Raw genomic sequence first — 68,443 nt, 5'->3', positions numbered from 1 at the left:
CCGACCCCACGCCCCATCAGCCGCAAAAGAGGTTCACGGATCGAACCTATCCGAGTCCACGCCTGGCCCGCGCGATCCGCGGTTAGCCGGGGGTCGAACCGTACGCGTCGCTGCTGCTCACGTACGGCTCTCCCATCGCCATCCCGACGGCGCGCGGCAAGAAGCAGCTCAACTTCTTCCAGCGCGCCGGCGGCGGCCGCGCTCGACGCGTTCGTGGCCAACGTCCTCGAGCGGCCACACGGGCTACCCAGCACGGGCGACCCGGCCATGCAGATCGCCGCCAACTTCGCGCCCGTTGGGGAGAGGCCGCCCGTGCGCGAGCTCCCCCGTCACCGGCCGCATCCCGTCCTTCATCAACGCCTCAACAGCGTCTACGTGCGCAACGGCGTTAACCCCTGCTTCGACCCCGTCGCCGGGCACCACCTCTTCGACGGCGACGCATGGTGCACGCGCTGCGGATACGCAACGGCGTCGCCGAGTCCTACGCCTGCCGCTTCACGGAGATCGCGCGCCTCACCCAGCGGGTCGACCCTAGGGTCGATTGGGGTCGGAACCTATCGCTCCTGTTTTTTTTAGGGTCGAACCGGTTCGATCCGTTCGCTGAAACTAGGAGCGGGTCACGTTTTGAAGTGGGTCGAACCGCCCCGTTTGCAGCTATATGTCGTGTCGATGCAGCGCAGGTGACGCTGCAACTTGCGGGCCTTCTTCTTCAATTAGGCCTTGTTTAGTTCGCGAAATTTGGATTTTGGGACTACTGTAGCACCTTCGTTTTTATTTGACAAATAGTGTCCAAACATTGACTAATTAGGCTTAAAACGTTCGTCTCGCAATTTCCCACCAAACTGTGCAATTAGTTTTTCTTTTCGTCTACATTTAATGCTCCATGCACGAGCCGCAAACATTCGATGTGACAGGTACTGTAGCAACTTTTTGGATTTTGGGGGTGAACTAAACAAGGGCTTAGTGCTGAGTCGTGTCGTCGTACGAGACACGTGCGCAGTTTTATGAATCTGGAGAATCTTCGGAGGCCCCTGCCCCTGCAGCAGTGCTGTACTACAGTTCTAGTAATCCACGGCAACAGGAGACGTAGCAATGCACATGCGCTGGTGCCACGACTCTACGGATTGCTGTACTACAGTTCTAGTAATCCACGGCAACAGGATCAGCATGGGTACTGTACAAAGTGTACCGGGCTACCGGCACCGGCAGACGGGCAGAAAACGAGAGCCGAGCCGAGAGAGGCCCGAGAGACCGAGACGCAGCAGTGGTCCCTGTGTCGCGGTGTGTGCAAGGGCAATTGGGCATGGCCGACGGACGGGGACATGACATGACAGGAGCCTAGAGTCAACGAGATTCCTCCTCGTAAGGCCTCAGCGTTGAAGCTGCTGCCTGTAGTCCAGTACCAGAGGCTGACAGAGAGGCAGGCACTCAGGCAGGGCGCCACGGCTTTTCGTACACGACAGCGCCCATTCCTCCCATGAATTACGCAGGTCTCGTGACGGTGTACTCTGTACTGTACTACACTTAAAAAAGGAACTGCTAGCGCCCGCGGCCGGACGTCCGATCTGGGCGCCAGCCTCCGGACACTCCTCAAAGCTCGACCCTTCTCGTCCGCTTCCTAGTCTGTACTCTTCCAGCGCGCGCCTCTTCCCCAATTCACAACCGGACGCTACCAGCACGCCCCCGTGACGCGCGCAAGGAGCCGCTGGCGATGGTACGAGACCGGGGCAGCAGCATGGACCGCCGCCGCCGCCCTGAGATCACGCGCCCGCGCGAACTGCCGTTGTTACGTCTTCGAACGAAGAGCCCCACTAACATGGCCTGACGGTACTGTCCTGCAGATGTGCAGGTTACGGTCCTCGATATTTGCGGTTGACTTGTGCGCCTTACCTTATCTACTCCGCCTGATTTCTCGGGTCCTCACTGAGCGGGCGTCCCCGTTTGGTCGTCCTAGTCGGTCCCGACCGCGTCGGTAGGAGAAAAGCCACAGGCAGAGGTTTGGTGTGTTCCGGTCGGAGACGCGGGTCGGAGTCGGAAGTGAGCGTCGCCTCTCCCTGCAGCTCCAGGCCTTCCGGTCGGAGAGGCGGATCGAAGTCGGAAGCGAGCGTCGCCCCTCCTTGGCCAAGCCTTCCGGTCGGAGAGGCGGGTCGGAGTCGGAGGCCTTCCGGTCGTAGACTGGATCACTCTTTCGCCCTGTCGTTAGGTATCTGGGCCGATCCAGGAGTTGCACGTCGTCCGCAACGTTATCTGCTGTGCCGAGCTTTTTACTGGGAAGCAGGCCCATTAGGTACCCCGGGTTTATGAACCCGACAGTTAAAGTTAATTGTTAGCTAGCTAACAGCTAACCGAGGTTCCTTTAGATACATGGGATAATAGCCGAGGTCTCTTTAACCAATTAACGGACTAACAACCATTAAAATACAAAAAAATTGGGGGTCTGAATTAGTAATTAGTCTCTCCGTTAGCTCTCCCTATTTTGATGGTTAGATATAAATTTTACCTATCTAAGAAATAACCCTTACATGTTGCATTCAAACTTGTCTACTCCCAATAAGTGTTATTATAGCCTTCTATATCCGTCCTTAATTGTTTGTCGTCCCAAAGGAAGACAAACTATTCTTAGTTTCTACTCACATTTCTATTTCCAATATCCCCTCCCGTATCATCCATTGGCCAATCTATGGAAGGACGAGAAAGAACAAGGAGTAGGACAGTGTTTCTGATGCAAATGTACAAGAGAGAAAGTAGATACAAAAGCGATTATGATGATTTAGAAATAGTCTAAGATTCTTGATGTAAAATTATCTTCTATATTTTAGTATTGAGATTTTAAAAATTATTAGAGCAACCCAACAATATATGATCCCAACTTTTTTTAGCCACTTAGAGAATTCATTGATTTACTAATTGTTTTTTGAACTATTGAAGATGCTCTAAAACTGGAGTTTTTTTTTTTAGATGGCGGTAGTACAAGAAAAGAGGTTATTACAGCAAACAGGAAATGCAGTCCTTCCAAAGTCGAAATCTGCCAGGGCGGCTTTATATGTTGTCTTGGCAACTTTGACAAGATAGATCGATTCTTTTTCGTATTCTCGTCATGAGAATTCGTGCGTGTCATGTCGATCACTTGCGCTGTTTTTTTCTGAACACTTGGCCACCACGAGGCGGCGCCCGAGAACATCGTTCAACCGAAACTCCAAAAGGGGGCGCCGCTCGGCCCCTGGTCACCACTCGCCGCTATCTATGCCTGTCCCAAAATGAAGGGCAAAGCTAGGAAGGAGCCAAGGACTTGAGAGAGGATGATGGTAGGAGTATGTTACGCTTGGCAGCGTCGTGCGCACGAGGCGGGGACACGACACGGCCGCCACGGAATAGTAGTATATTGCACGTCGAAGTTGACAGTGCCGTGAGCTGCGGGTCTTGGCCGACATTCCCGGGCATCAATCATACACGTGACAGTCCCCTCGACCCCTCGTCTTGCTTGCAGACGCATGGAAGCTCAAGTTGGCGCGGCACGAGCTGAATTCGTCGACAGATCAGCCTACGCCCCGTTCGTTTGGACTGGTTTGGCTTATAAGCCATAGCTGAAAGTATTATTAGATGATTTGGTGTGAGAGAAAAATAATGTTCGTTGACTGATAAGTCATGGCTTATAAGCTAAATATGACCCAGCGAACAAGCTGACTGACTGCGGCCGCACTGAATTTTATACCGCTGCTGATTTGCTGCACCTAACGGCTAACGCCATATTTCAAAATTTCTAGACGAAAATCCCTTAATTAAGCGAAGCATATACTGCATGCACACACTCTCCTATAAAGGCAAGAGTATGGAGGTCACGGGAGGGCTCAGCCGTCTCAGGCTCACGCACAGCACAGGCACAGCTTTGAGCTTTGCCAAGCATCGGCGGACCCCCACCCGCACCCACACCGCGCGAGCGTGCGTGCGTGGCCTTGGAATGGCGAGCGTACGTGACACTGGATGATGTGACCAGCGATGGGACGAGTGCAAGTCAGATCGCTCGCTCCCCGCGCCGTCTGATCTGATCTCTGCACTGCTGCGATTGAGCGGTGAGGCGCACGCGCACGCGAACGCCACGGACCGGCGGCGTCGCCCCCATCATCAGGTCAGGTGTGTCGTTGTGGGCTTGGCACTTGTGGCGAGCAAGGGAATCGAGAAGGGGGCCAAGGGGAGTGACCGAGCCCGAGAGTCGAGGGAGAGGGCAGCCTGCCTGTGCCTGATGCCCCGTTCGCTTGCTGTGGCTGACAGTTGTCTGATTTGGTGTGAGAGAAAAATATTATTTATTGACTAGAAAAAAGTAAGAAAAAAAATACTGTTTCCGCTGTAGCCAGACTAGCAGGTCAGGTCGTTCGTCTTCTCCACGGGCCCGTGCGCCTGCCGCTGCCCCACCGCTGCGGTTTCACCACCACTCCAGCAGGGCTACTAGCCTACTTCACCCCTGTGTCACTTGGCTTCAGAACTGGAAGCAGAGAGAGCGAAAGTGTCTCGATTTGATCCGAAGGACATGTGCTCGAGTACAAGCAAGGGTGTCTACCAAGAAGCAGCGGACTCTGATCAGGGTCGTTACACCAGCTCGATCCATATTTCTACATTTTTTTATTTAAAGACTTGAGAAACCAGTGGCTTAATATCCTCTTGTAGGACCATTAATTAACATTACCGGCAAAATGGTGCCGCGACAACAAGCACCTTCTATTTAGCATTTACCGGCAAAAATGGTGCGTAATATGCTGTTACGCACCATCTAACTTCAGTCTCACCGTCTGGAAGTCCGGATCGCGGACAGCGACAACTGAGCACGTTAGGTGATGCAGCGAAGTTAGCAGCCGTGAGCCACAAGACGCCCTTCCCGCCAGGGAATGCAATAAAGCCACTCACCTTACTGTACAGCGAGGGCTTCCAGCAATTTGCAACAGCAGCCCAACTACCAAATATTTTGCTTCGAACCGACATGGCGACAAGATCCAGAGTTAGTTAACACGAGACAGTTCCATCCGTCAAAAAGAGCGGATTAGAGGGCCTCAAAGTACCAGGATAAACTAAACCGCACTGAGCACTAACTCCTGCTAGTGGTAGCAAATCAGCCCGTCAGTCATTATGGCAAAACGGTGCCAGATAAAATGCACAATGTTGCATTCCTGAGTATGTTTTCAATTGGTTAAATGAGCAATAAGGCAAGGTAATACGATGTACAGGTACATAAATAGAAGAGGCTACTGATGGCATCAAAAGAAGAAGAAGAAGAAGAGACTACTGACCAAGTAACCATAAATACAGCTGGTAAGCAAAATGGTATCTATAGAACCACTAAAATCGAAGAATCACATGAATAATCCCCACCAATTTAACTCCAATGGATATACAGGTTTACCCTACATGTATACTGTACAACCACCAGAACAATGTAAGTTTGAACCAAAATCTAGATCAAGGAAAACTCCGAAAATTCCAATCAGAGTTGGTTGTCAGATCAAAATGGCATGCACAACGTTGGAATCCTGAACCAGAAAATAAAAGTGTGCTTCAGAGTAAGTATGAGCTTAAATCATATGCGGAAGAAAGGATACAGCTGCATAGCAGTGTCAGTTGATCAACAAATTTATTGCTAGAAAGATAACAGTACATGATCACATCGGGAATCATATCGGTCTTCAGACTGAAGGGCATTGAAATTAAGGATTGCATGACTGAATTAGTATTGTGTCCCCATTTCCCTTGACACTTCCTGGAATTTTTACCACCGAGGGGGAAGTACTATTTATCAATTTACGATGCACAAGGCAGACACTAAGTTTCCTACCATCCTGTGAATCTTGTAATGCTATATTTAGTTCTGGGACATATCTTCCTAACAACTAAGTTAATAACACCTGTGTGATTGTGCTCTGTGTTGCAGTGCAATAGTGAATGAGCATGTCAACACAAGGAGAATAAAGTGTGGTAATATGAAAACATAGGAATCACCTCAAGACAATATGACCAGTCCAAGGTATATTGAAGCGCAGAGAAAGATAAACGAGATGAATCCCCTGAAAGAAAGAACAGCAAATGTTAGCATGGGTGTCGTTACCATCAGGATTATCTTAATACAACATCAAAGGTATAAAAAAAAATAACTATTGAAATTGGGAGCAGACCATATTACACCCCATGCAAAACCATTGCAAGGGCAAGGGCAGATTTCAGCAAACTTCTCAGCATCACTTGTATTAACTCTTCGAGATATCAAGTCATCATAAATATCTAAATAATTTTAGAACATTTCATTCAGAAGATAGTAACTTAAGGATTATTCTAACATGGAATAACAAGGAAAAGGCTGTTTTATTTCTTACCATAAACTGAGAATAAGCTGTTCATCACACCTGACGCACATAAATAAACATAAACATTAACTTTTCAACCATATAATTTGCATTCCATAAATTAAAATAAAGAGAACATGATTGTAGGAAGTATTCAGTCTCACCTATGAATAAGATCACATATTTCAGAATATGGAAAGATGTAAATTCTTGTATGACCCAAACAACAGCAATGAACACAATGAATCCTGGATAACAACATCGTAAGTGGCATGCTGCAGAGTAAGATCTTAAATGGAGACCAAGTCATGTTGATGCATACCAAGGCAGAGCCAGCGAAGAAACCACTGCACAATTCAAACAAGAGATAATAACGCTTAGCTAAACGATCATGATTACTGTATGCGCAAGTGGAAAAGACAAATGAAGTCATAAGTTGCAAAATAAATAAATAAAAAGTGAACTTACATTTTCTGCAACAAAAAGAACAATAAACAATGCAAGTATGAAACAACCCGCTGCAATTCTTGTTGCGAGGAGATTTGTGGATGCAAGTATGAAGACCATTCCCCAAAATGATGAACCCAGATCTGCAATTCAAAACAAAACATTAGCATCACGAAAAGGACCAAAGGCAAATTGCTTGAACAAGGGAACATAAAATTTAGAGGGATTAGAACAACAAATCTAGTCCATCGAGATGGTTTTTTATGGTTGTTAGATGTTAAAAGAATGTAAGGTTACTTAAAAAGAACTAAGCAAGGTTACGAAAACAGATGAGTCACATGAATAAATTCATCATAAATTTACTTCTTGGCAATTAGGTTCAAAATGTTTTAGAATCAACAATTTAGATCCCATGCATTAAAATATCAGAGAGAACGCAAAAATAGGAGGCTGACTCGCTAGTAATAGAAAATAAGATATTGTCTTTTTTATTCGCATTCTTCTGACAAATCATATAAGAAAGAAGAATATGGGAGGGACAACTGATTTACATCCAGCGGGCAAGATTATCCAATATATGCCACCCCGAGTTTGAGTAACGCCACCCTCATTCGCATGGACCTGCATGCCTTCTACCTGAAGAAGCCAATCAAATTGAAATCAATAATATGTACAATGAATATTTGAGGCGATATCTTATCTGGCATCAACACTGAGTAGATATATGTCTTGATATGGTAAGTTGGCAGACGCTGGCCAAAATATTATGTCTAAGCAATGCACCAAATGCCAAACTCCACATGAATCAAAAGGCAACATCCGGTCAAAATCAAAACAAAAGACAGACCAATTACTTTACGACAAAAAGTATAGACCCAACTAAGCATATCAGAAGATCTTTTGAAATGTCTGAAACAGTTCATCACACAGGGTTGTCCTCATGTACAGTCAGAATCAGGGGTATCCAATCCAACAGTTAATTTGTGTGGCATGGGGAGAAGTAACAAATATCCAACTCCACGCACATCAAAACACTACATTTTTCGAAAGGCAGATCGACTTTATTTTAAAACTGAAGTTTAAACTAAAGATGTAATCAAGGGTAGCTAATAATTAACTGTACTACCTACATCTGAGCAACTGAGTAACATGGGGAGAAAAGGAAAGAAACAAAGGCAAAGAAATTGGCGCCACCCATGCATTACGCAGTTAACATAACACAAGCAAGTGTTTGCTACTCCTTCATTATAAAACAATGGCGATTCACCTCCAATGGTTTCACACTTGATCATGTGGTTGTCGACGTAATTGCGGACTCCAAAAGCATGTGTTACTTCCCCTTTACACTGCACAGTGTAGAGCACGATGTTCTAAGCTCCCCTAACAAAGAGCGATTGCTGGTTTGCATTACCAGGTAGCTGGAGGAGCATACCAGAATGCCAAGGAGAGCACATTTTGCAGACAGTTGGCATTCATTTACCAGAATCGCTGACTTCAATGCTGAAGAACAGTACAATTTGCGGACAGGAGAAAAAGCAAGCCCAACAACGAATCCAGGACTCCAGTCCTTGATGAAATGAGATGAAATCCCTTTATGCAGAAGAACTGCAAAGATGCACGGTATATTCTGCTCCCGTGAATAGCAAAGCAAAGGGTATAAAAAGCGCGCCCGCACTATGGGATATGGAATCCATGATCCCCACTCATACGGCGCCTACTTTTCCCACCCACCAGCACAAAATGATGGGCGAAACCTATCCGCCCCCATTTGGAGCCTAATCGGACTTCGCTCTCCGGTACCCCCAATCTCAAATTCTCAATGCGTCACCATCGCAGCGCAGCGGATTTTTTTTTCCCTTCCCAAAGCGAGTGCTGGAACGAGTAAGCGTTTATAGCTTACATCGCCGCAGGTGAGCTTGCAGGCGAGCGCGTGGCTGGTCTCGTGGAGGAAGACGGTGATGAGCTTGAACGGCGTGAGCAGGAACGTCCTCCAGAGCTGCAAAAACAACCCGCACACAACACAGTGAGTCAGGAAGCCCCCCTATCGGAGCGGCGAGGAGAATCATACAACCAGAGAGAGACCCAGAGCAAATGAGGAGGCTTCGGGGACGGGGAGGTGGTACTCACGAGGAGGATGACGACGGTGGAGACGCCGACGGCGGCGATGAAGATCTTCTGGTCGCGGTCGCAGCAGCCCTGCAGCTCCCAGTTGACGGCCATCCTCTGGTCGCCGCCGCAGATCTACTCTTCGGCCCTCCGGCTCGAATTCGGGGGAGGGGGGTGTGCAGGAGGAGGAGGAGCACGGCACGGCAGCAGCGAATGGAAACTGCCCGGGGCTCTGGCTCTGGCTCGGTCGAACTGGAAACGTGCGGGGCTGCGGGCGCAGGAACCGAGAGAGAGATGGGCGGGCGGGTGCGGGGGGCGTGTGTGTCCGCGGCGCGTATGGGCCGAGAGATTTTGATTGCTCCAGGGAGGCCCCGCAGGCCGCGCAGCCAGCCAGCCGACGCCAGGTCGGCGCGCGCCGACATTTGGACGTTTGTGGTCCGAGCGGACACCCGGGGGTTACGTGGCCGCCACCGGCGGTGGCGCTCCCAATAATGGCAGGTAAACAAAGCAAGCGATGCTAAACCCGGCCTCCGGTTGGTGGGGGCAATCCGGCGAAGGAGACGACCAGTTCGGGCGGGGACTCGAGTCATCGCAGTGACTTCAGGTTCAGGTGTCCAGGAGGAGATGGACGGGGTAGGCGCGGTGGTTGGGGCTCCGCGTTGGTTAACCGGTTTGCTCCACCACTTCTATGCAACCGCGTCTCGCCAATGGAGCTTACCGACTTTTCTTTCCTCCCATTTCGTTTTCACCCATCTTTTTCGTCTCGAACTGGATGGAGCTCGTTTGCCATTTTCCCAAGAGTAACCAAGGAGCAAGCTCAGAGTTTCGCCGTACGCTGCCGAAGATGAGGATTTGCTGGCGTGGGCTTAACACGGCTCATGATTTCGTGTCACTGTCCTGGGTGTCGTACTGTCGCCGGATCATGGTGTCCCCGCGGATGGGTTCGGTTGTCGTGTCATGATTTCGGTGGATCACTGACCACGCGCAAGAGTCAAATATGCCCTCAACTCCCGGGACACGAAATCTCCTTCGCTTCTTCCGTTTCCCTCCACTAGAATTTACAGTGCTACTGCTATTACTAGTCGTATCGTTGTGGCTCTGGCTACACATGGAGCCGCGGCTGCGCGGTCAGCGAAAAGAACGCACGCTTTCTAGCCGCGTTTTGAATTTGACGTGATCTTTCGCTTCCCATCGTGAGTCTGTTCCAAGAGCGTGGACGGATGATTTTCCTACCGCCATGTTCTTACGTGTTTTTCTCAGCATTTCAGCGACACTTTTCCTCCTTTGCTTTCTCTATTGTATCTATTGAACAAAAGTAGCAAACCCAGCCACAAAAAGTCAGATGGACAGATAGGCCGGGTAGCTTTGGGCCGAATGCGAAAACATGAAAGCAACGACTCAACCCAACATATACCAAAGGCACGATAAAGGCTCCCTCATCTCACAGTCCGATCCAATAGAGATGCAGCAGACGTTTTTTTTTTAATTTCAGACGACAGGCGTTGACGTATTCCGTGTCTGAGAAAAAACTGACCGTACGGGAGCAAAATTAGTCCTTGTTTCTCGTTAACCGAATGTAGGGCACTATTTATCTTTAATCAGACTTCAATAAATGATAGAAAATTCAAATGATGTGGTACACAACAATGCTTGCACAGGCATATATAGGCGTAAAAACGAATATAAAGGTGGTCGACATACATAATATGATTTATTGAAACGCATGGAATGCACTTCTACACCATTCTAATGTTCACCACAATGTCTCCATGGACTGAGTGGGGCAATTAGCAAGCTGCATGCACCTTCAATTTTCCACTTTGAATGGCTCCAAGAACAGCTCCTTGATTTCCAGCCTTCTGTCATCATCTGGTGCACTAATACCATCTCCACCCCGGTAGATGCAGTGGGCGATGCGCGCCATATTCACACAGGCATTTGCGAAAGGAAGAGGGAATCGGCAGTTACTGAACGCATCCTGGTCGACCATTTTCCAAGTCTCCATGGTCAGATCTCTCATGGCCTTGCGAGCGTCATGCTCCGTGGCTCTGTTCTCTGACATGTAAATGGCTATAGAAGATGGCGCATCTCCTCTCTTCAGCTCTTCCTACATTTACATGCGGGAAATAAATCTCAACAAGGGATTGTTTGGATTTAACAATTTAGTGCAAGAATAACCGGTGTTCTTACAGAATGTGTCGCAGAGTCGTTGCAGAGGCGGAATATTTTGGACACCATCTGTACCACTTTTGGACAACTCTCAAGTTGTCGTATGGAGTTTGGGGTAACAACACCCTTCTTCTCGATCATGGGGAAAGCATGAATTAACATTAGTGGCCCAGAGACAGATATCCACCCGTTCTCCAAATACTCATGGAGATGGAGGGTTGGTTTGTAATTGCTGTAATGCCACTTTGCTTCCATTAGGAATGCCTTGCAGAGGTCATGCCACTGAGACAGTAAGTAGTTGTACGTGTTAGCTTCGTCATTCATAAACTGTTGTTGTATTTTGTCAGCCAAAGAATTAATGGTAGTATTTGTCTACTTGTGGTTTGTACTTACCGCTTTCTTAAGAAGAAACCTCGCGTCGCATCCTTCTTGCCTAAGCACTTGCTCAGCCACCTCATTTGATGTGCTGACGATAGTGAGGTAGATTGCTTTCATATATAATGCCACTTTGCCTAAGCACTTGCTCAGCCACCTCAGGGAGTTGTTCGCTTGCGGATGCCTCCCATCTGTGGAGAAATATTCATTACTTATTCATGTTGTAATGTACTCCATCCGTTCCAAATTATAAGTCGCTTTAACCTTTTTTTACATCTATTTTATTATGCATCTAGATATAATAATAATATGTCTATATACATAGTAAAATGGATGAGCTAAAAAAATCGAAGGGACTTATAATTTTTTTTTACTGAAAGCGACTTATAATTTGAAACGGGGGGAGTAATACATTATGACATTGGTTTTAGTACTATAATAATATATATGGCAGAAACAAATTAACAGTACTACTAGTTTTTATACTATTTCCAAACTTGCATGAAATTTCCATTGATAAATGTATTTATTGTAGTCAACTTTATCGGCTCCAGCCTTGAGGTAGGTGCATTTCAAAGCTTACCTTTCAATGGCATCAGTGAACATCACAAGCTCATCCAGGGTCCCGTAGATATCGTAGATATCGTCTAAGAGCACAATCAGAGCAAAAGTTTTAGCGACCACTTCTCGACATGCCTCGAGATTAGGCTCAGGAGCAACACCGGTAGCAAAATAGAAGCACTCCATCAGACGATCCCTCGCAAATGGCAGACTTTCACTCAGATTAGCGTTCCTCCACCAGCTACAAAATGGAAACAACGTCAGCACAACATATACACATATAATAAGATCGAGATTCTCCTAGAAATTGATTGAAATGGTATATAAATGCAGCCATGAGTCTAGGCTGTCTAGTTATCAGTATTTCTTAGATTACGGGGTTATCCTTGAAAGTTCTTGCTGCTGTAATTTCTGCACATTGTTGAAGTCAAGCTTGGCAAAATGAAGCAACTATGCTGTTGACCTCGTCATTTTTGTGGCACCGGAGGAGCGCAGCCTGCTGACCATTAAGGCAATCTTGAACACCTTCGGACGTGCCTCTGGTTTATTCGCGAACCTTGACAAGAGTTTGGCAACGCCGCTGCACTGCACGGAGACTGACATGGAGTTGGTGCTCACCATCCTTTCTTGCAAGGTGCAAGAGTTCCCCTGCCGCTATTTGGGGATACCGCTGTCGGTGTACAAGCTGAAGAGGGCCGACGAGCAGCCTTTGATAGACAAGATCGCTGCACGCATCCCGGGTTGGAAGGGTCGGCTGCTCAACGTGGCCGACCGATCCACACTGGTCAAGTGCACACTCTCTGCGATACCGGTCCATACTTCGATTGCCCTTGGCCTGTCCCCTTGGGCTATTGCGGCGATCGATAAACTGCGGCATGCCTTTATTTGGACCGGGTCGGACAAGGTTGCGGGAGGCAAATGCAAGGTTGCATGGATCAATGTGTGCCGGCCCAAGGAGCTGGGCGGCCTGGGCATTGCGGACCTGCGATGGGCTGGTCTGGCGCTGCGGGTCAGATGGATTTGGCAGGACAGGAAGCGCGGCATCGTGCCGCCCGCGTGCGAGCGCGTCGCGCTCTGGCTGTTCCAGGCTGCGACCACGTTTACAGTGGGCAATGGTGAGTCCACTCTATTCTGGACAGACCGGTGGCTCAATGGATCAAGCATCGTGCAGCTTGCCCCCGCCGTTTTTGCGGCAGTTCGCCCCAGGAAGAGGAGGGCGTCGGTGTCCGAGGCTCTAAACGGTAACGCTTGGGTACGTCATCTGTCTGGCGCAGTTTCCATGACGATGCTTCTTCAGTTTGGGAGGCTATGTGATTTGCTGGAGAATGTTCAGCTCTCATCTGATCCGGACGTCCTTTCTTGGCACCTAACTGAGAGCGGGAACTACTCGGCCGCATCTGCTTATGGGGCCATGTTCCTTGGTTCTTCGCCGGTCAGAGGCACTGCACAGTTGTGGAAGACGGCTGCGCCGCCCCGTGTCCGCTTCTTCTATTGGCTGGCTTTGCAGGATAGATGCTGGACCGGCGAGCGTCGTCACCGCCATGGCCTTCACCCAACGGACGCTTGCATCATCTGCGACCAGGAGCCAGAGACAATTGATCACATCTTGCTGGGTTGTGCGTACAGCCGCGAGGTCTGGGCGACCTGGATGGACTGGCTTCACTTGCCTAATGTGGATGTTCGCCCGCAGCCGTTCATGGAGTGGTGGCTGTCCAATAGGAAGCGCGTCGACAAGCACTTCAGGTGCGGGTCTGACTCTATCGTGTTCTTGATCGGTTGGATGCTCTGGAAACAAAGGAACGCGATGACCTTCGATGGCAGTACACGTACAGCGGGGGAGCTCGCCATGGACATTCGCCTCGTCGCGGAGGACTGGCGAATGGCTGGGTACAGGCAGCTCGGCATCCTTCTATCTGGACGTTGAGCGCCGTCCTGTGGAGTTCTTAAATTTGGTTCAATCATGTAGTCCCCTCTGTTATCCGGTGGGTGCGTGTGTGTTGGCCTTGGTAATCAGAGTATTACCGAGTTTGTTGTTTCGCTTAAAACTCTCTTTCTGCTTAATGAAATACGTGTCGAAAGGCGTCGTCTCCAAAAAAAAAAAAAAAAAAAAAAAAAGCAACAACAAATCCGCCCGACTCTCTCTTGTATAGTGGTTGATGAACCATCTCGCTTGCAACCGTGGGGCCGCCCAGTGCAGTGGAACGGCCAAAGCATTTATCCACAGAGCTCCTTAGATGTGGATGCATGGACGGCATGATGAGTCCTCTTAGAGCTTCTTTAGAAAACACCCGTGCTTCATCCAGGAGATATTCGCCTTCAAATGCAAGGTGTGAGGCCTCGTAGAGGGAAAGAAGACCCTCTGTATCTTTCTGAAGCATTTTCTTGAAGTTACCACTTCCATCCTTCAGGCTTAGCAATAGTACTTCTGTTGCGATTTTGTTTGTTAGTTAAATTTGCTTAGCAATCAGTTGGTACTCTAGCAATTATGCAGGGAAACACAGGGCACATGCATGTGTGTATTTCAGATAGGTAAAAACGATGCTTTGCGTCCTATTACTTCGATGGGATGAAGCTAGTGTTTTCTGAATTTAGTTACCTGGAGAAAAGGGATAATTGTTCTGCCTAAGCAATCTAAAGGATAAGGTCATGAGACGAACATCGTCCATGCGATCGACGTCTTGTCTCCCCGTTGACACGGAGTTGAGTATGGCACTTTTCATCGTCAAAGTGGTAGGCAACACCGACCCGTTGAACTATGTCAACAACTCTAAGGTAGCGTTTAGTTGAGAGTCAAAGTGGAGTGGGACGGTCCTATCTCTGATTTAGAGGATGGGATGGCTCCATTTTCGGTTTGGTAGACGATGGACGGTATCGACCCATTTTGTGTTTGGTTCAGAGACATAAAAAGTGGGATGAGCTACCGACAGGTGGAACCCATTTATAAGGTTTTTTTTTATCTTTTTCCTTCTCTTCTCCTTATCTCTTCCTCTCTCACTCTCTCCTTATCTCTTCCTCCCGACGCCTGCCGCACCAGGGCTGGATGCGCGCCGCCCTAGGCTTCCTCTGCGCAGCAGGGCCGGCTCCCCCGCCAGATCCCGGACGCGCGCCGGCGGGCCGCAGCTCGTCTGCTCGGTGTCGTGGCCGGAGCTCGCCCGCGCACTGGCGAGGTCGCAACTCGTCCACCCAGCGGCGAGGTCGGAGCTCGTCATTGCGGCAGCGGCGCGCGCAGCTCGCACGCGCGGCGGCGATGGCGCAGCTCTCCCATGCAGCCATGCCCGGTGCGTCTCCTCTCCTTCCTCTCCTACGCCCATTGCCTGCCTCCTCTTCTTCGTCGCGAGCTCGTCCCACCTGGGGCGACCCCGTCCGTGAAATTTTTGAGGACAGGGTCGCCCCGCATCTACACGGAATATTCCGACCTGGGACGTCTCTGTCCCCGTTCGACTCCCAACCAAAAAGCCCCGGTCCAAGAGCTATCCCATCCCATCCCTGCTGGTCCACGCATCCAAACACTACCTAAGCTTTGGCAGCAGTTCTACTTCCTGCTGGAGAAGTAGATGCCTTACGTGACACTTTAACTTGTCGAAGCTAGATGGGCCCCCTGCACCACAAGAATTAAAAAATTATTACAGCACATAGTAATAATAATATACACGAGTAGACAATGTCTTCATGTTTGACTGGGTAAAGTGCATTTTTCAAGCTCTAACTTGCACATCTGATTTTCAACTCTAGAGTAGGAAATCAGGTACCATACACTCTTCAGTTATCAAAACTGGATGAACCCCGAGCCGGTACAAAGTGCTTTCCAATACGTTTTTTGCTGATATGGAATTGTGGGTCTCACATGACAATTACCCTATCTTCTTTTCTCTCCCACTGATTTAGGCGGGCCCCACCTCTTTCTTCTCTTTCCCTCCCTTCTCTCTTGCAACCTATGTATCTCCATGTTGGGCTCACCGATGAAGTGCCCACCACGACAAGCAACCAAGGGATCGTTGCTGGAGAAGGCAGGCCCAGAGATGGAAGACGATGTCGGGGTGGCCGTGGGGAGTGCAACAGAAAGATATGTGGGCTCACGATGAAGCAGCCAGCGCCGCGGAAAAGTTGAAGAGGAAGGCACTACGGGGACAAGGTGGCAGGCAAGACGCCCTGTGTAATCCTTCCTCTTTGGTGTCCGCTTGGGCCCGAGTGGTGGCGTAGCTAGGTCCATATAGGCTGTGGCGGCGTGGCCGAGTCCGAAGGGAGGGATGGGTTAGTGGTGTGAGGCGAAGTTTTGGGGGCGAGCCGATCTTCGCGGTGTTTGAAACATGTCCAGTTGGGTTATTCATGGATACAAGTATTTTTCTAAATTTATTCTTGTATCTGACGATTTAACAATTATGTTGTTGTAGTAGACAACTGTGTGTCTGTTGATAGCGTGACACATGTGGTGAGAATTTCAAAATCTACCAGCTTAGTTTTCGGAAGTACTCATAATGAAGTAGATGTGTGTTTGTTCATGGGGTGAGCTGAGTGTGCATGTATGTATATATATACGAGCATCTACGTTTGTAATATATGGTTCGAATTTAAATGAAAAGGAGTCCACATATATTAGCAATAGTACCGTTCAATAAGTTTTGATAATAATAAAATATTGATAACCACTAAATTGTTAATACTAGTTAAGTACACGTCCCACAAAATATAGAATATAATGAAACATAATTACGCATTTAGTAAAATCAAAATTTTCATCAAACGTATCCTAATATAATAGGCAAACAAGTTTAAATAAATCAGAATATTTTATTCAAATTGTGTGTTTGCATAATTTTGTTGTCTAGAAGATGTCAACAAATATATAAGATCGTTTATCATAATCTTTCTTAAACGAGAAACACGAACGAAAAGTGATATTATGCATGAATTGTACATATATAAATGTAAGTCAAACCCGACCAGTCTACGATCACGCTTATTGTTGTTGGCAGCCGCTAATGACTCGGCGGCGGTCCCTCGGGCAACGATGAGGAGCATCTCACCGGCGTGTGCCCGGCCGCAGCACGACGTGCAGCCGGCGCGCACGGCCGCCGCTGAACCCATTTGGGCGTCGTTGCCCCTGGCACCGCGCACGCACTACTGATATACATGTACATTTATGCTTGTGGGTTGTTGCTGTTACAGTAGGTGCAGTGACGAATATGGATTGTTGTGGAATGGAGAGCGAGAGCCGAGAGTGTATTTATAGTCAGTCAGTCTAGCACGACAGCACCTTCATCCTTTTGTTTTTTATACTCGCGCGATATGATGCGAGTCCGAGCTAGACGACCTCTCTTGGTCTTTTTTTTTTTTTTTTTTTGCTATATACAGCAACTTGCGCTACGTATATGGAACACCCACACGGCCACACGTCACAGGATTCACAGCCCATCTGACCATCTCCAAGATAATGGAGCTTGTTTACTCCAAATTGGCGACCGAGACCCGAATTATTGCATCGCAAGTAAAGTGGCCCCATCTATCGTCATATATGTAGGGCGCGTTCGCTGGTCTGGTCCGGCTGACCAGCCGACTAGCCAGTTTCAGCCGCTACAATGTTTCTCTCTCACAGCAACCAGTCAGTTTCAGCCAATTTTTAGACCAACGAACGGGGCCGTAGTAGAGATTTAAACTGCATTGTCGCCATCTCGTGTCTGGATGTGGGTTCGGGATGTGTTTGGTTCGTGGAACCACTCCATACTTTACGGGATGATGCATCATAAGTTTATCTTATAAATTTTAGTGGAATCAACTCATTCCTCATATATATACTAATTGTTAGCTTTTGAGGAATAAAGTGGTGATAGATCAACTCATTCTATTTCACAAACCAAATAAAAAAAATAAGGAGTGAGAAGAAGATGACAATCTCATTCCTCAAACCAAATACACAAGTTTATTGGGTTCCTATGCATTAACCGATGCAATCCACTTGTTACTTAAGAGCTAGCCCCGTCAGCACGTGATGGCATCATATCGCTGCTGACCGCGGCATGTGATGTCAATACAGAGCCCACAACTTGCAAGACCCTTTCCACTGTAATTCATTTTTTTGGGTTTGTGTAGATCCACTTGGCAAAACAATTAAAGATCCACTTGTGATAAAAAAAAGAAAAGATCCGCTACTTATCTCGCTAAAGTGTACTCGACTTGACTTGACGGCCCGCTTCATATACAGCTGGCCCAGTCCACTCAAAAGGAAAGCCCCGCTCCACAGCTCCCTGTCTATCTATCCTGGTTTTAAACGGTAATGCTACCATTAATACGTCTGGGAGGCTGGACGCCTCGCTCCATTCACTGCGGCAGCATGCGCCGCTCGTCTAAAAAAACAAAATCAACTCCTGCACGCCTCGCTCCACTCCCGCCCTTACCCCTTCCGCGCTCCTCATCCTCTGCCGCAGCGCAACAACGCCTAGCGTTCTCCCTCACCGGGAGCCCCCAACGCCCGCAGACCCCGGCGAGATCCATGGAGGTGGCCCGCGCGGTGTTACTGGGGAGTGGACGGCTCACCTTCACCCTAGTGCGTCGCCCTCCCCACCCCCGGCGGTGTCCTCTCTCACCCCGACGACCGAGCTCCCCTACCCCGACAGTCACGGCGCTCCTCGCCCCCTCCATCCCCCATCGCCGCGGCCGAGCCAAGCCCGATACTCGTGGCGCTGGTGGCGCTGGTGCTCGTGCGCCGCCGCTTGCCGCTGGCTCCGACCCCGATGGCTGGAATCAACGACCCAGGCTTCCCCTCCCCTATGTTGTAAATGTATGTTTCAGTCGTTTCAAAGGTATGTTGCAGTTGTTTCCTATGGATGTTGCAAAAGTAGATCGGGGGATGTTGCAAGTGTTCCAAAAGCATGTTGCAAGCGTTTGTTCAAGGTATTTCATCTGTTTTTCAAACGTGTGTTGCAATTATTTTTATCTGGATGTTGCATATGTTTGCACACATATGTTGCAACAGTGTGTTCTAAATATTTTAGTTGTTTCAGTCTTATGTTGCGGTAAATATTTTTTCATATTGTAATTGTTTTATCTAGGTGTTGCATATGTTTTACACACATGTTGCAAGCGTATGTTTCATTTGTTTCAAATGTATGTTGCATTCGAGTTTTTCATGTTGCAAGTGCAGACCGCTGGCATTGGTGTCCATGAGGGCGGGCAAGACCAAGCCGCGACCACCGACGCGTGGAGGCGGCGCAGGCTGCCGCCGGTGGTGTGGGGAGGAGGCACAGGCCGCGCGGTGCTGTTGTGGAAGAGTTGGGGGCGAGTCTTTCGGGCAGCCTCGAAGAGATGGGCACTGCGTCAGTATGGAAGTAGTGGGGGCGAGTCATCTGAGCGGCGTGGGCAACTGATCTGAAGCGAGCGGTTCGGATGCGAACGCGGGAAGCAGAGCTGGCGCGGGCGGCGCGCTAATCCGAGCGGACGGGGCGGAACAGCCGCGGGTGTCCGAACGGACGCAGGCATCCGGACATCCGGACACTAGTGTTGCCGGGTTTTAAAGAGTACCAAGGAAGTATAGCTTTTGATGCATGTGCCACGAATTACTACCTCCATTCTCTTTTATAAGATATGCATGTGTATAAGATTCAAACTTTAAAATCAATAACCAATAATTTAAATAATTATTTTAAATTATGATAACATGAACTTGATATAATTATATTTGTTATTAAATAGTACCATAGTTGTGGCGAGAAAACATCTCCAAATGATCTGAATTTTATGTGGCATGCCAAAGATTAGGCTCCGTTCACTTCGCTGTAAAAACAAGCCGAAACACTGTTCCAGCTGATTTGTTGTGAGAGAAAAACACTATTCCGATTGATAAAAACAAGCTGAAAAAGACGAATTATAAGAGAAGCGAACATGGCCACATGTGTTAGCTGCCTGCAAAACAGCTCCTTATTTTTTTTGTGGCTAACGAAGCTCTAAAATTGGTGTTTCATCCATATTTCATTCTATTCTACCTGATGTGATCATCTTGGAAACAACGTAACGAAACTCTCCCACTGATACTGGACTTAGGCGTGGCAAATGATGGCCGACGTAGTTCGGTAGTGATTTATTGCAGTCATTCCGGCTGCTGCTGCAAACCAATTGCTGTACTGCGCCATCTACAGTATATTGTTTCTTGGCCAACTGCAGCTGCAGCAGCAGAACGTTTACCCAGCCCTCGACTCCGCCATATTGACACCCTGGATAACCGTATCTCACTGCCTCAACGTTGTGTTGACAAGAGAACAATAGCTGGGCCGGGTGACGGGATGAGCACACAGGAACCATATGAGAAGGAGAAGTAGACCACAGCCGATCATCTAGACGGCTACTCCGGTTCGGACATAGTAGCAGACGAGACGACACTGTCGCCGTTCTATGATCGCTAGAGCGCGACCATAAGCACGCAATAGATCGACTCGCGTGCGACAGCTACCTCTGATCCGGAACAGTGCACCCGATGGTACAACAAAACACCACACACAGGTTGCTTCTCTCGGCCGGAAGAGAGCCAGCGCCGCGTCGTTGGGTGCTGTTCGTTTGGGTTTATTTGGTTTATAAGCCATGGCTAAAAGTATTGTTGACTGGTTTAGTGTGAAAGAAAAATAATGTTTGTTGACTGATAAGTTATGACTTATAAGCTAAATACGACCAAACAAACAGACTGGTTATCCAGTGCAATGCAGATTGCATAGCCCGCCGGCCGATAGGTCTCCTTGCTTATGCTCGTGGCCAGCCGGTGCGGTAAGGCTAGTCTAAGTGTAGAGTTTCATGTCATTGTTTTGAAGACTGTAAGGTCATGTAAAAAGAAATGAAATACGGACGAAACCCTCTTAATCAATGGAGAGTTTCATTTTATAGTTTTATAGAAATTTAATTCCATAACTCATAGAGAGTTGGTATTTATGCCAAACCACCTATGCAATTCTTAAGATGGCATATTAGACTAAAAAACAAGCCCTAAAACCACAACACTCCTTAACCCAATTACTCTACAAAAATTGTCAAACACAACTTTGTCAAACCATTTCTCAGACTTACGAAATCAACTAAGTCTTGATCGGATTCACTTCAATTTTGATTTCCAACCTATTAGACCAGTTAGCTAGTGAATTCATTATTCGACTGTAGGTATTTCATCGTCATCCACAAGGTTTATACTTCCAACTTTATTAAAGTTCCATATATACGTTCTATAGTGTTTTCGTTCAATAAAAATTTACGAACATCCGTACTTGATAATTTCATACGTCACGAACAGTCTTTTGTTATGCATTTCCGTTGATCATTTTAAGTTACGTAAATTGATTTACACCCTATATTACATACATTAACACATAAATATGATGCTCATGTAGGATTTTAGTAAACGATTTACAGTGTAACCTGACCCCACGGGCGCGGGCTCCGCCTCGTCCGGCGGGGTCCGTACCACCCCCAACTACTACGGGTCTAAGCGTGTGGGCCAGGGTCAAGCCTCTGACACCAGAAGGGGCGCGGGCACGCCTTGACGTGACCCGTGGCCACAACAGGCCACGCCCGGGGATACGCATCGCCAACAGTGACGAGTGCGTGGGCGCTGTGCTGCCTAATCTCCGTACGGCCGCTCACAAGCACGTTGGTTCACCATGCCGTCCGCGCGGGACGGGATGGAACGCCACGACCAGCTGATGACGTCGAGACATAGTACCGGTGATGAACAGGAGCCCGACGTGGAGCCGTCCCTGTCACCATCTACAGCATCGGCATGACCCGCATGAAGAAGAAGAATGACGTGGCGGTCCCAGAGGGCTTCTTCTCCTCTATTTTCTCCCTCTTTCTCTCTCTCTTCTCTTTTTGTGATGTAACCTGCATCTTTCCCTTCTTCTATAAAAGAGAGAACACAACACACACACAGAGGGAGATAGCACGAGCACACGGCTGAGCAGCTGAACAAACTCTCAACACTTTTTAATCATTCCACCATTGACCTGGGATCCGCTCCCTCTCTCGTCCATCTGTAACCCCTACTACAGACAGTGCCGGTAACACGAGCAGCAATAGACTGGACGACCAGTCTCAGTGCAAAGTTTCATGTTTGTTTCGAAGACTGCCACGTCATGTAAAATAAAATAAAATATGGACGAAACTCTCGTTCTCAATGTAGAGTTCCATTTTATAGTTTTATAGAAATTTAATTCCATAACTCATAGAGAGTTAGTATTTATGTCAACTCATTCTTCTCTCTTTTTAAAAACCTTGCCACGTCATTAAAAATATTTATGTGACAACTCATTAAATACAAATAAAACTCTGATGAAACTTCTATTAAAACCGACCCAGACGTGATAAGCCTAGCTTCCCCAAAACACAGGCCCAGCCGCCGGTAGCCACGCACATGGTACGCACGGGTCTTTGACAGTGTTCGGTTGAGCTACAAACCGGCTCGTTCGGCTTCTTTTTTTCAGCCAGAGCAGTGTTTTTCTCTCGCAACGTTCCCGCGTAAAAAAATCATACCAGCCAAACACTCTCGTCACCCGGGCGGGGCTACTGTACGCACCGTGCATGTGCATTGTCGCTTGTGCAGTAGTGTTCCGTCAGGCACCTCAGATATATATTAAGTTCCTGCACGCGTGGTGCTCCCGTCACGGCAGTTAACATTTTCTATTCCTTATTGTTAAAAAACATTCGTAGCTATTTTCTAAAATACGAGCACAACGACTAGAAAAGTGCAACCAACGGAGCGGCGCAGTTTGACTTGGCACAAGGACTTAACGTGATTATATGTATAACACGAAACTGAACAGACCCAATGACCCGCTAGCTCGCGCAAGACACGGTAGTAGGTACTAAGTGAGACTTGAGAGGCACACGGCACACAAAGACGGCAGCTCTCGGCTCGGCAGAAGCGGACGAGACGGTGCGGATAGATCGGTGACCCGCCCGGCGGCCCCTCTCCATCCTTTTGTGCGACGGAAAGCCGCGGGAGCTATCAGCGATGCTGCTCCCGTCGTCATCTCACATCTCATCCCCCCGTTCGTCCGTCCCCGCCGTAGAGCATGTCACCACGGCACCACCGGTTTGCGTCTCGGTCTCGCTGCCGGCCGAAGACGAAGAGAGTCCCTTCGTCCTGTGCCGCCCGTCGTGTCGCACCAAACCTATCCTATTTCCCTGTTTGGCTTGGCCTGGCCCGTTGCATCCATTGTCCGATATGATGCGCGGTGGCCTGGCCTGGCCTTCCCAAAATATTCCTAGTTTTCTTCCTGTCATACAGTACGTCTTGTATCCTTGTCATCATGGAACACGCCATGTGCACGTCCCGCCAGTCATCTCATTCTCCGGCCTTCTTTTTCTCCTACGACTAAAAAGAAATAAAGTGTGGACACCATTTTGGTGCGACAATTGCCTTGATTCATCCGTCTATCGCCCCATGCGATCTATCCTACCTCCCACGCTATCCAACGGGCGAGCGAGAAAAGGAAAGGCGCGATAGAAAAAAAAATTGTCATCCCTGCGATCCCCGCCTGCTTTGAAGCAACCAAATCGATCACATGAGGCCATATGCATGGAAAGAAACAATAATCATGCATGAAAAGAAATAATAAATCATGCATAGAAGAAAACAATAATCATGCATGGAAGGAAACATCAGTGCCAAATAAAAGATGTGCAGGTTATACATGGTGAGACTGATGAACCTTCTGCAATTTTCTAAACGAATATTCCCACCATTAGTATATAGGTCATTTCCGCTGTATTTCTTCATGCTCCCATTAGCATATAATATGAAAGTATTGTTGTGTTCATCACCACTTCTAGTTGACTACTCCTATTAGCATATACTTCATCTGCCCCAAAATATAAGTCGTTATGGGATACGTGCAGGTCAAACTTTCTCAACTTTGACTAGGTTTGTAAAAAATACGTGCAACATTTATATCTCCAAATAAGTTTATTATGAAAATATATTCAATGTTGTATGTAATGTTACTAATTATGTATTATAAATATTAAAATTCTTTTATACTCCCTCCGTTCCTTAATATAAGCCATATAGATTTCTAAAGAAAAATCCAAAATATAGGTACGTATCAGCTCCCACGCCGATTAGTTTGGAAACCTTCCCATCGTACATAGCACATGCTCCAACTAATACCTTAGATTTAGGAAGTAATCTGATTGGGAGAGAGAAAATGGCCTAATTTTCCTTTTTTTCTTGGTCTCACATCCTTCCCCAAGCAGGGCGTTAATATTGGTGCTAAAAACTATATGGCTTATATTAAGGAACGAAAGGAGTATATAATTGGTCGAAGTTAAAAAAAATTAACTTCTCGGGAAACGAGAATGAATTCTATTTTGGGACAGAGGGAGTATATGAAAGTAGTGTTGAAAATATTTTAACAATCAAGTTCGTCTTTGTCTGATTGGTAAGCTTAGACATCATAATGACATCAAAAATTTTGACTCTCATGGACACCCTCATGGATAAGTGCAAAGCATCCAAATCCTACAACATACACAAATGGCAACCTTAAAGTTATAATATTTTTAAAGGGTGGACAATAAATACCATCTTAGACGTTCTGGCATTAGAGTATATACGTGCAGACACATAGGCATGGTGGTGCAAGTGAGCAGCCAGCAGGAGTCGAGAGTCAGGGGTGTTTGGATCCTATGACTAAACTTTAGTCCATGTCACATTGAATTTTTAGATATCAATTAGGAGGACTAAACATGAGCTAATTATAAAACTAGTTAACTAATTACATAAGTTGTGGCTAATTCCCTTGTCAGCGCCGTGTACAGGATGGTATGGAGATATGGTGGAACTTATTCGTGGATTTGTTGGCGCACGAAAGAAATGGATATCGGAAATCTCTTCCTACCGCTATAAAAAATGATCTTAGCCGCATCACAGAAAGATCTACACAATAGAGTTTGTGAGCCGCGACGCCACACTCTATGTGACTGTGTAAATTTCATGAACTTAGCTTTTTAGATTAAATATCACTTTATATCGGTCATATACTTTTACAGTATTGTTATCTTATCGTGCGATCCGTGTGTTTTTAGTACAAAAGTTTAGCCGTCCCGTAGCAACGCACGGGCACGAACCTATTTGCATATATACTCGAACCTATGTGTACATGATTATATGGAGACACAGCGGAACTTATTTATGGATTTATTGACGCATGAAAGAAATGGATATCGTAGAATTCTTTTTACCGATATAAAATATTATCTTAGCCGTATCACGAAAAAGTCTATATAGTAGAGTTTGTGAGCCTACGACGTCGCGCTCTCCGTAACTGTCTTAATTTCATGAACTTTGCTTTTTGAATTAAATGTCACTTTGACGTCGGTATTTAATTTAACAATATTGTTATCTTATCGTGCGATCCGTGTGTTTTTAGTACAAAAGATTTAGTTGTCTCGTAGCAACGCACGGGCACGCAACCTAGTCATTAAGAAAGTTATTTAGGTATTTATCACGGAAAATTAAAGTGGTTCCTTAGTGTCGGGTATCAGTATTAGGGATATCCGAAAAATGGATCTTAGGACCGCGGACGACAACTCGTCTGGATAATCAAGGACGTATTTCAGTCTCGACGGACCCCCGAAGGGACGGTTTCCGCCTCGCCAGAACCCTCGGGCACGGACCTCGTGTCGCCCGACCCCGAGGGTATGGGAGCCGTCTCGCCCGACCTCTCGGCCGCGGGCTCCGTCTCGCCCGACGGGGTCTGTACCATCCCAAACCACTACGGGTCCAAGCGTGTGGGTCTGGGTCAAGCCTCTAACACCAGAAGGGGCGCGGGCACGTCTTGACGTGACCCGTGGCCACGACAGGCCACGCCCGGGGGTTCGCATCGTCAACAGCGACAGGTGCGTGGGCGCTGTGTTGCCTAATCCCTGTACGACCGCTCACAAGCACGTCGGTTCACCATGCCGTCTGTCGGGACGGGATGGAATGCCACGACCAGCTGATGACGTCGAGGCATAGCACCAGTGGTGAACAAGAGCCGACGTAGAGCCATCCCCGTCACCATCTACGACGTCGACGGGACCCGCACGAAGGAGAAGAACGACGCGGCGGGCCCAGAGAGCTTCTTCTCCTCTATTTTCTCCTTCTTTCCCTCTCTTCTCTTTTTCTGATGTAACTTGCATTTTCTCCTTCTTCTATAAAAGGGGGAACGCAACACAACACGGAGGGATATAGGCACGAGCACATGGCTGAGCAGCTGAACAAACTCTCAGTACTTTTCAATCCTTCCACCAGAGATCTAGGATCCGCTCCCTCTCTCGCCCTTCTATAACCCCTACTACAGACAGTGCCGGTAACACGAGCAGCAACAGACTGGATGTAGGGACGTCTGCCCGAACCAGTATAATCCTTGTGTCCTCCGAGCACACCATTCGAGCCAGACGCGCAAACTAGAAATTTACTGGTCGGTGATCCGAAACACCGACACTTAGCTTATTTAGGACTTATTTAGCGCTATAAAGATAAAATTTTCTTATACACCTTTATTTTTACTTTTTCGACACGAGACAGCTCTACTTCCAATCGGCAGGCAAACGGAAGTACAAAGAGTCTAAACCAGAAAGAAAGATAAGACAATGCCCAGAAGTAAACTAAACCAAAAACAAAGAGAGGGCAGTGCCCAGAAGTAAACTAGCAGAGCTACATCACTACCAAACCTCTGACTCAGAGGTTAACAAAGAGAAGACAATGGCCAGAAGTAAACTAGCTAAGCAGGGTTGGTACTCCCTCCGTCCACGGAAGAATACGATTCTCATTTTTTGAGAAGTCAAACAGTTTAAATTTTAATTAATTTTATATAAAAAATATAAATTTATAATACAAGCTAAGTATCATTAGATTAGTTATAGAATATATTTTTATAACAAATTTATTTGCAGACATAATACTAATAATATTTGCCATAAATTTAGTTAAACTTAAGCTTTTCTTAACCGTCACGCATCCCATAATTACATTCTTTTTCGCACGTTAGTATATCACTACCGAACCTCAGGCTCAAGAGAACTTTTGTAATATAAGGAAGTAGAAAGGGCAGAAAACTAAGTCACCTCTTTTACTAGTGCTAATAAAAAAAAAACTCAGATAAATTGGTAGTTGCGGCCTCTTTAATTTCCATCTCCACTAATTCAGCTACTATACCGATAGATTGTATGTGTTTTATGGGCTTCTTCTAGTTGTAGAACCAGGCCAGTTCAGTTTCAACACCCTACCAAGCGGCCCTTATATACTTCTGACGAAGTGATGATTATAAGTACCAAGTTCAATTTCTGGTTTATATTATTGCCAGAAAACAACGAGCTATATATTTCAACTGTTGTTTACTTTAGCGAGGACGAGCCATATATGGTATAGAAGTAGGAGGTAAATGTATATACATACGCCAGCAACGGCTACTTACGTAGAGTCGCACAAAATCGAAGAAGACATATACGTAGAAGAAGATAAGAGTTGTGCGCATGATAATTAAGATGGCTTTCCCTACTTTACCCTGTACACATAACGCCACAGCCCCACATGATATAGGTGATTACAGAAGATCACATTAGCATAGCAGCTGACCTCCCTATCGCTTATTCCTCCCTAATTAGACACAGTAAGTAATAAACCCAAAAATAACTAAATAATAAACATCATGACTAATTTAAGCCAGCCAGCAGCTAATTCAGTGCTGCTGTGCTAGGAGGTGCTTGCGCTTCTCTTCTCGGATATCCACTGCTTGTACTTGTCGAAGAACTCCTTGTTCTCCTTCTCCAGCTCCTTCCACACTGCAAATGCTCGCACGAAACATACATGAATTTACCAGAACAATTTGAAATGGCAATTCGTCTGCTGAACGGACCTGTGGAGGTGACGACGGGCTGGACGTCGGTGCGCTTGGCCAGCGCCTCCATGCACTCCTCCATGCTCATCCCGAACGTCATGCACCTCTCTATTAGGTGCTGCACCTGCATGAACGACGACGGCGACGCCGACCACCGCAGTTAGTTCCGAGCATCATGCATGCATGCAGACTGGAGTGTGACTTCAGAGTTCAGAAGAACTAATAATACATGAATTGATAATGAAACAGATGGGAGAAAAACGGATACTTAATTACCGTGTGAATATAAGAGGCAGGATTAGAATCGTCTCCGGGAGCCATGGATCCCCTTTTTTTTTTGAGCCACACACTGGGCAGCAGGCAGTGCCCTGTTGACCTTTCTCTTCGTCTACCACCCGGAACAGTTTCTCTATAGGCTGTAGCGAGATAGTCTATGGCTGCCCGCAATCTGGTTCCGTGTGTGATGATAAGGCGTGCAGAGTCGACAGGGGAGGATCCTATATATACATGCGCCACGGATGAGGACACCACCTCCCGCCCGGCGCCTCGCTGGGAGAGGTCCACGGCTCCTCCCACCCGCTGGCCGCGGCGACGGCCAGGCGGCGCCGGGGTTTCCTCCTGTGGACCGAGCGCACGGAGCGGGCGCGGGAGGAAAAGCGGGGGCGGGCGGACCGGGGAGTTCACGTGGGCGCGGGGAGCCGATTGGAGGAGCGGAGATTGGAAAGCGACGTGGGCCGCCGTGCGCAAATATCTTTCTCCCCCGGCCGGCCCGTGGTCTATGCGGGCGGGCCCCCACGCGCGGAAGCCGCCAGGTGGACATGCACCTCGCTCTCTTCACGTGCCACATGGCCCCGCACGGCCGGCCACGTCGCCACTCCTCGGCCCGGAGCGGCGCCGGTCCCGGATCCTCTGTCCGAACTCTGAAGAGCCGAGAGCGGCATCAACCACCAACCCCGAGCGGACGAGCAGGAGCAGACGGCGGCTCCGCGGTCGCGGCCACGGGCCACGACTCGGCATAGGGCACAGGACATACGCGCGCCGGCGCAGCGGATCCTGCTAAGGTTCCTGTGCGCCACCACGGGACCTCGCAAGTGGCCGCCGAGCAGACAAAGCCCTGCGCGGGGCCGTGCCCGGCCGACGCGTAGCCGGGTAGCTGTCTACATGGCGGAATACCCGTCGCGCATGCACAGCGCCTACGCAGCATGACTGATCGATCCCCTCCCGGCGGCCTCCCCTGCTGAGTGCGGACAGAAAGCTGTGACGGGGCCAACGGCTCCGTTCTCCTTCTCCATCAGATCGGCGGATAACAAAAGGGCCTGATGTATGGAGGTGCGCGATGGGTCGTTTCCAAGCAGCAGCCGATCCGTGCGTCTGCGCCCATTGCGTTGCGTGTGCGCTCGCCCGCGCGAGTATATGTCTCGACGGACCAAAGCGAATGGCACGCTTGCTTCGCACACACATGACAGATGACTCATGGTTTCAATGAGGATGCTGGATGCCTCCGACATACGCGGCTCCGGAAAGGGAAACGCGGAGGCGGGCTTCATGCGGAAATCATCCGGTCCGAATACTCGGACCCCATGCGTCGGCCGAACAGAGCGCGGGAACGACGGGACTCAATGGCGCGCGGGAGTACGAGCACGGGACGACGGGACTCAGGTACGTTCGTTTCTTATTCTTTTTTTTTCTCTTTTCCTTATTCTTCCCTCGTTCTTTTCTTTTTCTTTTCATTTCTTTTTTTCCTATTTTTTCTTTTTTATGCTTCATTTTCTATTTTTATTTTTATTTTTTGTTTTATGTGATTTTTATTATTCATTTATTCTTTTATATTTTATGTTTCTTTTATTTTTATTTCTTTTTCTTTTTTTCTTTTTTTCCTTTTCTTATTATTTTTTATGCTCGCGTGTTGTATATGTGATGTTCTATTTTTATCTTTTCTTTTCTTTTTTCTTTTTGATTTCTTTTTTTTGTTTCTTTTCTAGTTATGTTTTTCTTTGATTCATGTTTTTTATTTTTAATCTTTCTTTATTTTTTCATTTTATTTTTATTTTTCTTTATTTTTTCTTTTTCCTTTTCGAGCATCATTTTTTTAATTTTTTTATGTTTTATGTGTTTATTATTTTTTACATTTTTATATGTTTTCTTTTCTTATTATCTTTTTATGATGTTTTATGTTGTTTTTTTAGATGTTTATGTGTATACATGTGATGTTCTATGTTTTTTTATGTTCACGTGTTATTCATGTGATGTTCTGTGATGTTTTTTTATGTTCACGTGGTATTCTTGTAATGTTCTATGTTGTATTTTGTGATGTTCGCGTAATATACATGTGATGTTCTCGTAGTATACATGTAATGGTCTATGACATTTTTTTATGTTCACACAGTATACATGTGATGTTCTATGATATGTTTCGTGATGTTCACGTAATATATGCGATGTTCTTTAATATATCTAGTGATGTTCTATGGTGTATTTAGTGTTGTTCACTTAGTAGATATTCTATAATCTATTTTAGGATGTTTGGAAAATATCCATGTGATATTATTTTAATTTTTCTCTATTACTTTTTTCTTATGCTTTGCTATAGATTTTGTTATTATTTATTTATGTTATGTATTTGTTTATTATTTATTTTTATGTCATATTGTCATGAACTTAAAACTAGAATATTGTTCTTCTAAATTGAGAACATTTTTTCTGTTGAAGACGGAACATTGTTCTCTGAATCTAGAACATGTTGGATCTTGTTTTAAAGAACTTATTATAAGAAACGTGATGATGCAATCAAAATTTAATTTGGATGTTTACGTTTAGCAATTACGATTTTTCTTTAGTTTGTGCATGCGTGAGCTTAGAGGGACGTGGATGAGGTGGGCCTTATCTGCGCGCTGGCGGGAAGGAAGCTACCAGCGCAGGAAGGAATTGGCGCGTGCGGGTGGGCGGGAAAGAATCGGCGCCGTGTTAGCGTCCAATGGTCGGACCGTAAGACGCCCCGGCTTCATGGGCCTCTAGGTTAGGCCTGCACTACTCCTGTCTTGAAAAACATGATGGGCCTCACGAACCATTTTTTCCCTAAAGAGCCGAAGTGGCTGACAACTTCAGCCTGCTTTACATTTTTTTTTGGCAAGGAGCCAAGAACGGCTACGTAAATTCAAGTTGCGACGCAGATTAAATTTAAACTTCATCATGAGTAATAATAAGAAGTTTGTTACCGTGCTTGGCCCTACAAGATTATTGTTAGCCGTTGATCAAGCACAAAAATTAATTAATTGTAGTTAATCAAGGATATTTTAGTACTTTAATTTCAGTCATTAATTTTAATGAAACACTCATTTTTCTTCTTGCTCCGAGTCTCGGAGTATCGTGGAGTCCCGGTGAGGCGGGGCGGAAGGACGACAAGTTCAGCGCGGACATCAGCAGCAGCAACTTCGACGGCAACTCCGACATAGGGGTGTCCTGGACTCCTGGTCAGGGTAATCTATTTCTTCTCTCTGAAGCTTCACAAGCGACGACAACTCCGACATCAAGGTAATTCAGCAGGCCATAAACAATCATGGATTATTTACTGTTGGCTGGTTTGATGTGAGAGAAAAATACTGTTTTAGCTTATAATCCACGATCGTATACGAGCAAGCAAACGGCTTGCTATTTCAAAGAAAAGCTGAAAGCACCGGATTCTCTGGTCAAGGTGGAATTTAACCTAACATCTCGGAATCACGGTTTCAATAATTCAAAAGAACAAGCAGCCATGTGGTGATCGTTGGAGGAACCGATGGTTCCTTTCAGGTGTATATAAACGACGGGCAATTGTGAACGGAGATGGACGGACGTGCGCAACATCGCAAAGCTGGCAGGGAAGAACTGGCCTGGTTGTGGTTGGTGACGACTTGGTGGCTGGTGGGGTGGGACTAATAGGAGCAAGCTTCCAGAAGGATGGCCCGAATCTGGGGGGCACCTAGTAGTAGCTATGGAAAATTATCGCTCGTTTCCGAGCTTGCGCTGCCTGGGTCGTCAATGACCGTCGCGATCAGGCGCTGCTCGTAGTCAACAAGGCGACAGCGTGGAGAACGATTAATTCTACGGCTACCCAACCCGACAATACGCGCTGGGACACCAGCTTGTCATTTTACAGGTACTGATGCCGGCATTAAAATAAGACAGTACTCCCTCAAGAAATGAGTTTATGAGCTTGTTCGCCTGAGCAACAAGCCGGCTTGTTTGGCTTGTTTTTTTCAGTTGGGACAGTGTTTTTCTCTCACAGTAAACCAGCACGAACAGTGTTTTCAACATGAACAGTTTTTTTAGTCCAGCCGAACAAATCCTATATGTACCGTTTGACATGCCACATTCACCATTCATGTATTTTATATATACTATACTATTTATTTATAATTATAGATTTATAATTATTGGATACTATGTTTTGCTGTAAATCTAAACATATCAAGTTTGTATTACAATAATTCAAAATTGTTGGCCAAATTATTAATCATAAATTGTAAATTTAGAATCTTAATATGTATGTGCGCCTTAGAAAGTGGACCCGAGGGAGTATGTGTTCGGTAGGTGCGACATGTTGGTCTAGCTCGTACTATGTGTGGCGCACTAATACTATGGTTTGATAGCATTGGTTTTTGTTGTTAAGTACTCAATCTATCCCAAATTATAAGACATTTTGCTTTTCTATATAAGCCTATGTTTAGTTCCAACCCAAAATCCCAAAAAATGCTACAGTATCCATCACATCGAATGTTTGCGGTCCGTGCATAGAGCATTAAATGTAGACGAAAAAAAAACTAATTGCACAATTTGGTGGGAAATTGCGAGACGAATGTTTTGAGCCTAATTAGTCCATGTTTGAACACTAATTGCCAAATAAAAACGAAAGTGCTACAGTAGCCCAAAATTTCAACTTCCTGAAACTAAACATGGCGTAACTAGAAGAACGTCCGCGTGTTGCTGCGGAAATGACAGGTGAAATTATACTCTTTATATTTACTAATATGAATAAATAAATAAATATCATAATACTACAGGTTAGTGGATGATTTTTAGCATCATGATGTGGACAACTAAATATATATGTTAGTAAATGACGTGGTCTGCTAATGTGAATAGCTTGAATGAAGACATGATGACATATGTTAGTTGAATTTGTTAGTGGATGCTGATTTGGACACTTTGCATGGCAAGATAAATTGTTAGTGGGGTTTGAAAATATAAGATATTGAATATTAAAAATATAAGATATATAGATATATAGATATAGATATCCAAGTGCATACCAAAAGTTATGTACCTACAAGACGTCTTATAATTTGGAACGGAGGGAGAATAAAATACTCCAACTCTAGCAGTCGTGTGTTGTCCCATAAAAAATATAACTCCAACTTATAAGTAGGAGTGGTATACTAAAAAGGTGTGCTATGTAGATGTACGATGTAGTGAAATTTAGAGTTTATAGGTGCAAGCGCAATCATTTCCTTTTGTCCAATTAATACACGTGGAGAATAAAAAGTGTAGAGGATATATATATTAGTTTCATTAGACGTATCTAAATATAAAATAATTCAAAAAGACACAAAATGAACAACGAGTGAAAACCACCATTTGGATTGAAGTGCCTTGTTTCAAAGTCACCCTACAAAAGACACATCAATTCCATTATCACATATATGGGTTCCAAAATCATAGACCCAAATACACATAGTTGTTGAGCAATGTCAATTGTTTCTTGTTTGGATATGAGTCTGGTCTCCACACCATTTGGATGGTTTGCAAAAGGCATTAGTCATCGACAAATGGAGAAAAACTATGACAACCAGATCAAAGTTATGGCAGTCAGACTAATAAATAAACAACTATCTAACAAGCTATGGCATGCCAATGTTTTGTTTATGAACCTTAAATGAATGCTCTTTACATCTAACTTTATAGGTTGCATTCCATTTAAAGACATCAACCAATGAGTGTTACTATACAAATTGTCTTGGTATGTTTTGACCCAATGTTGATAATCTCACTACCTCTTTCTTTACATGCTAAGCTCATCCACGAATCTGCAATGCAAATGAATTTAACATTCAATTGCGAGACCCTCAAGCCTTGTCCAACCATACCACACTAAGTAAGTATGGTCACTATAAATGAATAGGGAAAAAATTAAAGGAATGTAGCGAGGAGGCAGTAGGGTAAAGTGATAAAAGACCGTATTCAAATATATAAATTAATATCTAAACTTTCAAATTAAAACAAGTAACATAAAATTGGACTTGTAAAGTTGGTTTGAATGTGATAATGCGTTACATATAATCATAGTAATAAATATAGCTAGTAACACCCATAATATATAGCAGTTGTTATAACGGTAGCGACTCTCTACCGCTACAAAGCAATTGAGGATAGCATGTTGAAATCTAGCATCCCACTATTTTTTTTGTTAGGTCACTATTCGCTATGTGAATGGTTCAAATAACTACGTGGACATACCCATGACGACAAGAATGCCGAGGATGGTGATTTGAGTGATGATAAATAATGATGGGATGACAAATGATATTATCTTCAATTGATATGAAATCTTAATGTCAATTTGTGTATGCGCATCTTCTTTATTATCTGTTTATGTTTCTTTACATTTTTATACCGTGAATTGTGATTAACTAAAAACTTCTGATTATATTTAACAAACATGAGGTTGGTGTTGATGTAAGGTCCAAAGTTTGTCTATTTGAAATACTCTGATGTTGTAACTGTGCGTCCGCTATCCACCACTCGCTATCTGGTATTTCTAATTCATAATATATGAGTAGGGTACGTCTCTTGACAAAATATTTTCTTAATTAAATGGCGTGCGTCATTTAATCCGACGCCACTGTATCCAAACATCCTATACTGTCACAATTGGAAAGCACAATCAAACGAGTGTGTTGCTGCAAGCCTGCAACGAAGCTGTTTTCCGAAGCTAACAGCTGCCACAGGACTTCCACAACAACACGGGGCCTCCAATTTCGTGTGTCCCTAGCAGGGGAAGAAAGCTACACCAAGACAGCTCATGCCACCAGGCGCAGGCGGGCCCCACCATCTTCGGTGCCCACGAGACCTTTCCGCACCAATCCCGCCCGTCTAATTCCAACGTCGCGCGAAAAAATTTCCACACGCCACACGGGACACGTAACTCCCCCCTTCTCGCTGTCAACCCTGGCCCACCGGTGCCGTACGCGCCTCCAGCCCAGACCACCCTGCCACCGCCAAGTGGGCCCCGCGCCACACACGCCAGCCCGCTTTACAACAAACACCAGGCAGAAAGGGCCACCGCCATGTGGCCCCGCCCATCACACCGCAATCACACGCACGGCCCCCCTCTTCCTCGCCTTTCCTACCCGCACGCCAGAAGCGAAGAAAACCCACAACTAGGCGCACACCATCCCCACCGCCGCGCCCGCCCCGCCTCTTCGCCGGCGACGAGCCGCCGCCGAGGAGTTCAGCGTGGAGTGGCTTCCTCTCGTGTGGGCGACGCTGCCGAATTTCTCTGACTGGGTCGTCGTTGCCGTGTGCCACCGAGATTAAAGTTTTTCGAAGGGTCTCTCCTTTGCGGGACTGGCCTCTTGGAGTTTGTTTATTAGGAGGCGGCTCGAGCCTCGCTTCGGAAGCGACCTGGTCGTCGCCGCCGCCGCCACCGCCGCCGCGTCTTCCCGTAGTCTCTCTCGGGGCTCGCTGTAGTGATGAGCTCCGTCGGATCCTAGGGTTTTTGAACTCTGACGGCTTCGTCGAGCTGCGCAAGGCGTCCAGACGGAGATGGTGCCGACTGGGTTGTTCGGGTGGGCGTCGCCCCATGTACAGCCGCTCACACCCGTATCCGAGGTCTCGGAGCCGCCGGAGTCGCCGTCGCCGTACGGGGACGGGCCGGCGGGGGATGCCGGCGTGGGGGCAAGGGAGGGGGAAGGAGCTGGCGCCGGAGAGGAGGAGGTGGAGGACGACGAGGTCGAGCCGCCGCCCGCGGCGGTGTCGTTCTGGAGGCTTTTCGAGTTCGCCGATGGGGTCGACTGGGCCCTTATGGCTGCTGGGGCGCTTGCTGCTGCTGCCCATGGCGCGGCGCTCGTTGTGTACCTTCACTACTTCGGGAGGGCCCTGAATTTTCTCGACTCTGAGCGGGTTGGGTCGTCTCTCTATGGCCGCAGTGATGAGCTGCTCCGGCGGTTTAAGGAGGTAAGCTGATATTTCTGGTGCTTGGCACTTAGTTGTACATACAATAACTGTTATATTTTCGATTTTAGATGGAAGGATGTTTGAAATTTTTAAATTTTTATGGTGGATTATCTATTCTCCCTTAATGCCATTCTCAGAAGACCGTTCACTCCCCCCCCCCCCCCCCCCCCCCCCCCCCCCCCATTGATCAGCTTTTTCTTTCTATTGATTAGCTACAAATGCTTGTTACTTTGGGGACATGGCAATTCTATAGGATACAGGTTCGTATTGAATAGGAGCTTCTAGGTTGCATTTCAAACATTAGGGCTAGGAAGGTTTCCAACTCCACATGTTTGCTGCTCTGCATTTTTTTAAGTGCAGTTATGTTTATAACTCAAGTTATCACTTCAAATCAGTCCATTTTGATTTCGTCTCGATGCAAAGTTTCCAAAGCCATCATACGTTATTAGAAATTGGAATTGGTGGGTTGGGCTGTGCTTGGTATCACCTTTGCTTAATGTTTGGGTGCTGCTGCTGTGGATGCACCTTTTGAAATTGCGTATATGTTGAGATGGAGAATGTAAGAGTGAAGTGGCCATGGTTTAAATGTTAGTAGTGTCTTATGGAATTGACCATTTAAAAAAATTATGTCGAGGTTAGTTGCAGGATGGTCTCCTTGGTCTCAATGATGCCAGGGTCTAAAGATGTTTATCGGTGTAATATGTGTTTCTTAGCTGTTAACACGTTAAGGGAACGGTTGATACTTGTTGATGTCTTGTGGTTGGTCATTGTTATTGTATCCTTTGTGATTATAATGTTTTTAAAAGAATTTTGCATTCTGAACGATATGAGTTCTTTTATACTCTATATATTCATTTAGTTTCTGTAAGGTTGCCTGGAATATCCTATAGCTGCCTTTAGTAGTTTAGTTATAACCATTTTAGAAATTTTCTTGCAAACAAGGTAATTGAAGCAGCCAAGTGAAGGTTTCACTGGACACTCTCTTTTCATAGCTGGTGTATCCTGTAGGTGGAGATAAAATTCTGGGGATATGGCAGCTTCATCTGTGACAAGAGGAACTGAAAAAAAAAACAGGACTGATGGAACTCATTTCCTCAGGGGGTAACCAAGTAATTTCTAAAATATTCTACATTAAACACTTACGTTATCTCATAATGACTGCTATCTGGAATGCTCCTAGGATCCCCACATCTAGTTCATTATTTGATGTGCACTGTTATCGTTGTACTCCGTCTTGTCATTTATGACAATCCATTTATTTACTCAGTTGTTTGATTCTGCTTGTACCCAAATTTTGGACTTGTAAGAAGTTACTATCCAAACTTCTCCAAACGGGTGCGACCTTGCATTTTTGCGTGTGACCTTGCATGTTTATTTTGTCCCTTAGGACCCTCCCTCCGACTTTCCCGTGTTCTGAAATTGATATCTTGCCCTCTTACATTTTTTCATCAACGTTGCAGCATGCCTTGTATATTGTCTTTATTGCTGCTGGTGTTTTCGTTGCAGGATGGATAGGTAAGTAACTATTGCCATTTAAATTGCAGTTCTCACTCAGCACAAATACAAATTCCTGATTATTTCAGTTCTGCAGAGGTATCATGTTGGATTCTAACCGGGGAACGGCAGACTGCTGTCATCAGATCAAAATATGTTCAGGTTTTGCTAAATCAAGACATGAGTTTTTTTGATACATATGGTAACAATGGAGATATTGTTAGTCAAGTGCTCAGTGATGTATTGCTCATTCAGTCAGCTATAAGCGAGAAAGTAAGACCAAAGTGTGAAGTAACCATCTGTTCCTCTGGAATTCTGATCTGCAGAGTGAACCTCGTCACTTTTAGGGTCTCCTAACAACTGAGTTTCTTTGTAGGTTGGGAACTACATACATAATATGGCTACATTTGTTGGTGGTCTCATTGTTGGCCTTCTGAATTGTTGGCAAATAGCACTTCTAACTCTTGCCACTGGACCCTTGATTGTTGCAGCAGGAGGAATATCTAACATATTCCTTCATAGGCTGGCTGAAAACATTCAAGATGCATATGCCGAAGCGGCTAGCATTGCTGAACAGGTGCTACCTTTATTCATTGTGCCAATCTTTCTTTTGATTTTTTTTAAGAATACACCAATCTAAGCCACTGTCTGATACAGTGCTCATGGCTGCCATATCTCCAATGTCAAGAGTGCTGTATCAGAGGGCAGCTATTCTGCACTGTTGACTTTGTAGATTATACGATCACTCTGGTTTGATGTGCAATTAATTAATAAGTTAAAATATGCCTGGTTCTAATGTGACATGTGCATGTACAGGCCATCTCATACGTCAGGACACTGTATGCTTTTACAAATGAAACTCTTGCAAAGTACTCCTATGCTACCTCACTTCAAGCCACACTTAGATATGGAATTCTGATTAGCCTTGTCCAAGGGATTGGTCTTGGATTTACATATGGACTCGCCATTTGCTCTTGTGCTTTGCAACTTTGGGTTGGAAGACATCTGATCCATCGCAAAAAAGCTGATGGTGGTGAAGTTGTGGTAGCTTTATTCTCTGTAATTCTGAGCGGCCTGTAAGTGACTTAATTTATGCAGAAGTTTTGCTTTATATAAATTATTCCGTCATATATATATCCTTATCTATGTTTCTTTTTAAATTTGTAGTGGTTTGAATCAAGCAGCTACAAACTTCTATTCATTTGAGCAAGGGCGCATTGCTGCTTATAGACTATATGAGATGATTAGTCGTTCAACTTCCAGCACCAATCAAGAAGGGACAACCTTACCCCAGGTGCAGGGGAATATTGAATTTCGAAATGTGTACTTTAGCTACCTGTCTCGTCCTGAAATCCCAATATTAAGTGGTTTCTTCCTCACTGTACCGGCGAGAAAAACTGTGGCACTTGTTGGTAGAAATGGCTCGGGGAAAAGCAGTATAATTCCTCTGATGGAGAGATTCTATGACCCAACATTAGGTAATAGCACTGACAAGCATCTTTTGTTTTCCACTTCTATTCCTCCATTTAAAAGACTACTACTATTTATGTTTCAGGTGAAGTTCTTTTGGATGGGGAAAACATAAAAAATTTGAAAGTAGAATGGTTAAGAAGCCAAATTGGTCTGGTCACACAAGAACCAGCCTTATTGAGTTTGAGCATTCGGGAAAATATTGCTTATGGAAGATCTGCTACCTTTGATCAGATAGAAGAGGCAGCAAAAACAGCCCATGCCCATGGGTTCATCAGTTCACTTGAAAAGGGGTATGAAACCCAGGTAAAGGAGGTACCATATATCTTGTTGTCCAGCAAGGCTAGACTGCTTAGGCATTGGATCTCTGGTACTCACTTTTAGAAATTCTGTAGGTTGGTCGAGCTGGTATAGCACTCACTGATGAACAGAAGATCAAAATTTCTATTGCTCGTGCTGTGCTTTCGAATCCATCCATTCTGTTGCTTGATGAGGTCACGGGAGGACTTGATTTTGAAGCTGAAAAGGCTGTACAAGAAGCATTAGATGTTCTCATGTTGGGAAGGTCAACCATTATAATTGCTAGACGTCTTTGCCTCATTAAAAATGCTGATTATATAGCTGTAATGGAGGAGGGTCATCTTGTTGAAATGGGGACACATGATGAACTTCTAAACTTGGATGGGCTGTACGCTGAGCTTTTAAGGTGTGAGGAAGCAACAAAACTTCCCAAAAGGTAAAGTCTTTTTTTTTCATAGGCATTACCCAACATGTGGCTAAGCATATCTAGTACTTGTGGATACTCCCTCCGTCCCAAAAAGAATGCAATTCTAGATGCATTCTCGGTTAAAGTGCCTAAAGTTCGACTAAATATATAATTTAAAATATTAATGTTTATAATGCCAAAAGAATATATTATGAAAATATGTTTCATGATGAATCTAATGGTACCTATTTAGTACAATAAATATTAGTAATTTTTTATATAAATTTGGTCAAACTTAACATACTTTAACATAACACTGTTCTAGAATTTATACCTTCTAGGACGGAGGGTGTACTAACTAATTTTTAGATCCTAGAGCATTGATAGCTATAGCATCATTTGAAATACAACCGTGCTGTAGAGATTTTGCTTAACCTTTTGTATATATACTTTATGAATATTTGTTTGTTCTTGGTTTTTATTTGAATGTTTGTTCCGTCATATCTGCTGAAAAAGTGTATGATTTGATATGGACTACCTTACCTATTTTGTTTCATGACAGGATGCCTACCAAGAACAGCAGGGAGCGTAAGTCGCTCCAAATTGAGGACACATCAGTGAGCCAATACTTTCAAGAATCGTCCTCTCCTAAGATGGCAAAATCACCTTCACTACAAAGGACACATGGCATGCTTCAATTTTGGCGATCAGATACAAACAGAAACTCTCATGATTCACCAAAGGATCGAAGTCCACCTTCAGAACAAACTATGGACAACGGGATACCTATGGTTGCAATTGAAACTGAAAGAACACCGTCCATTAAGAGACAGGATAGTTTTGAAATGAAATTACCTGATCTTCCTAAAGTTGATGTCCATCCTATACAGCGGCAGTCATCTAAGAATTCAGAACCTGACTCACCCATATCTCCTCTTTTGACTTCTGATCCTAAGAATGAGCGTTCACATTCACAAACTTTTAGCAGACCACAGAGTGAACGAGATGATACGAGTTCTGAACAGAGTGAACTGGATGAGGTTCAGCACCAGAAACCTCCATCTTTTTGGCGTCTTGCAACACTTAGTATTGCTGAATGGCCTTATGCTCTTTTAGGTACAATTGGTGCTGCTATATTTGGCTCATTTAATCCACTGCTTGCTTACACAATAGCACTTATAGTGTCAGCATACTATCAAATAGAAATCCGTGATATGCGCCACGAAGTGAACAGATGGTGTTTATTCATAGTAGGCATGGGTGTTATTACAGTGCTGGTCAACTGGTTGCAACATTTCTATTTTGGAATAATGGGGGAGAAGATGACTGAGCGCATAAGAAGGATGATGTTCTCAGGTAATTGCAATCTGCATCTTTATATGCTGTTCTTGTATTCTGCTAATCGTGTAGTTAGTTTTACCTTATTAGAGTGTAATTCTTATTTATGATTTCTTTGACAGCAATGCTACGCAATGAAGTTGGATGGTTTGACAAAGAGGAGAACAATGCTGATACACTGTCCATGCGCCTCGCAAATGATGCTACATTTGTCCGTGCTGCCTTCAGTAACCGGCTTTCCATATTTATACAAGACACTGCTGCAGTATCTGTGGCCCTCCTTATTGGAATGTTGTTGGGATGGCGGGTGGCACTTGTTGCACTTGCAACTTTGCCAGTTCTTGTCATATCTGCTATTGCACAGGTAATAAAGATTTCTTTATTTGTTTGCTATCCCCTTAAATATGACAAGATACCAAGAAATGTTATGTGGGCCTTGTTTAGATTGCAAGTTTTTTCACTCTCTCTCCATCACAACAAATCTTTGGACACATGTATGGAGTATTAAATGTAGATAAAAAAAATAACTAATTACACAGTTTGATTATAAATTACGAGACGAATCTTTTGAGCCTAATTAGGCCATGATTGGACAATAATTGTCAAATATAAACGAAAGTGCTACAGTGCCAAATACTGATTCCTAACCCTAATCTAAACAAGGCCGTGGTGGTCTTTGGACAAACATAAAGTCCCATCAAAGTATGTGACCCTCATCAAGGACATGTACAACAATGTTGTGACTAGTGTTCGAACAAACAATGGTAACACAGATTACTTCCTGATTGAAATTGGACTTCATCAAGGGTCAGCCTTAAGCCCGTATCTCTTTGCCTTGGTAATGGATGAGGTTACCAGGAACATACAAGGGGATATCTCTTGGTGTATGTTGTTCGCTGATGATGTAGTTTTAGTGGACGAAAGCCAGGCGGGAGTAAATAGGAAACTAGAGTTATGGCGGCATACCCTTGAGTCTAAAGGTTTTAGATTGAGCAGAACTAAAACCGAATACATGAGATGCGACTTTGGCGGAGTTGTACAGGAGGAGGGAGATGTGAGTTTTGGAAGGTCAAGTAGTGCCTAAGAAGGATACTTTTCTGTATCTGGGATCGATGCTATAGAGGGATGGAGATATTGATGCGGACGTTAGCCATAGAATCAAAGCAGGGTGGATCAAGTGGCGACAAGCTTCTGGCATTCTCTGTGACAAGAGGGTACCACAAAAGCTAAAAGGCAAGTTCTATGGAACGGCGATTAGACCGGCTATGTTGTATGGAACAGAATGTTGGCCTACAAAGATTCGACATGTTCAACAACTGAGTGTTGCAGAAATGCGTATGTTGCGATGGATTTGCGGTTACACAAGAATGGACCGAGTTCGGAACGATGATATACGTGATCGCCTAGAAGTAGCACCAATTGAAGAAAAGTTTGTCCAACATCGGTTGAGGTGGTTTGGCCATGTCCAAAGGAGACCTCCAGAGGCACCAGTGCATTGTGGAGTCCTAAGCCAAGCTAATAATATGAGGAGAGGTAGAGGAAGACCGAAATTGACATGGGGGGAGGCAATAAAAAGAGATTTGAAAGCTTGGGATATACCTAGAGATCTATGTTTGAATAGGAGTACTTGGAAAACAGCTATTGAAGTGCCTGAACTGTGACTTGGGGCTCTTGGTGGGTTTCAACTCTAGCCTACCCCAACTTGCTTGGGACTGAAAGGCTATGTTGTTGTTGTTGTTGTTGTTTGCTATCCCCTTAAAAGATTGGTATGGTAACATAAATTTGATGCCTAGCATTTACTTTGAAGCTTGCACGTGTAAGAACAGTCTATCAAAGATTACTGAAGACTTCAAACTCTAAAATATTACTTTTCATGTTAGTAATGGGCTTTGTGACAGTTCCCTTTATGATCTACCCCTCTCAAATAAAAAAATGACTATATATGGGTTACAGATATTGAAATTTTTATATCATGCTGCTTGCTCTTTGCAGCAGTGCTTCTTCATATGTTCCATATGTTATGAGGACGAGCGCTAGCTCAGTCGGTACGCTTTCGCAGTGGGCGATCGGCCGGGCGTGGGTTCGATCCCTGGGATTGTCTGTGTTTCCTCACCGGGGTTTAGATATAGGTTGTAGGTCTAGCTTACGCACTAGGGGTGAGTGTGTTAGGGTGCGTGCGTGTGGTGTGAGTTGGTGCGTGAGTTCAGATATTACAGCTTGTAATCGAAGGTTGAGGCAATCAAAAAGAAAATGTTCCATATGTTATAACTGTAGCACATTAGTACACTGGCAAATCTCTAATGGGTCTAATAACTTGTGTTGCAGAAATTGTGGCTTGCTGGCTTCTCAAGAGGAATCCAGGAAATGCATAGAAAGGCTTCGTTAGTGCTTGAAGATGCAGTGCGGAACATATACACTGTAGTAGCATTCTGTGCTGGGGATAAGATAATGGAACTGTACAGACTACATCTTGGCAAGATACTAAAACAAAGTCTTGTGCAAGGACTGGCTATAGGTTTTGGCTTTGGTCTCTCCCAGTTCCTTCTTTTTGCCTGCAATGCCCTGCTTCTTTGGTACACTGCTATTTCTGTTGACCAACAACGTCTGACAATAGCCACAGGACTAAAAGAGTACATTCTGTTTTCATTTGCATCATTCGCATTGGTGGAGCCATTTGGACTTGCACCTTACATTCTTAAAAGGAGGAAATCTCTTACGTCAGTATTTGAAATTATTGACCGTGAGCCAAAGATTGATCCTGATGATACCACCGGCTTGAAACCACCCAATGTCTACGGAAGCATTGAATTCAAGAATGTTGATTTCTCTTATCCTGCTCGCCCGGACATTCTTGTGCTGAGTAATTTTAATCTTAAAGTGAGTGTTGGGCAGACAGTTGCAGTTGTTGGGGTTTCAGGATCTGGGAAAAGCACCGTTATTTCTTTGATTGAGAGATTCTATGACCCTGTTTCTGGCCAAGTTCTACTGGATGGTCGAGATCTGAAATCATTTAACCTTAGATGGTTGCGTAGCCACATGGGACTGATTCAGCAAGATCCAGTTATTTTCTCAACGACCATAAGAGAAAACATTATTTATGCAAGGCACAATGCAACAGAGGCTGAGATGAAGGAAGCGGCAAGGATAGCAAATGCTCATCATTTCATCAGCAGCTTGCCACATGGATATGACACTCATGTGGGAATGAGAGGGGTTGATCTAACACCTGGGCAAAAGCAACGAATTGCCATTGCTAGGGTGGTTTTGAAGAATGCGCCTATATTGTTGTTGGATGAGGCCAGCTCTGCAATCGAGTCCGAATCAAGTAGAGTGGTACAAGAAGCTCTCGACACTCTGGTCATGGGTAACAAGACAACAATTCTCATTGCCCACAGGGCAGCAATGATGAAGCATGTGGATAACATTGTTGTCCTAAATGGTGGTAGGATAGTTGAGCAGGGCACACATGACTCTCTGATGGACCAGAACGGTCTATATGTTAGATTGATGCAACCCCATTTTGGCAAGGGCCTTCGCCAGCATCGGCTAATGTAATTATTGTTGGTCTTTTTAGGTGTAAATTATCCTAGGGCATGATCAGGTTTCCTTCTGCTCTTGGTGCAGCCATTCAGGCGCCCTTTTTGGCAATATCCTAGGGCATGATCAGGTTTCCTTCTGCTCTTGGTGCAGCCATTCAGGCGCCCTTTTTGGCACATGAAAAATGCTGGAAGTTGCTGCCCTGCTGATGCTGTTTTGAGTAAGCGGAATGCTGACCTGATCTTGACAAAAAAATTAGCTTGGAGATTCAGGTAAGTAACTGTGTTGAAACTGTAGGGCACAACTCATTCTGGAAAAAGTTAGCAAGTTTGGAGGGCATTGTAATTTTTGTAATATATGAGTTGAAACATTCTTTCAGAGGCTCGTGCTTGTGATGTCTCTCGCCTCTGTAATGCTAGTGTTTTGATCATTTAACTTGTGTATAAAGTTCGATTCTTGGTCGGTCCAAGTCTTGCAGCCGTGATGAAAAGCCTGATACTTGGTAATTCTGGACGCGGCGTTATTTCCGGCAACGAGACCGTTCAGATTAGGAGTTGCAGATGTTGAAAATTCGAACCAAATTCTTTTTATTTGGAATTGATTATCTTATTGGGTCGATGGGCACGAGCGAAGCGAGTCTCATATTGACTGCCACGGCAAGCTTCACCATTTCTGGCTTCCTCGGCAGGCTACAACTTGCATGTTGTATGCTACAGCTAACAGCGGCATGAATTTTTTTTTGCATTGGACATATTTGTTGAAGTGGATTAAGTGAAAATTAAACTAAGTTTTACCTGAATCCACTCCAACACCTATAGATTAAGGTGAATACATATGCATCTAAAAGGCACACAGTGGATTAACCGATTAAGTAATGTCATCACGATTTTAAAGTCACGGACACACTTGGGAACCTCGACAAAAGACACGACTTTGGTTTACTCTAACACAAGTGCTATACGCGACAGTTGGTACGCTATTTTATTTTGCTTTCTTCCAACATTCCGAGCCACTAAACTCAGTAGATGCCGGCTATCACAGAGTGCATCGACGACGATGATTACCTGACCAGCTTTTGCTGTCCTTTTGTCTCGGCAAACAGCCCAGCTCAACTAAACAGTTGACTTACGCAGAAAAGTGGGTTAACAAGATTTGCTAGAAAAGCCAATACCAAAAAATCAACCGAAGCTAAAAAACAAAAGTCAGAAAAGCAGTTTTTCAGCCAAGAAAAAACCAACGAGGTTTGGGCCAAACAAGCGCTTCTCCGGTCTCCACCGAGCAGGGAGAGATTCCAGGACCATGGCGCGGGCAGGCCGCCTCGACGGTCGACGCCAGGCAGCCTGATTCCTTCCAAGCACGCGGACACTTGTGCTTCCTCCAGCGGCGATGGGTGCCGCACCATGGAGTACTTGACAGTTAAACCCACCGCCGCGGCACCCGACTGAGCAATGAAGGCACCGTCAACATTAATTGTGACGCCATCACATCACCCGTCAAACTTGTGCTTGAAACAGTCTAGTGATAAATGCCTTGTTTCTATTTTTCGTTAGCTTCATTTCGAAACTTTCTAAGCCGCACGAGTGTTGTACTTGTACCGACAGCTGGATGCTGTTCACGGAGCGTGTAATTTTGGGAGCCACGAACCGACAGCAATGCAACCAGCACAAGGCATTTCATCTTTCGCTAACATGGTACGCACATCAGCACCATTGACAATAGGCACGGGTATCACACCAAGGGTATAGACATTTCTCTTCACCAAGCATTCTGCATACATATATCATGGCTCATGTGGCCGTGCATTACATCACAGTTAAAGGCACCCTCAAGAATATAAACTAGTTGCTAGATCTAAGATAACTTTTCCAATAGTGCTAACTTTAGCACATTGCTCATAGCATGTGTATCCTCACACGACACTCTCACGTAATCTTGGAATGTGTATGAGCTTAGCTCTTCATCAAGAGCTAGCTTTTATTAAAGTATGAAATAATATGCTTTGAGCTAGCTCATAAATCATCATCGGAGCTGCCCTAATAGAAGCAAGCGATCACGCTGTCAGATCCGAGATCTTGAAAGAATCCGCGACGACTTTGAGCCTGTTCCGCAGTCTGCTCCACCGGCGTTCGTTCGCGGTCACGATCAGCGTGTAGTATCGACCTGGAGGGAAAAAAAACTTTTTTTTTCAACGGGAAACACATGAGCCGACCTAAGACGTTTTGCGGTTCATAGGCATCCTACCGTTTCCAATGGCGACCGTTGCAAACGCAGAAACACCGTAGCCCGGAGCCTCCAGATCGTACTCAAACGTCCAGTAGTTCTTGCCGTCAACAGTACGCTGCAAAAAAAGTAGGGTCAACCGCTTATTTCAGTAGCAGTTTTTACTCGTAAACTGTATCTCAAACGAGCACTGAGCTGCGTTGCAATAGAACAGTGAGTATAGCACATAAATTCATTGGTTATAAGAGTTTCTGCTCAGGCAGTTAGGTAGCACATAAATTTGGCAACTCCGTGGCCAGGCAAGAAATGTTGATTGAATAAGCAATGAACAGACGGCAGACCTCTTGCATGTCATAGACCGACGGTATTTGATTCGGGGCAGCATAAACGTTGTTTACCAGATTGAAGATGGCCTGGTATATAATGTGAAAAATATTCATCAGATCAGCAAAGGCGAATCTCTGAACTTTCAAAGCTATGTTTATCTTCTGTGACTAATCAAAGTAAAGGGTACATAGGCCAAAGAAAACACCTCATCCATTGGTCCTAGGTTGCGGATATCTGTTTTCTCAGTAGGAATAAATCCCACACGAACACACTGAAGGGCAAAATTTTTATCTTTGAATGCTGAGTCATGACCCAAGAAATCGAAATCCTATCCAGGGACAAAGAAACAAAGGCACGATGAAAATTACCCTTCAGAAAGAAGGTCATTGGGATTTGAGTCATTATTCAAGAATCACATGGCAACCTACCCTCCATTCAGATGGATAAAGATATGAGTATCCATCTTTTGCATCCACATAAGATTTATAATTCTTCGGTACTTCTGAAATCAAGGAACAGCTCCAATTAATGTCAAATATATAAAAAAAGGCAGAAAGGCTACTTGAGAACTGTCTGATCCTCATAAGTGATAAACACGATGTCAGGCCATCCAAAATGGTCATACCTTCAGCAAATGCAGAGCTTGTCTTCAGTAGGCCAGTGGCTAACGCTCCAGCACCAAACAAAGCTAATCGCCTTTTCGTGACCTCTATATAAGTGGAGAGATGTTATAATAAAACAAAATTCTGCCGACCATCAGATGTATGAGAAACAACAAAAGGAGCAATTACTACTGTCATTCAAAGATCCTTCTTTCGAGCTTGCCGCCACAACTGAGGGAGGATTCCCATTCAGTTTGGCAGTCACCGCACAATTTGGCACAACCAACTGAAAATCAGCACCCGGGTTCAAGCTGTTACTCCTCAGAACTGCAGGGAAATAAGTAAATTCCAGAAAACAGTGAGAAGGGGCTTGAGCACATACTTGTTTGGATACGGAGCAAATCAGATTCTGCAGGCTTGCCATTTCACCTTCAGTAGTTCAGGTTGGCACTGAGCTCGAGGAAGAGTTCTGTGAAGCTTGTAGCCCAGCATCAGTTATCCTGTCCACAGCTGCTGGACACGCCCACTTTTCCAGTATCGAGTGTGTGGGTGGAAGCCAAGGCAGCCAAGTCAGCATCTTCATTATCCTCATTTCAGCACTTTTGGTTGTCTTGTATTGACCACTGGCTGACAAAAGTGGGCTATCCCAACAGGCAACAGCCCTTCTGATGGATAGGTGGTTCCGATGATGACATGTTCCTGCTCGTTTTTCTGGGGTAATAATATTTAACATAATATTAAGATATATGCCAACAACAAGAGCAAGCGGATCATAGTCAGACATCATAATACATCAGCTGCAGCTTAACAAATTTGCCACAATAAAAAGAAGCAAAGCCTGCAAGATGCATGCATATCAGATAGATTGTTAAAGACTGAAGAGGAACTGTTCTGAATAGAGTGATTTCGATGCCATAAAACAAAATTTCCAGGTTACATAATTTCATGACACCATGATAAACAATATACAACAGCGGCTACAATTATTCAAGGCTAGTAAGCTTTTGGTGCAGGCTTCACTAGTCCTAACCCAGAACCACTACCCAAATGCTTGAAATCCCTTGCCTCCAAGCGTTCATCATGTGCAGCAAACCCAGTTCCTCCTTTCTCCAATGGAACCAGATTCCTCTCCTTGAATGGTTTACTGCACTCTAAGCAAGCTTTATCCTTTACTAGAAACTTGTCAGAGCACTTCTTGCAGAAGACGTGGCCACAGGTGCTGACCGCCACAAGGGACATGGTATTTGTGAGAGTGGACTTGCAACTAGGGCACATGTAGCTCTTTTCCACTGCCTTCTTGCTCTTCTGATCAGCATTTTCCTCCGTGAATGAGATAGGGAAGAGCGATTTCAACTTGAGCTTCTCCTGCCCCTCAGGGCAGACAGTGTCGGTGGAGGGTGCATCTACCTTGACTGTAGCTTCAGGAGTAGCTGAAGGGAGCCAAAATGCCTTCATGTTGCGGAGGGCTTCCTCTTCAAAAGAAGTGACCTTCACACTGTTTGCTCCATGAAACCCATTCTTGTCTTGGGAACCACTGCGATCATGGTACTGGGGAACAGCCCCATGATTCTGCTGATCAAAAGCATCCAACTCCTTAGCCTTCTGCAGAATTAGTTTCTCCTCCTCCTCTTCCTTCTCTTGCTTTTTCTGGGCCTCGTGAGCTGCTAGCTTGCTGGAACAACAAGAGTACACACTCAGTATTCTGTTCAGTAGACACGATTACAAAGCAGGTAGTTTAAGGCCAACTACAGAATTTTTGAAGCCCATCATGAACAACAGGAATTTTAGGTAAGGAAACTACAAGAGGGGAATTAGTCTAATGACCAGTGGCCTATGAACACGACTGCTCGCAAAATGAACTTTAGCAAACATATACTTGCAGGTACAATGAGAAATTGCTAGGGTCAAATGTTGGATGCTGAGACTACACTACATACAAGAGCTCAAATCAAGACACGGTATGGATCCATGAAAGATAATTTTATCCCAAGTACAGGTGTGACCTTGGCAAAACTAAATCTAACTCCAGGTCAGATAATGTTGGCCTAAAATTCATGGGCGTGCTTAGCTTAATATCCGCACAAAAATCATCAGCCACCTGAGTCTAACAGCACTGATATTAGCCTGACAATTCTTCCAGCAGATATCCTGCAACCTTCTCTCATCCCTACCACCGCGCACCCTCATACCCCATTGGCCCAACCAACTACTACCTAAAGCAATTAAGCAATCAATAATCCAAAGAAGTAGACCGTGGAGTGTTGCTAACCTACCGCTTGATGTCCTTCTTCTGGGCGAGGAGGCACTCGAGGATGCACTCTTTACAGAAGGTGTGGCCCTTGGGGCAGCAGAGCGGGTCGATGAGCGGCTTGAGGCAGAGGCAGCAGGCGTCGAAGGGCTTGATGGAGTCCTTTCCCAGACGCTCCCGCTGCGTGCCGTATCCGAGCTTCCGCTTCTCCTCGTACGTGAAGAAGGCGAGGTCGTTGTTGTTCTTCGAGTGCCGCTGCGGCATCTTCGCTCGTGCCAAGAATCGGCTTGGTGCGGGAGGATGCGGGGAGATCGGCTGGCGGAGGAAGGCTTTCGCTCGCTTGGAACCCTAGATTTGTTGGACGCGGGGTAAGAGAAAGGGGCGAGGGAGGAAGCTGATGCTGGTGAGGAGAGGAACCCCCTGTGTCTAGGTCGGGCTCGGGGGATTACGTCCGTGCACACAAGTGGGCTGGGCCGAGCGGGATTGACCATGGGCCGAAAATGTTTTCAGAGTATTTCCTTGGACAAATAGCAGTAGTATACAGGTTTGTAAAAAATGCTGGATGTTTAGATACAGTAAACCACTATATTTTTAAAACCATGATTTTATCAAAAATTTAATCTTTTTGAAGTTTCAAAAACAGGCTTGCTGCAGTTTGTTTCCCGCGTCGTTTCGTGCGCCCACGCGGGCCCGCGCCGCCTCAAAGGTCACCAACATCGAGAAGAGGGGGCGTCCGGACAGACGTGCCTACAGTCCATTTCTCGAGCCGTTCTGCGCGCCCACGCTGGGCCCGCGCCGCCCCGAACGTCACCAGCATCGAGAAGAGGGGGGTGGGCAGCGGGATGCCCAGCTGGCGCCGGGAGGAGGAGACACCGAGACGAGGCTGCAGAAAGCGAGGAGAGAGATGCAACACTCGATCTAATTTGGCAACATCTAGATGCAACACTTGCACCATACGTCCAAAGCCAGATGAAACACTTGAAGCATGTATCTAAAACACTTGCAAAAACACATGAAATACACTTGAAAACCATTGTAAAACATACGCAACATCCAGATAAAACACTTGCAACATATTTGTGAAACATATGCAACATCCAAATAAACACACTTGCAACATACGTTTGGAAAACAGATGAAACATTTGAAATAGATGCTTGCAACATACGTGTACAACCATTGCAACATATGCAACATCTCGATCTAATGTTGCAACATCCACATAAAATACTTGCAATATACCTCTAAAACACTTGAAACATAAGCTTGCAACATGTTAGGCACGACACTCTAGTGGACGGCGACCACCATGTCTACGCGAGCCTCGAGGCGGTCGCGGAATACGGCACGGCCACGACACCCTTGCCGTCTCTAGCCGCAGGAGGAGGTGATGAGGACGACGATAGTGCCGGTGTCGGCGATGAGGTAGCGGATGTGCAGGAGAGGGACCTTGTACTGGTACCCGAAGCGGAAGCCATCCGATGATATGAGCTAACACCACGGGCTTGGGGAGCTTGGAGAGCGGTCGCATGGTAGCAGACGCCGCAGTCACAACGGTGATGGGCGGGCGGAGCAGGACGAAGGTCGTGACAGCGGCGAGGCTACGATGAGGAGCAGCAAGAGGCGAGGGCGAATGAGGGCTGGGGTGCGGCCACGGAGGCGGAGAGGAGACCGGTGGTGGGTCGTGGCGAGTCGGATGCCAGGGGTCCGAACCTCGAGTGAGTGGGGCGGAGACGCCATCGGCGGACGACGCTTCGCTGCTGGTCTCGGTGAGAGCAGGAGTGGACTGTCTGAGCATTATTTCAAAAACTCCAGGAATGTCTTTTTTCTGTATAAACCATGGTTTCACGTCTTTTTAGTTTATATATAAAACAAGGTTTTCGATAACTACTTCAATCCAAACGAACATCCCGTCCTAACTTCAGTTTGCAGTCTGTTCAGGATGCCAGAAAAAAGGAGGTTGGTCCCTGAGACCCTCCTGGACAGGTGAAAAGGTTTAACCTGATTATCGTTTAAACTTTATAAAGGCGGTAGCGAAAAGAAACTAGACGCCATTCAAATCCACAACACATGACCGAACTTATGAGTTTTACCGTGCAAGTACTAATAACCTCTTGAGCTTCCCTCAAAAAACAAAAAAAAACTCTTAATGTTTTTTTTTAAAAAAAACTCTTGAGCAAACCTGATCCTCCGAGCAACTAACAGGGCACCGGCACCGACCTAGGCAGTATGGCCATGGCCGCACGACGTGGAGCAGCTTGAATTGCTGATTTACTTTTCCCACTGCAAGGCCTTCTGCCCACCTAAAAGTCTGTTTGGTTGAGCTGTGGCTGTAGAAAAAAAAAAAAACTGTCGTAGTTATGGGCTGTGAAAAAGCTGTCGTGGGATGTCAAAGCCGTTGGGCTAAAGCAACTGTGGACAAGCTACTGCAAGCTATAAGCTGTGTAAAAAGTCTATAATACCCCTGTCTGCATTAGACACCGTTTATATGCAAATTGGTTATAAAATACTATGTTATTCATTGATTCAAAATAGCAATTTTTGAAAAGGGAAATCAATGTTTGTAAGTTTTGCATAGAAATGAAGCTCTGAACTTGGACCTGCATCCCAATTGTGTATCAAATTTACCAAACTTTGAAGCTCTAGATCTTCCAAACCATTGAGAATTCGATCTCTGACGGAGCTGGAGCTTCTCCCCTGGCAGGAGTCTGCAGTGGCCGAAACCGGAACGACATCTTGCGGCGACTCCACGACGTCCACCAGGAACATGTCAGGATCGAAGAGATCCTGCCTCGAGGAAGCGAAGCCAATTAGAGACGGCAGAATAGCGTAGGCGTCCAGAGACGAATCGATGCTCCTGTTGCCAAAGCCGCTGGACGACGCAACGCAGTAGCCAGTTCCTGCACGGGCACGCTGCCCCTGCATCATCGTACCGCCGAGAGGCCTGAACTCTGGAGCAAGAGCCTGGTTGTGCTTGTAGCCGGTGGCAGCGAACGCATCAGGCCGTGCAACTCTGGAGCACGACGTTCCCAGAAGCGCCATCATCCGGGCGTTTCTTGCCTGGAGGTACGCGAGCAGCATCCTCGCTCGGTTCCTGGCCTCGTCCCTTTCTTGCATCCTCCTTCGCGCCAGTGAGGCCAGATTCCAGATTGCATCATCAGCCTCCGCAGACAGGGCTAGGGTTTTTTGCCGCTCCAGTCTGGCCCAGCCAAGTTCTTCCTCCAAAACTCTGCGCTCCTGCCAACAGAACGAGCAAGGACAAAGCTATTTAGTAGATTAAAAACCCTGCTAATGGCATTGCTATGTTTAATTGCAGTAATGTTAGTAGCATGAATATTTTGTTAGACTCATGTGGTCATGTGCAAGATATACTTTTGCAAATATCAAATTCGTACGTTTCTTAGAACCCTAAATCCATTAGGAATTTCGACAATATGGTAACATACCACAGAAAAAGCTTGCAGTTAGAGTTGGCCAAAGATACATCCATTGATCTAACTAGATAAATTGTACAACACTACAAAAAGATACACAATGCCTCTACGAAGAGCAGACATCTAGAAATAATCATCATATCCGAAATATTGTTGCCAACTGCCAAGCAATGTACAATATATCTAGGTTGCATCTCTAACAGTTCATAACACGATTTTGAAGAACAGAGTGCACAGAAAAGCAGTTTTTATTTCTCAAGAGAAATAGAGGAAAAATGCTGGAACAAGTGAAGAGAGAAACAGACCTTTGCATCGCTGATCGATGAAACGTTATCTTCCCTCACGATACCCTGCTCCTCTTTTTTCCTGCATCTTATCCTTTCCCACACCCTTCTCTTTCCTAAGATGATTTATGAGCCGTTCTGCATATATCATTCTCTTCCCTGTGCTTTCCTCAAGTGATCATCGGCCAAGATAGCCTGAACCAACGGAAGGGCTCAGATATGCAACATTTTGCGTTAGAAAATGGAAAGCACGTTACAGAAGGAACAAGTGGATTCTCGAGATACATACCATGTTAGCAAACTTGTAATACTTATTATGGTTTTGAACTTACCATGTACACATTCAGGAATGGGAAAGAAATTCAACATTGCATGCTACTTTCCTCACAGGATTGATCAGAAATGGAAGGCATAACAGTGAGAATATCACGTTGATTTTACATAATACAAATTGAAATCGAATCTTTTTGGCCTTCTTATCTAACCCTAATCAGAATCTTTGCATGCAGCATCCTAACATCTGAGCATACTAAAAATTAAGGTGGTGACAGATCGGCAAGCTATCTTGCCATCTTTACAACATTTGAGCATCCCAGAATTTGCCACATCCTTCACTCAAGGTAGTGATTGACAGGCGTCAGAGGACTTCTTGGAGTGTGTGTCCTTTGATCCGAGTATTGCTTCCCCTTGAACTTTGCTACCAGATCTGGCACAGAAGCTCTTAGTTTGTCAATTGATCCCAAGCTGTTTGCACTGGTCAGTAGTTCCCATGGATGGTTTCAAACCCGACTATTAGCCTGATGAGTAGCTAGGTCAATGGATATAACAAATAATCAAATGATAGTGACACAAAGGTGGTTTACATTGAACAATATTCAGTTCATCTCTTAAGCACAGACATAAAGCTGATATAATTCTGTTGCAATGAGGAAATAGTCACTTTACAGCCAGACGGCATTAGTACAGTGTTGTTTAGCTAAAATTTGTTGTATTATCTTATATATCCTTACACTTTGCCTTTTCATTTCTAGTCTAAACAGATGCACGGAGCTTACCATGTAATCCTTCTCAAGACAGTTAATCGTAAGGTTTCTTATAGATTCTGCGCCTTCACTGTGTTTTTCATTCAGCAATTCCAGATAACTCGAGAAAGTGGAGTTAGTTTCTATCATCTTGCTAGTTTCATGATTTAGTAAAAGGGAATCTGGAAATGAGCAAAGAAAACATAAGGAAAATGCATTCTTTTGGAAAATAAATTGATCATAAAGTTAAATACTTACTCTTTGAAGCAGTCAACACATCAGATGTAATGGCATGAAAACTCTGCATCATTCTGTGAAGAAAGCAGAAGCCTTTCCTGGAACATATTTTCATTTTTGTTTGTCCTTTCCCTGCATACAAGAAACGGATAAGACATCTTGGAAGCCCTGCTCAGAGTATCCACACCACAATGATAACTTTACTAAACATGATTACAACTTACTCGATAAAATCATTAGCCTCCATGATTGACCTCTTACCAAGATCAAGAAAGCCATTACATCAGATAATGAGCATTCCTGTAGTATCTGTTGATGTACCTAGCCTGCAGAAAACAATAGGTACAAAGTTAAATTAAATCTATTCAGTTATGCTTTAACTGAGGAATGCTTAACAGCAGCACTGCATACCTTTACATTGTTTACATCAGGCGTGTCTGGGGTTTTCACAGGATAAAATTTGTAAAATTTGATATTCTCGAATGCCTCTTTCATCTTAGGATCCATATCATCAATAGCTTTCTTCCTGGCTTCTTTAGCCTACATAAGTTTGTAGAAACATTGAATACTAATGCAAATATCTCTTGTGAATAAATAAATAGTTCCCATGATTGTGAACCTGTTTCAGCTCTCTTCCTTTCTCTAACCTTCTCCTTCAGGAACTCCTATATCAAATAAATAAAAAAGGGCAGACCCAGTGCCGGAGGCTCCCACATGAGTGGGGTCTGGGGAAGGGATAAACCGAGACAAGCCTTTCCCCCCGAGAAATCTGCGGAGAGGCTGCTTCGAACCCACGACCTAGTGACTCAGTGAGACAGCTCTCACCACTGCACCAGGCCTACCCTTCTTCCTATATCAAATAAATGTGGCAGCAAAACTGTAAGCTTAAAACACAATTGTAACCAAATCCCTAAGATTAGCTTAGCCACAGATCAAGCACAAAATAAATGCAGTACCTTGAATTTTTCTATCTCACCCTCTGGCAGGCTACCTTCTTGAACTTTCTGATCTGCAAAATCCTGCATTGCAAGACAATAATTGAAGCGACCAACACAGATGCACTTTCATGGGTAGCAACTCGCATATTGAGCAGAACAAAACACATTTCAACACAAACCTCGTAATCGTCCATTTCCCAGTCAAACTCATCAACTATCTGCAGTAAGCAGCACCAAAGTAAACACAATGATACATGACAACAATCTACACCTATATAAAATCAAAACTCATGCATAAATTAGGAGGCATCAAGTACAATAATGTCGGAAGGACCAACTAATAAAATTGTTAAAGTGGAAACCACAGTGAGGCGGTGACCAGATTTATTGTAACTTCACACAATAGAGGGAAACTTCAAACAGCTCAAACCTTCCATTTCAGTTTGCACCGATTAGGTAATACTCCTCACTGAAACAAATAAGGAATCTTACCGGGGGTTCGAGAGGATATAAGAAATTGATAATGGTGTCATCCTCGTCTTCAAGAGGTTGCAGTGGCATATAGTCCGCAGAGATGATAGACAAGATTCATACACAGATGACGAGATTACTCAGAAAAAGAACATAAAACCATATAATGCCATACATGGGTTTCATCTCCATTAAAGTGGCTAAGTTTTTACATTGGCTCGCCGCGCCTAACACAACCCTCCTCCTTTACCAGGGCTTGGGACCTGCTATGCTGGGACACCAAAGGCGCCCCACCATAGGCGGAGTTAGATAATGCATACAAATTTAAACGAAATGACTTGCTTATGGTTAATTAGTATAATAGTTCAAGGATGTGTGAACATGCGAGAACACAGGTAGGTCTTATAAGGGTTCAGTGGGAATGTTAGGTTATTTTAAATGATTGCCTGTGCTGTTTTAGAAGGTGTTGACCTCATCCACCTAGACAGTTCCTAAGCATGATGGTCCCACCTAGCTTATGATTTCTGCCTAGGTTTAGGTGGTCATTGCACGCTATGTGACACCTCAACGCTTCCCTAGGAACTTTTATAACAAAACATGCTTGGACATTTTACAACATGACTACAAAACGAGCACGGCACTCATATTACAAAAGTTAATTTCAAGCCATAAATAGCACAACAATCAGCCAACTAAGTAGAGGCTAAAGAGCTTAGAAGACACTATGTTTCTTCGTGGCCATGTTATTCAACTGCCATTACAATGAATTAACTAACATAAAGTTGCATTGCAGCCATTTAACTAAGATGTACTCCCTCCATCCCAAAAAGAGTGTCGTTTTTTACTTTCAGATATCTTGTTTGATCATCCGTCTTATTCAAATTTTTTGTATAAATATCATATATTTTGTTGTGACTTATTTTATCATTAGAGATACTTTAATAATGATTTTTTTATTTTATAATTTACACAAAATTTTTGAATAAGATGAACGGTCAAACACGATGTCTGAAAGTAAAAAACGACACTCTTTTTGGGACGGAGGGAGCAGTTGCAGCATAATGAATATTATGCACAAACTCAATTAAGCTTACAAGGCATGCAGTAGTCAAACTTCTTGACTCTCTCAATTTTGAGATGCTTCAGTGCAGACCTACAAAAGGTGTAAACCAGAGGTTTTGTTACTTGAACCAGTGGTAACAACAGCAGTGCTTAAAAAAAGGTAATATAACACAACAACGGATGAGCACAAATATAAATCCTAAAGCATGAAATTCTAGAACCATAAATTCGTATTACTAACCTTCGCTGCGTGCATCCGAGAGTGAATATTTTTGTTTTCAAACTGTCAATCCTGCTAAGCCTACAGACAAAGCAAAGCCGAAGTTAGAAAAATGAGTTGCAATGACTTAGGAGAAGAAACAATAAGCAGCCAATATAGTTCAACATGATAATACAAAAGTACTGGTCCTCAAGGGGAACATAAGGCACCCATGCCATCTTCATCGCCTTCATTGGTACTATTTCCTCATTTTCCCTTTGGACGGAGTTTATGCCAATTTTGTCTGATGGAGGGAAAGGGCAGTCTACCTGCAAAATAAAAGAGTTCAAGTGTTAAATGAGACCCACACCACCCAAAGATAGATAGGAAAATATTTGACCCATAAACAAATTGTTTGATCGAGCCACCATAAACTACAAATATAAAAAGCAACACTTTTCACTGCATGCACCAATATAGTTAAAGAACAAAAATGATTTTAAGGTACTAAACCTGCCTACCAAAATATAGTTCCATTTGGTAATATCAATGGACAAGGTAGATTAAGTCTCTTGCCTTTTTTTTAACATCCAAAATGTTTGTCGCAATTTTTAATCTTAAAGACTGATATATTTTCAATGTTGTGCAGTTGATAGTACTAAACAAAAATTGGAAACAACACCCACCCACCAAAGATGGTATGAATTGTTTGCTAATGCAAAAGTACAAACAGAATTGCTTAATGGTTTAGCTGGCATAGCTATGACCTAGATGAGTAGATTTTCATGTCCAGCAGTTATGTGGTTTGCTTCTATGGCTAGCGGCTAGCTGGTATCCCCAGCAAGTGTACGGAGAACCTTACTTGCTTTCAATAAAAGCAGAGTTATCCTGTGAGAGAGAAAGATCTAGATGTTCATCATATGATGGTGTGGAACTACAGTCTACAGGGGCCGTTTTCAATAGGCGTGTTTCTAATAACATGTTTTGGAACTCAAAATCGTGGAATAAATATACACACAGGATAGCTGTCCAGGCAAGAGGGTAGACAAGAACTTACAGCAACTACGATTGGAATAAGCACTATCTTTGATTCGCCATTAACATCCAATAGTTGGGCTGCATGACAACAGGAGCCAATTAGTCTTGTATGGAACAATATTCAGCAGGCTCGTAAAACTAGTAAGCAAATGAAACAGATGGCCTGTACTAAAATCTACTTTATAAATTCAGCACATAAATAGTGTTGCACAGATAGAATTGTCAAATTTACTAAACTAATAGCTCTTCAAGAATAAATGGAGATTAAAATCAGCCCAGATAGCACTGGCGTGAAATATTACAAAGATTAACAAACATACATCAAGGACTAGTGGCAGCAAATTAATTTTAGAAACTAGCTGAAAATGAAGTGCACTTACGCTCAGTGCTTCCAAACATATAAACTGTTTTCCCATGAAGCTCTCCCCCTTCTTCTAAGCCTTTCTGTTCACCAACAACCACCACATATATCATCATGAAAGGGGAACTAAGCACTCAAAAAGCAAATGGATTAAAAGATTAACTTTGATCGCCATACCTCTAAATTTTCGAAGCTCCAGTTGAACTCCTTTATCTTATCAATGTTTTCCCACTGCAGATGATATGGCAAATCATATAAGTTGTTAAGGGAAAGATGTGAGCTATGTCCAAATGTGGATCACTAACATACACACTACTACAAACAAAAGAAGGCGATGGGAGCAAACCTCAGTACCAATGGGGAAAGCAGATAACCATAGATCCTCCTGAACATAGCAACAAAACATTAGTCAAAATGCACATAGAGTAAATAACAATGTCAACATAGGGAGCAGTCAAACAAAATCTAAATTGTTATTGTAATTTCCAAAAATAAACCTGTTCGAGCCAACATGCAAGAAAATGCTTCTAAAGCCATCGTGTTCTAATTTTACCTTAAAAATCTTTTTAGTGGTAATCAAACATGGTTCTCAAGCCTCATATATCAGCCACAACCAATGGACAGAAGAAAATGTTGACCTATCAAACTGCACACTTGCATCGCAAAGAACACAGATTTGAAAAGTTCCGTGCTTCCGCCAATAACCAATTCCAAACAACACAGTAGTGCATTTCGATTTCCTACTCAGATGAGGAGAATCCAATAGTAAAACCCAAGTATAATCCTACATAACCAAGGAATGCCACATTTGAGCAATACCGGCAGCAGAATGGAGCCATCATCCCCAATTTTTTCGACCAACCAAAGCAGTGCAAATCTTGCCGCTAGAGCAACAATCGAAAGTGAAGCCGCCCGCGAGCTAATCAGATCAGGACCAAACGACTACTCGGGGATACCAAAAACCTAACCCGAGCCAGGCCATCCTAGAAAACCAACTCACCAGATTTCTTTTCTCTGGGAAGTACTCCGTCTCGGGCTTGGGCTTGAGCAGCGCCTTGACGCGCTTCCCCCGCCCCCGAGTTGCCGGCTCCGTCGCCGCCGCCTCCCGCTTGCTCGAAGCACCGGCGGCGGCCTCCGGCTCGACCGAATCAGTGGCGGCCGCCTGGGGCGCCGTACGCTTCTTAACCCTTGGGCGCGCCATCACTCACGGTTGCTAGGGTTAGGGTTGCGGCTCGCGTTTGGATTGAACGTTGTGAGAGAGGTGCGTCGATAGATTGAGCGTTGAAGGGGAGAAGGAAGGAGGGGGGAGGGGGGAGGGGGGAGGCGTCGCAGGCGCGGGCGCGGGCGGTGAATCGTGCCTTTGGCCTTTGGATGTGCGTTCGGCGGGCTGCAGTAGCCGTTGAGTCGAACACGCCGCTCAGTTTTGGGCCGTCCGATGACAGTTCGAACGGCGTTTTCTTCCAACGACAAATCCGCATAAGCATAACATAAGCTATTTAACGAAAGGGTCATTGACTGCAATATGCGTCGTCTCACAGCAAGATTTAAATTAAATGCGGACTTAGCGCCTGGACGTCTGGGCGTCTGCGCCACCTCTGTCACGTACGCCGGCGAAAAAACGTCGTGCCCGCCACTCTTTCTCCCTAACCCCCCTCCTCTCTCTCCGCAAGTCCGGATGTCAACGCCTCCTTCGTCACGCGCGCCCACGCAAAACGCCAAGTCGGCAGCTTCTCTCGCCTGACCCCTTCCTCTCTCTCCACTCAGGTCGGACCCTGGAGCTAGATGAGGACGAGCACGTCACGTCCGTAGGCTCTTAGCACACCCTATCCGTCGGGCCCCGGCTCAAGCGCCCATGACTCTCTCTGAAACATGAAACACTTGAATGCAACATACGTCTAAAGCAGATGAAACATATGTACGTACCTCTGAAACATATTTGTGAAACATATACAACATCCAGATAAAACGCTTGCAACTTGCAACATGACAAAACTTACTGTAACATAAGACTGAAATAGCTAAAACATTTCGAACATATGTGTGAAACATATGCAACTCCAGATCAAAATGCTTGCAACATATGTCTGAAAACAGATAAAACATTTTGAACAAAAGCTTGCAACATGGCTCTGAAACACTTGCATATGCAACATGCCTATCTACTTTTGCAACGTCCTTATGAACCACTTACACATACTTTTGAAAGGTCTGAAACACTTGAAATAGGCATTTGCATCATAAGGTGGAGAGAGGTCGGGGTCGGTCGATTTCGACCGTTAGGGTGGGAGCCAGCGGCGAGCGGCGACGCGCAAGCACCACCAGCACCATCCGCGCTCGTGGGTGCCCTTAGCTCAGTCAGGGACAACATGAGGCGCCCCAGCACGTGCGCCCAGCCGCCATCGGAAGGGGCGGCAGGGATGGGCTATGGCGGCGAGGCATCCCGACAGCGCTGGGTTGGGGAAGAGGCCAAGGAGGCACTGCGCGAACTGAGGGAGGAGGGGGCGTGGTCGGCTTAGGTGGAGGAAGAAGGCAGCGGTGGCGGCGCGGGGCTCTGCTCTTACCAGCGGACACGAGAAGAGACCGAGAGATAGGGAGGGTGAGATAGAGTGGGGAGATTTTGTTCTTAAGAGTGGCGGGCTAGGCAGAGTGGGAAGCCACATCCAAACTGACGTGGGTGGGCGGACAGACGCCCGTGTCGAAATATTCCGCAAAAACTAGTGACTATAATGGATGCACAGCATGGAGAAGACATTAACGTTAACATTTCTCATGGAAAGCATAGGTGCAGTCGTAGATCAAACAATGATAAATAGAACTCAAAACCACTCTAGATTACACAAAATAGGAAGATAGATTATACTGCATAAATATTGTTTAGGTTATGCCTATGATCAAGTCACATGAATGAAACCAGTTTTACTTTAGCTATGTTCTGTAACACCATTGGGTCGCATGGTAGTGAGCCACACTACAACTTGCCGGCATTGCAGCTGCGCAGTCACTCAAAAGTCAGAACAAATCGCACTTGTAATTACTGATCTCAAGCTACCCCAATGTCGGGGATGTTGAATCAATCTATCAATATTTAGAGCCTGGTACAGATGAACACATCTTGTTCAGCTGCATTTCATAAAACATGAACAGTAGAAGAATGATGTCCTGTTAGCATTCACCGGGATATACCTCACGGGCATATCATTGAATACGTTCCAGGTTGACATCGATAAAGAAAGAATGACTTTATTTGCACGGAGATATACGGAGGACAGTATTGCGTTCAAAAAATAGACACAGGACAGTAGTTAGTTTTAGCATTGTGGGGAGGGAGGAGAAGAATATTAATTCTCGAGGTGGAAAAGAATATACGGCTATGATGATCCACAAGCAGCATCACGTTCCTCAGGAGACGCAAGGAAGTGATTCAGAAAGCAGTATACAAAAAATACATTGTGCTCATAGATTCTCAAGAGACACAAGGAAGTGATCAAGAAAGCAGTAACAAATCAATGCCATTTGTCAATTGTTTCTGTACTTGAATGAGTGGTTGAGCATAATCTGTGTTAGAGTATAACAATCTGGTATCGAAGATGCCAGGTTCCGATGAGCCGCTGCCGGATCCCATCGCCAAGGTGCTGGTCGACCTCGCCCCACTGCAAGATCCCATGGCCAAGGTGTTGGCCGACCTCGCCCACCAGGTGGCGTCTCTCTCGGCGCGTCTAGATGTCGTGGAAGCCCGACAACGGGCGACCACCACTACTGCCACCATGCCGCCGGTCTTCCCCTACGGTTGACCGGACTATGGGATGACAGTCGTCTCCATAACCGGCGTCCAGCATATCCAAGATGATGGCGAGAAGTTGCAGCAGATCGAGCAACCGACGGACATCGCGACAGAGCCGGCGGGGGAGATGCTTACCCACCAGGTGTCGGTGGCGGTGCGGCTGCAGGCTGCTGCGCGTGGCCTCCTAGCGTGTCGGCGGGTGCGGGAGATGCGCGATCTGCAGCTGCTTCAGCCCTACACCCCTTCGTAGCTCCTCCAGGTTGTGCTTCGCCGCGCAGAGGACCTTGATCTCGTCCGCTGCGTCGAGGATCTTGGGCATGCGGTTTCCCCCATGAGCGGCGGGCATGCTATTTTCCCTGCGGGCGGCAAACTCAAAGTCTACGGTGGCGGCGGTTTGGGAGGCGCACCCCTCTTCGTTGTTCTCCATCGAAAGCCCTCTGCTCTTCTCTACGCGATACAAGCCAGCATCCATCCAGCGGGAAGAAGACATGGGGTCACTGGTAGGAGCGCACCACGTAGCGCTGCCACATTCTGCCACCGGCCGCCTTGAGGGCGCCTTCGCTGGTCACTGTTGCGACCACTTCCAGGTGGTCATACACATGCACCCCTTTTGTCCAGATGGTGTCCATGGGATCTAGGTGGCTCTACACGTGCAAGTCCAGCGTTCGGATGGTATCCACCTTTTGTCCAGGAGTCAATAAAGAGTCTTAGTCTATTTCAGGTTGAGAATAATAAAATAAGCCGAGATGTAAAAGGCTTGTTTTTAGGTGTTAGGTTTGTGTTGAGTCGATTCATCATTATAAGTTGGTTAGGTTGCGGCTCGAGGACGAACTGCATGTCCAGGTGGGGTGTAGTGTCAGAGTACGTCAGGGGCCTACTAGGCCTAGGCTAGTTCTAGGGTTAATTAGAGATAAGGATCGCTTACTTAGGGGGTCAAGTAAGCCTTGCTTGGAAGTCAAGTAAACCTCTCTATATAAGTTGAGGAGATGTATCAATCTAATCAAGCAAGAATTAAGAAGGAAATCCCTTCCCTCTTGCTCGGCCATGGGCAAAGGCCCCGCGGCCAGCCCTCTCTTGCCCTCGCAGCCTAGCCCATGAACAGTACACCCCGCAAGTACTGTAGCACTAAGCCGTCGCCGCTCCCCTCAACTCTCTACACTCAATCCCAACAGCCGCATAACATCCAAAGCAATCTGTTACTTAGTCTGATGTTTCTTATTGTCAGTCTAATTGTAATTATATTAGTGTCAGTGCGAAATGTGGCCAACAAGTAAATATTTATAGTTTTATCGTGCGTTGTGATCGGATGTGGCCTAGCACTCAATGACACATGATTTATACTGGTTCAAGCAATAGGTCCTACGTCCAGTTGAGGTCGGTCGGTGACTTTATTCCTGAGCCTAGGTGCTCGAAGTTTGTTGTAGGGCTACAAATGAGTAAGGAATGAGAATGGGGTGTTAGAGGCCTGGTCGGACTCTAAATCGACTGGAAGAGAGTGACGAATGCTCAAACGTACGCTAAGTATTGGAGCGTATGCTCTGTGTGTCTGAGCTTATCAGCTGTTGAGAGCATATAAACTATGTAGCTGTCGAGCTCTAGAGCTGTTGTGCTGTTGTCCTCGAGTCTTCGATCCTTCTGGTAGGAGAGAGCGCATCCCCTTTTATAGTTGAAGGGGGTAGCCTTACAAGTCAGAGAGAAAAAGAGAGTGCATATGAGCGTTGCCTAGTCTTGTTGCCCACGCCATCGGGTATGGGATGGTCGCCATCGCCACCTTACTGTTCATGCTCTGTTGTATCTGGCAGGCTGCACAGTGTTCGCCTGGTACAGCAAACGACGGCGCCCATAATGTTGTTTATGCTCATACGTGTCTGGCAGGCTCTACCATGTTCGCCTGGTATGGCAAACGACGACGTCCACAATACTGTTTATGCTCTAACGTGTCTGGCAGGTTCTACCGTGTTTGCCCGACATGCCCCGATGACACCATCTTGTAGGTGCGCAGGACATGGCAGGGTATGGTCCTTGGTATTACGGTTGACTTAAGCGCCTTATCTGTTCCGCCTGCTCCCCGAGCCCACACCGAGCGGGCGTCCCTAGTCGGTCGTTCCCAGTCGGCCCCGACCGTGTTGGTCAGGAAAGAGCAGCGAGCAGAGGTCCTGGTGTATTCTCGGTTGGAGAAAAGGGGCTAGAGTCGGACTATGGTCCCATCACGGCCAGGCCTCCCGGTCACACCTCCGATCAGATCTCCTGGCCAGAGGTGTCGGTCAGGGACCAGATCGTGGTCTTGGCATGTCATTGTGTATCTGGGCCAGCCCAAGCATGTGCTGTCGCTGCGCCGCCTGCTGGACCGAGTTTTGTAGGGAAGCGGATCCATTGGGGACCTTAGGTTTATGAACCCAACAGGAGCCCCCGAGCTCCTTTGGGGCTTCTATGAAGCCATGAAGGGGCTGTTCGCACATGCTTTGCGTGATATTGTAAAAGCCAGGGGCTTGTGTTTTTAGCTTAATAAAAGCTTGTATTTCCTTTGCAATTCCTGTGCCCATTGTGCCATGGAGGTGGGCTGTTATTGGAACTTCAGTGTTTTCCTCCTTGGTTTGTTGTACCGTGTAGGGTAACTGAGTAGGATTTAGACACCCAACCTCCATGTGGAGGACTGGCAAAGGCCATGGAGGTGCACCATGCAGACATAGGCGCCCAGCCCCTGAGGAGGAGACTCGTTGGTAATCTGTTTTTGGCTAGATGCGCGCGAGCGTACCTGGTGGGTGTAGCCCCTGAGCCTGCAGTCGACTAGGGAGTCGGTCAGAGGCTGAGCACCTTGGTACGCTCTTTTAGGGCTACTGACTCTTTTGTCTCTTCCAATCGGGGTGTTCGCCCATGTCCATTCCGACCGCAACCTGTGCGGTCGGTCAAGTTCCTGAGTTAGGATGTGGCGGCTTGAGCCCCTAAGCCACTAGGGGCCAGTTGGGGTCAGTTGCATGATTTCCTGCATCACCCTGTCCATGGTTTCTACAACTAGAGGGGTTGAGCTGACGCCACTTGCCTCAATGGCTCGAGCGGCGGGCTTTGGTGAGCTCGCTAATGGGCATGTCCGAGTGGAATCCGGGTCCATCGTTCATGACGGGGTCAGCATAGCCCTTATGTGGCACTCCACTTCTCCTTAACCCACCTCCCAGTAGATGCCTAAGTTGTTCTGGAGAGCGACTCAGGTGGCCCGATGGCCTCCCCTCGATGGAGATTCTATGGGAACGACTCGAGGTTAGGATCGAATGACAAGGTTGAGATGACCCTGTCCGCTCTTGAGCGAGTTGGGCGAGGGCCGTTGGGGCTCATCTGTGTTTTCTCCCCTGGCTCTATTTGACGCGAGGTGGCCTCGAGCCCTTCGCGAGCTAGCCTTCGAACCCCGGTCGGTTGCCACTCATATCAAATGAGACGACTATCGCTTCGTGACATGACACGAAGCGTTTCGATACAATGATTTATATGCAATGATTTGGATGTATAAATGCATGCATGAGAATGAATGCTTATGTACTGGAAAAGTAAAACAGGGGTTGGTAAAGTTACCTCGATGGCTCGAGTGATGGGTTCAGGGAGCTCCTATCGGATATGTCCGAGTGGAATCTGGGCCCGTCATTTGTGACAGAGTCGGTATAACCCACAAGGGGCATCCCACTGCTCCTTACCTATCTCTCGACAGCCGCTCGAGCCATCTGATCAACTCGGGTGACCCATTGGCCTCTCCTCGATGGAGATTCCATCGGTGGGCCCCTCCAAACCCTGTTTGGAAAGGCAAAGGGTCGTTTACGTGCGATTGTGCCTCGTTTCCCATGCTCAGATTGTGGTAGTGGTGGGCCCCACCCAGGCGATGTCCCATTAGCCAGGGCCACATCCCACCGCATGCCTTTTTGCATTAAATAGGGGGAAGGGAGAGGGTTTTCCTTTCATTCTTTCGCCTTTCTTGAATCACTGTCGTTCCTCCTTCCTTCTTTTTGCCAAGCCTATTCATGTGCCATGGCGGTTTCTAAGAAAGAGTAGGGTAGAGCGAGGGAGAGGAAAAACTCACAGATTCGTTCGTAAATCTAAGGTGTGATGTTGAACTGGAGGCCTTCCAATGTGGATGAGGTTGTGCTGGTCGACTTCACCATGAAGGGGCTGCTTCCATCGAAGGAGGTGGCGCACTAGAGGGCTCCCACGCTGGGGGAGGTTGTTCCATAACCCCAGGCTAACAAGGTCGTCTCCTTCCTTGCCTTCCACAAGCACGGGCTTGGGTACCCTACGCACTGGTTCCTATGTGGGCTCCTCAACGAGTGGGGCCTAGAGTTGCAGCACCTCAACCTGACTGGGGTGTTGCACATCACTAGCTTTGTAACTGTCTACGAGGCCTTTCTTGGGATAGAGCCGTATGTGGATCTATTTCGGCGAGTCTTCATCGGGTGAGCCCTGTCTAAGGGGAAACCACCCAGATCCGCACCGGTTGGGAGGTTTGCCCTACAGAAGAGGCTAAAGCAATCGGCCCCCTACCCCGTGTACTCCCCCAGTGACTCCATCGGGGGATGGCATGGTGAGTGGTTCTATATTAGGAACCTGGTGGAGGCGCTGTTCCTGACATTTACTAGGGGAAGGCCGGAGAAGAGGGAAAGTTGGACGTGGGGTCCTTCCCGTCAACAAAAAAGTTGGGGATTATTGAGCCGGAGCTTTGGAAGCTCGTGCGGAATGGCCTTGACGGGTTGCAGGTCTTCCACACCTTTTTTTGTTGTTTGGTTGCCCCGCTGGGGGAAGGACGCGACCGATGTGGGAATACTCTAGCTCGATGGATCCCGACCGCGCATCACCGAAGGAGTTGTCGAAAGATGAAGTCCAGAGTTATCTTGGTCGAGCACTGCAATGGGGGGATGAAGACTCCCTCGAAGGGATGCCTGGACCCCTTCATGCCGCAAAGCTATCCAATTTGGTATGCTTTTTTCCCATGACCTTTTCCTTCTTATTTTGATGTTTTGATTGATTTTGAGTTACCCATTTTGAAGGGACTTATGAGCTATAAATCTCGGCCGCATCTTCCGAGAGGGCTGAAAGGTGCGGTTTGGCAAGCCGCCTAGTGGGAGGCCACACTTGCCAAGAAGAAGAAGAAAACCAAGAAGGTCTAGAGGAGGTTTGATAAGAAGAAAGAGATCAACTGGTGGGTCCATGGTGGTGAGAGCAAGAACGACGTGGAGGCAGAGCTCGAGTCAAAGAAGCCCACGGAGACAGGTGATGACGCGAGTTCCTCAGAGGATGAGGGAGACAGGGGCACTACCATGACCTTAGTGGAGCACCATAAGCCCACGGCAGTAGGCGTGGTATGGAGGTGCGTGGTGATGTTCTTGAGTTGAGAAAGCGCACCGTGAGTGAAGATGTTGCCCTCGAACGAGAGGCAAAGTAGGCACGGTCACCGCGCCCTTCAAAGGCGTCATTGGCTTCGTGCCCCCCTACTCCGAGTGTGGCGGAGCATGCTAGTCGGTCAGGGGGACATGATCATTCCCCTATGTCTTATGGGTCGACGCGTGTGCATGACTCCTAATGGGGAGATGCCCTGCCAGTTGCTTCGGTGGTTTCGCCACGAGCTGGCACCCACGATCGTTCGTGGGCTGA

The 68,443-nt window shown here is 45.8% G+C and overlaps 7 protein-coding genes and 1 pseudogene across 14 annotated transcripts; 1 reads left to right on the top strand and 7 right to left on the bottom strand.

The window, feature by feature from the left end:
- Positions 1 to 5,156: 5,156 nt before the first annotated feature.
- Positions 5,157 to 9,597, bottom strand: LOC136547519 (uncharacterized). Its single transcript, XM_066539464.1, has 10 exons — positions 8,901 to 9,597; positions 8,674 to 8,769; positions 7,325 to 7,409; positions 6,795 to 6,916; positions 6,649 to 6,673; positions 6,491 to 6,574; positions 6,357 to 6,386; positions 6,159 to 6,264; positions 5,986 to 6,050; positions 5,157 to 5,519 (listed from the first exon to the last, which is right to left on the bottom strand). The coding sequence occupies exons 1-9, from the start codon at positions 8,991 to 8,993 to the stop codon at positions 5,987 to 5,989; spliced, it is 705 nt and encodes a 234-aa protein (XP_066395561.1). The 5' UTR covers positions 8,994 to 9,597; the 3' UTR covers positions 5,157 to 5,519; position 5,986.
- Positions 9,598 to 10,686: 1,089 nt separating this feature from the next.
- LOC136466929 (alpha-thujene synthase, chloroplastic-like) lies at positions 10,687 to 15,193 on the bottom strand (annotated as a pseudogene).
- A 12,182-nt stretch (positions 15,194 to 27,375) lies between these two features.
- On the bottom strand, positions 27,376 to 28,480 carry LOC136501474 (uncharacterized). Its single transcript, XM_066497000.1, has 3 exons — positions 28,112 to 28,480; positions 27,854 to 27,959; positions 27,376 to 27,779 (listed from the first exon to the last, which is right to left on the bottom strand). Exons 1-3 carry the CDS (start codon positions 28,154 to 28,156, stop codon positions 27,691 to 27,693), a joined length of 240 nt encoding a protein of 79 aa, XP_066353097.1. The 5' UTR covers positions 28,157 to 28,480; the 3' UTR covers positions 27,376 to 27,690.
- A 6,697-nt stretch (positions 28,481 to 35,177) lies between these two features.
- LOC136547491 (ABC transporter B family member 20-like) lies at positions 35,178 to 45,068 on the top strand. Of its 4 annotated transcripts, XM_066539445.1 has the most exons (12): positions 35,910 to 36,046; positions 37,055 to 37,155; positions 37,507 to 37,561; positions 37,638 to 37,831; positions 37,917 to 38,117; positions 38,357 to 38,616; positions 38,708 to 39,018; positions 39,096 to 39,316; positions 39,406 to 39,746; positions 40,279 to 41,072; positions 41,177 to 41,418; positions 43,380 to 45,068. In XM_066539445.1, exons 2-12 carry the CDS (start codon positions 37,126 to 37,128, stop codon positions 44,607 to 44,609), a joined length of 3,879 nt encoding a protein of 1,292 aa, XP_066395542.1. In that variant the 5' UTR covers positions 35,910 to 36,046; positions 37,055 to 37,125; the 3' UTR covers positions 44,610 to 45,068. The 4 variants fall into 4 exon arrangements, with proteins under 4 accessions (XP_066395534.1, XP_066395527.1, XP_066395542.1 ...); XM_066539437.1 differs by lacking the exon at positions 37,055 to 37,155 and having other exon boundaries at positions 35,178 to 36,046; positions 37,638 to 37,813; XM_066539430.1 differs by lacking the exon at positions 37,055 to 37,155 and having other exon boundaries at positions 35,178 to 36,046.
- Positions 45,069 to 46,319: 1,251 nt separating this feature from the next.
- LOC136501457 (photosynthetic NDH subunit of lumenal location 1, chloroplastic-like) lies at positions 46,320 to 48,280 on the bottom strand. Of its 2 annotated transcripts, none has more exons than XM_066496988.1 (8): positions 48,123 to 48,280; positions 47,930 to 48,026; positions 47,764 to 47,847; positions 47,567 to 47,640; positions 47,344 to 47,466; positions 47,153 to 47,224; positions 46,833 to 46,929; positions 46,320 to 46,751 (listed from the first exon to the last, which is right to left on the bottom strand). In XM_066496988.1, exons 1-8 carry the CDS (start codon positions 48,162 to 48,164, stop codon positions 46,642 to 46,644), a joined length of 699 nt encoding a protein of 232 aa, XP_066353085.1. In that variant the 5' UTR covers positions 48,165 to 48,280; the 3' UTR covers positions 46,320 to 46,641. The 2 variants fall into 2 exon arrangements, with proteins under 2 accessions (XP_066353085.1, XP_066353088.1); XM_066496991.1 differs by having other exon boundaries at positions 47,933 to 48,026.
- A 305-nt stretch (positions 48,281 to 48,585) lies between these two features.
- LOC136501447 (E3 ubiquitin-protein ligase CSU1-like) lies at positions 48,586 to 50,403 on the bottom strand. The gene is made up of 2 exons (XM_066496981.1): positions 50,014 to 50,403; positions 48,586 to 49,412 (listed from the first exon to the last, which is right to left on the bottom strand). Exons 1-2 carry the CDS (start codon positions 50,250 to 50,252, stop codon positions 48,734 to 48,736), a joined length of 918 nt encoding a protein of 305 aa, XP_066353078.1. The 5' UTR covers positions 50,253 to 50,403; the 3' UTR covers positions 48,586 to 48,733.
- A 2,684-nt stretch (positions 50,404 to 53,087) lies between these two features.
- LOC136501430 (kinesin-like protein KIN-5B) lies at positions 53,088 to 56,661 on the bottom strand. 4 transcript variants are annotated; one of them, XR_010770272.1, is made up of 10 exons: positions 56,396 to 56,661; positions 56,083 to 56,121; positions 55,922 to 55,984; positions 55,585 to 55,815; positions 55,377 to 55,505; positions 55,190 to 55,291; positions 54,987 to 55,097; positions 54,762 to 54,910; positions 53,728 to 53,901; positions 53,088 to 53,225 (listed from the first exon to the last, which is right to left on the bottom strand). XR_010770272.1 is itself a non-coding variant. In XM_066496965.1 (9 exons), the coding sequence occupies exons 6-9, from the start codon at positions 55,242 to 55,244 to the stop codon at positions 54,464 to 54,466; spliced, it is 366 nt and encodes a 121-aa protein (XP_066353062.1). In that variant the 5' UTR covers positions 55,245 to 55,291; positions 55,377 to 55,505; positions 55,585 to 55,815; positions 55,922 to 55,984; positions 56,083 to 56,121; positions 56,396 to 56,661; the 3' UTR covers positions 54,068 to 54,463. The 4 variants fall into 4 exon arrangements, 1 of the variants encoding a protein (XP_066353062.1); XR_010770274.1 differs by having other exon boundaries at positions 55,585 to 55,811; XR_010770273.1 differs by lacking the exons at positions 53,088 to 53,225; positions 53,728 to 53,901 and adding an exon at positions 54,068 to 54,503.
- Positions 56,662 to 57,454: 793 nt separating this feature from the next.
- On the bottom strand, positions 57,455 to 60,277 carry LOC136501422 (protein HEAT INTOLERANT 4-like). Its single transcript, XM_066496952.1, has 8 exons — positions 60,035 to 60,277; positions 59,381 to 59,419; positions 59,212 to 59,265; positions 59,054 to 59,117; positions 58,693 to 58,751; positions 57,822 to 57,964; positions 57,678 to 57,737; positions 57,455 to 57,527 (listed from the first exon to the last, which is right to left on the bottom strand). The coding sequence occupies exons 1-8, from the start codon at positions 60,233 to 60,235 to the stop codon at positions 57,455 to 57,457; spliced, it is 693 nt and encodes a 230-aa protein (XP_066353049.1). The 5' UTR covers positions 60,236 to 60,277.
- Between the last annotated feature and the right edge of the window lie 8,166 nt (positions 60,278 to 68,443).

Source organism: Miscanthus floridulus, chromosome 1 (assembly GCF_019320115.1).
Source record: "Miscanthus floridulus cultivar M001 chromosome 1, ASM1932011v1, whole genome shotgun sequence".
NCBI lineage: Eukaryota > Viridiplantae > Streptophyta > Magnoliopsida > Poales > Poaceae > Miscanthus > Miscanthus floridulus.
The sequence above is the reverse complement of the archived record's forward strand: the minus strand, read 5'-3'. Positions and strand labels throughout refer to the sequence as shown.

Coding starts and splice junctions, on each gene's coding strand:
- LOC136547519 (XM_066539464.1), bottom strand. CDS start 8,993: ATGGCCGTCAACTGGGAGCTGCAGGGCTGCTGCGACCGCGACCAGAAG. Junction 7,410..8,673: donor GCAAGCTCACCTGCGGCGAT/GTAAGCTATAAA, acceptor TGGCTTCTTCAG/GTAGAAGGCATGCAGGTCCA. Junction 6,265..6,356: donor CAGCTTATTCTCAGTTTATG/GTAAGAAATAAA, acceptor AAAATTATTTAG/ATATTTATGATGACTTGATA.
- LOC136501474 (XM_066497000.1), bottom strand. CDS start 28,156: ATGGCTCCCGGAGACGATTCTAATCCTGCCTCTTATATTCACACG. Junction 27,960..28,111: donor CTGCCTCTTATATTCACACG/GTAATTAAGTAT, acceptor TCGTTCATGCAG/GTGCAGCACCTAATAGAGAG. Junction 27,780..27,853: donor GCCCGTCGTCACCTCCACAG/GTCCGTTCAGCA, acceptor GAGCATTTGCAG/TGTGGAAGGAGCTGGAGAAG.
- LOC136547491 (XM_066539430.1), top strand. CDS start 35,636: ATGGTGCCGACTGGGTTGTTCGGGTGGGCGTCGCCCCATGTACAGCCG. Junction 37,562..37,637: donor TTTCGTTGCAGGATGGATAG/GTAAGTAACTAT, acceptor TCAGTTCTGCAG/AGGTATCATGTTGGATTCTA. Junction 39,317..39,405: donor AAAAGGGGTATGAAACCCAG/GTAAAGGAGGTA, acceptor GAAATTCTGTAG/GTTGGTCGAGCTGGTATAGC.
- LOC136501457 (XM_066496988.1), bottom strand. CDS start 48,164: ATGGCAAGCCTGCAGAATCTGATTTGCTCCGTATCCAAACAA. Junction 47,467..47,566: donor TTTATCCATCTGAATGGAGG/GTAGGTTGCCAT, acceptor GTCCCTGGATAG/GATTTCGATTTCTTGGGTCA. Junction 47,225..47,343: donor ACCTAGGACCAATGGATGAG/GTGTTTTCTTTG, acceptor ATTATATACCAG/GCCATCTTCAATCTGGTAAA.
- LOC136501447 (XM_066496981.1), bottom strand. CDS start 50,252: ATGCCGCAGCGGCACTCGAAGAACAACAACGACCTCGCCTTCTTCACG. Junction 49,413..50,013: donor CAGAAGAAGGACATCAAGCG/GTAGGTTAGCAA, acceptor TTGTTGTTCCAG/CAAGCTAGCAGCTCACGAGG.
- LOC136501430 (XM_066496965.1), bottom strand. CDS start 55,244: ATGGCTTTCTTGATCTTGGTAAGAGGTCAATCATGGAGGCTAATGATT. Junction 55,098..55,189: donor GAGGCTAATGATTTTATCGA/GTAAGTTGTAAT, acceptor TCTTGTATGCAG/GGAAAGGACAAACAAAAATG. Junction 54,911..54,986: donor TGTGTTGACTGCTTCAAAGA/GTAAGTATTTAA, acceptor GCTCATTTCCAG/ATTCCCTTTTACTAAATCAT.
- LOC136501422 (XM_066496952.1), bottom strand. CDS start 60,235: ATGGCGCGCCCAAGGGTTAAGAAGCGTACGGCGCCCCAGGCGGCCGCC. Junction 59,118..59,211: donor GGAGCTTCGAAAATTTAGAG/GTATGGCGATCA, acceptor GTTGGTGAACAG/AAAGGCTTAGAAGAAGGGGG. Junction 57,965..58,692: donor TTATTCCAATCGTAGTTGCT/GTAAGTTCTTGT, acceptor TTTATTTTGCAG/GTAGACTGCCCTTTCCCTCC.